Raw genomic sequence first — 72,089 nt, 5'->3', positions numbered from 1 at the left:
AAAAATATGACTTCAGCAAGGGGTCATTTGTGTAGATCCTACAAGTGTTTCCTACAGAAATTAACAGCTGAAATAAAAAAATCTTGAAATTGAGGTGAAAAAAACAGCAATTTTTCTCCACATTTTACTCTGTAACTTTTTCCTGCAATGTCAAATTTTTTAAAGCAATATACCGTTACGTCCGCTGGACTCTTCTGGTTGCAGGGATATATAGAGCCTGTAGGTTCATCAAGAACCCTAGGTACCCAGAGACAATAAATGAGCTGCACCTTGCAATGGGTTTTTATTCTATACTGGGTATACAGCAATTCATTTGCTGAAATATAAAAAGTGAAACATAGGTATCAAGAAAACCTTTGTATTTCCAAAATGGCCACAAGATAAGGTGTTGAGAAGCAGTGGTTATTTGCACATCTCTGAATTTCGGGGTGCCCATACTAGCATGCGAATTACAGGGCATTTCTCAAATAGACGTCTTTTTTACACACTGTCTTACATTTGGAAGGAAAAATTGTAGAGTAAGACAAGGGGCAATAACACTTGTTTTGCTATTCTGTGTTCACCCATGTCTCACAATACAAATGGTACCTCACTTGAATGGATAGGCCTAGCACCCGTGACAGGAAATGCCCCAAAACACAACGTGGACACATCACATTTTCACAAAGAAAACAGAGTTGTTTTTTACAAAGTCCCTAGCTGTGGATTTTGGCGTCTAGCTCAGCCGGCACCTAGGGAAACCTAGCAAACCTGGGCAGTTTTAAAAACTAGACACCTAGGGGAATCCAAGATGGGGAGGCTTGTGGGACTCTCACCAGGTTCTGTTACCCAGAATCCTTTGCAAACCTCTAAATTTGGCCAAAAAAACACTTTTTCTTCTCATTCCGGTGACAGAAAGTTCTGGAATCTGAGAGGAGCCACAAATTTACATCCACTCAGCGTTCCCCCAAGTCTCCCGATAAAAATGGTACCTCACTTGTGGGGGTAGGCCTAGCGCCCGCGAAAGGAAATGCCCCAAAACACAACATGGACACATCAAATTTTTCCACAGAAAACAGAGGTGATTTTTTCCAAACTGCCTACCTGTGGATTTTGGCCGCTAGCTCAGCCGGCACCTGGGGAAACCTAGCAAACCAGCGCATTTTTGAAAACTAGACACCTAGGGGAATCCAAGATGGGGTGACTTGTGCGGCTCTGACCAGGTTCTGTTACCCAGAATCCTTTGCAAGCTTCAAAATTTGGCCAAACAAACACTTTTTCCTCTCATTGCGGTGACAGAAAGTTCTGGAATCTGAGAGGAGCCACAACTTTCCTTCCACCCAGCGTTCCCCTAAGTCTCCCGATAAAAATGGTACCTCCCTTGTGTGAGTAGGCCTAGCGCCCGCGGAAGGAAATGGCCAAAAACACAACGTCGACACATCACATTTTTCCACAGAAAACAGAGGTGTTTTTTACAAAGTGCCTACCTGTGGATTTTGGCCTCTAGCTCAGCCGGCACCTGGGGAAACCTACCAAACCAGCGCATTTTTTAAAACTAGACACCTACGGGAATCCAAAATGGGGTGACTTGTGGGGCTCTGACCAGGTTCTGTTACCCAGAATCCTTTGCAAACCTCAAAATTTGGCCAAAAAAACACCTTTTCCTCTCATTGCACTGACAGAAAGTTCTGGAATCTGAGAGGAGCCACAAATTTCCTTCCACCCAGTGTTCCCCCAAGTCTCCCGATAAAAATGGTACCTCACTTGTGTGGGTAGGCCTAGCGCCCACGAAAGGAAATGGCCCAAAACACTATCTGGACACATCAAAATTATCAAATACAAAACTACCTGTTTTTGCGGGGGGCACCTGCGTTTTTGGTCCTGGGCTCAGCAGCCTTCTAGGGAAACCTACCAAACCCAGACATTTCTGAAAACTAGACACCCGAGGGAGTCCAGTGAGGTGTGACTTGCGTAGATCCCCCAAAGTTTTCCTACCCAGAATCCTCAGCAAACCTCACATTTAGCTAAAAAATCACATTTTTCCCACATTTCTGTGTGGAATCACCGCACTGGGACACATTTCATACCACCCAATGTTCCCCTCAGTCTCCCGATAAAAATGATACCTCATTTGTTTAGGTGGGCCAAGTGCTTGTGAAAGGGAAGAGCCAAAAACATGTCGATATTGAGTGGGAACAAAGGGGGTCCAAAAGGGCAGTTTGCAAAAAAACATTTTTAGGCTGACCAGTGCAGCAGAATTTTTATCGGTATAGATGAGACAATGCTGGGTGATAGGAATTTTGTGGATTCCTGCAGATTCCGGAAGGTTCCATCACAAAAACGTGGGGAAAATGTGTGATTTCCAGCCAAGTTGTGGGTTTGCAGGGGATTGTGGGTACAAAAATGGCTCGGGTACATGTGAAACACACCACCCTGGAATCACCCAGATGTTTAGTTTTCAGATGTGTCTAGGTCTTGTGGATTTTTCTACATGGCAGCGTCCCAAAGTTTATAAAGTTTATCAAATGTCTTCTTGCTTGCTGTGGGATAAGATGTTTTAGAGTGCGGGGAAGAGCTGAAAGACTTTTACCCCCTTCAGTTGAGGTGGGGGCGTAACCAGGCCCATACTGGTTGGTAGCTACCACCCCAATATTTTTAGTTTTTTTTTAAATTCCCTGGCATCTAGTAGACTTTCTGTCCCCCTGGGGTGTGGATCACGGGTAATTGCCCCATCTGCCCACTGGTGGGCAGAACATCTTTGGCCCCATTTATTTGGGGTGGGGGTATAGCCATACCCCCACCCTCTTATTTTTGAAAAAAAAACTTCCCAGGCCTCTGGTGGGTTTTCTGCCCCCCCTTGGGGGCAGATGGGCCTTCCAAAAATAGGCCCATCTGCCCCCAATGGGGGGCAGATATGGCCAACAGTAATGTGCCCCCATGGGGAGTGACCCTTACCCAAGGGGCTGCCCCCCTAAGGAAAACACACACCAATCCCTGGTGCCTAAGTGGTTTCTGCCCCCATGGGGGCAGATTGGCCTAACAAAAATCGGCCGATCTGCCCCCAAAGGGGGGCAGAAATGGTCTAAATACAATTTGCCACCCAGGGGAGCGACCCTTGACTAAGGGGTCGCTCCCCACCTCTAAAAAACGAAACAAAACAAAAAACATTTTTTTTTTATCCGAGGTGCCTAGAGGTTTCTGCCACACCTGGGGGCAGATCGGCCTAATAACAATAGGCCGATCTGCCCCCAGGGGGGTGTAGGAAAGTACCATCTTGCCTGGCATGTTACCCCCATATTTCACTGTATATATGTTGTTTTAGTCTATGTGTCACTGGGACCCTGCCAGGCAAGGCCCCAGTGCTCATAAGTATGTGCCCTGTATGTGTTCCCTGTGTGATGCCTAACTGTCTCACTGAGGCTCTGCTAACCAGAACCTCAGTGGTTATGCTCTCTCTGCTTTCCAAATTTGTCACTAACAGGCTAGTGACTAAATTTACCAATTCACATTGGCATACTGGTACACCCATATAATTCCCTAGTAAATGGTACTGAGGTACCCAGGGTATTGGGGTTCCAGGAGATCCCTATGGGCTGCAGCATTTCTTTTGCCACCTATAGGGAGCTCTGACAAGTCTTACACAGGCCTGCCAGTGCAGCATGAGTGAAATAACGTCCACGTTATTTCACAGCCATTTACCACTGCACTTAAGTAACTTATAAGTCACCTATATGTCTAACCTTCACCTGGTGAAGGTTGGGTGCAAAGTTACTTAGTGTGTGGGCACCCTGGCACTAGCCAAGGTGCCCCCACATCGTTCAGGGCAAATTTCCCGGACTTTGTGAGTGCGGGGACACCATTACACGCATGCACTATACATAGGTCACTACCTATGTATAGCGTCACAATGGTAACTCCGAACATGGCCATGTAACATGTCTAAGATCATGGAATTGTCACCCCAATACCATTCTGGTATTGGAGGGACAATTTCATGATCCCCCGGGTCTCTAGCACAGTACCCGGGTACTGCCAAACTGCCTTTCCGGGCTCTCCACTGCAGCTGCTGCTGCTGACAACCCCTCAGACAGGTTTCTGCCCTCCTGGGGTCCAGGCAGCCCTGGCCCATGAAGGCAGAACAAAGGATTTCCTCTGAGAGAGGGTGTTACACCCTCTCCCTTTGGAAATAGGTGTGAAGGCTGGGGAGGAGTAGCCTCCCCCAGCCTCTGGAAATGCTTTGATGGGCACAGATGGTGCCCATCTCTGCATAAGCCAGTCTGCACCGGTTCAGGGATCCCCCAGCCCTGTTCTGGCGCGAAACTGGACAAAGGAAAGGGGAGTGACCACTCCCCTGACCTGCACCTCCCAGGGGAGGTGCCCAGAGCTCCTCCAGTGTGTCCCAGACCTCTGCCATCTTGGAAACAGAGGTGTTGGGGGCACACTGGACTGCTCTGAGTGGCCAGTGCCAGCAGGTGACGTCAGAGGCTCCTTCTGATAGGCTCTTACCTCTCTTGGTAGCCAATCCTCCTAACCTGGTAGCCAAACCTCTATTTAGGGTCTCTGCTTTGGGCAATTCTTCAGATAACGAATGCAAGTGCTCACCAGAGTTCCTCTGCATCTCCCTCTTCACCTTCTACCAAAGGATCGACCGCTGACTGCTCAGGACGCCTGCAAAACTGCAACAAAGTAGCAAAGACGACTACTAGCAACATTGTAGCGCCACATCCTGCCGGCTTTCTCGACTGTTTCCAGGTGGTGCATGCTCTGGGGGTAGCCTGCCTTCACCCTGCACCAGAAGCTCCGAAGAAATCTCTAGTGGGTCGACGGAATCTTCCCCCTGCTACACAGGCACCAAAAGACTGCAACACTGGTCCTCTGGGTCCCCTCTCAACCTAATGAGCGTGGTCCCTGGAACTCAGCAACTCTGTCCAAGTGACTCCCATAGTCCAGTGACTCTTCAGTCCAAGTTTGGTGGAGGTAAGTCCTTGCCTCCCCACGCTAGACTGCATTGCTGGGTACCGCATGATTTGCAGCTGCTCCGGCTCCTCTGCACTCTTCCAGGATTTTCTTCATGCACAGCCAAGCCTGGGTCCCCGACACTCTATCCTGCAGTGCACAGCCTTCTGAGTTGTCCTCCGGCGTCATGGGACTCCCTTTTGTGACTTTGTGTGGACTCCGGTTCACTTTCCTTCCAAGTGCCTGTTCAGGTACTTTTGCGTGTGCTGCCTGCTTTTGTGAGGGCTCTCTGAATTGCTGGGCGCCCCCTCTATCTCCTCCTCCAAGTGGCGACATCCTGGTCCCTCCTGGGCCACAGCAGCACCCAAAAACCTCTTCCGTTACCCTTGCAGCTAGAAAGTCTTGTTTGTGGTCTTTCTGCATGGGAACACCTTTGCAAGCTTCATCGCGACGTGGGACATCAGTCTTCCAAAGGAGTAGTCCCTAGCTCTCTTCTTTCTTGCATAACTCCAAGCTTCTTCCATCCAGTGGCAGCTTCCTTGCACCCTCAGCTGGCATTTCCTGGGCTCCTGCCCACTCTCGACACTGTCGCGACTATTGGACTTGGTCCCCTTGTCTTACAGATACTCAGGCCCAGAAATCCACTGTTGTTGCCTTGCTGGTGTTTGTTCTTCCTGCAGAATCCTCCTATCACGACTTCTGTGCTCTCTGGGGGTAGTAGGTGCACTTTACACCTACTTTTCATAGTCTTTGGGTGGGCTATTTTTCTAACCCTCACTGTTTTCTTACAGTCCCAGCGACCCTCTACAAGCTTACATAGGTTTGGGGTCCATTTGTGGTTCGCATTCCACTTTTGGAGTATATGGTTTGTGTTACCCCTATACCTATGTGCTCCTATTGCAATCTATTGTAATTCTACACAGTTTGCATTACTTTTCTTGCTATTACTTACCTAATTTTGGTTTGTGTACATATATCTTGTGTATATAACTTATCCTCATACTGAGGGTACTCACCGAGATACTTTTGGCATATTGTCATAAAAATAAAGTACCTTTATTTTTAGTAATTCTGTGTATTTTGTTTTCTTATAGTAGGAGCTTTACATGTCTCCTAGTTCAGCCTAAGCTGCTTTGCCATAGCTACCTTCTATCATCCTAAACTGCTAGAAACACCTCTTCTACACTAATAAGGGATAACTGGACCTGGCACAAGGTGTAAGTACCTCTGGTACCCACTACAAGAGAGGCCAGCCTCCTACAGGGGGTGCAGAAAGGGCCTAAAATAAATTTGCCCCCCCTCCCCTGGGGAGCGACCCTTGCCTAAGGGGTCGCTCCCCCCCTCTAAAAAACAAAACAAACACAAAAAAACAGTTTTTATCTTTGGCGCCTAGAGGCTTCTGCCCCCTGAGGGCAGATCGGCCTAATAGCAATAGGCTGATCTGCCCTCGGGGGGCAGAAAAGGCCTAAAATAAATTTGCCCCCCCCTGTGTAGCGACCCTTGCCTAAGGGGTCGCTCCCCCCCTCTAAAAAACAAAACAAACAAAAAAAAAACATTTTTTATCTCTGGCGCCTAGAGACTTCTGCCCCCCCAGGGGCAGATCGGCCTAATAGCAATAGGCTGATCTGCCCTCGGGGGGCAGAAAAGGCCTAAAATAAATTTGCCCCCCACCCCCGGGTAGCGACCCTTGCCTAAGGGGTCGCTCCCCACCTCTAAAAAACAAAACAAAAAAAAGAAATCCCCCAAAAATTTAGCCCTGGCGTCTAGAGGCTTCTTTCCCCCCTGGGGGCAGATTAGCCTAATAACAATAGGCCGGTCTGCCCTGGGTGGGGGGCAGAAATGGCCTAAAATATATTTGCCACCCTAACCCCCCAACCCCCCACCCCCCTGGGGAGCGACCCTTGCCTACGGGGTCGCTCCCCTTGCGTGACATTGGCGCAAAAAAAAAGATCCCCGGTGCCTAGTTGACCTAAAATCGGCCGATCTGCCCCCAAGGGGGGCAGAAATGGTCTAAATACAATTTGCCCCAGGGGAGCGAGCCTTGCCTAATGGGTCGCTCCCCATCTCAAAAAAAAAAAAACAAAAAAAAAAACACAAAAAATAAATTAGCCCTGCCGCCTAGAGGTTTCTGCCCCCCTAGGGGCAGATCAGCCTAATAACAATAGACCGATCTACCCCCAGGGGGGGCAGAAATGGCCTAAAATCAATTTGCCCCCTGCCCCCCACCCCACCCACCCGCCCGGGGAGCGACCCTTGTCTACGGGGTCACTCCCCTTGCGTGACATTGGCGCAAAAAAAAAGATCCACAGTGCCTAGTGGATTCTGCCACCTTGGGGGCAGATTGACCTAAAATCGGCCGATCTGCCCCCAAGGGGGGCAGAAATGGTCTAAATACAATTTGCCCCCAAGGGGAGCGACCCTTGCCTAATGGGTCGCTCCCCATCTCTAAGAAAACAAACAAACAAAAAAAAATTAGCCCTGGTGCCTAGAGGTTTCTGCTCCCCCTGGGGGCAGATCGGCCTTATAACAATAGGCAAATTGCCCCCGGGGGCAGAAATGGCCTAAAATCAATTTGCCCCCCTGCCACCCCAACCCCCGGGGGAGCCCCTTGCGTGACATTGCCGCAAAAAAAAAGATCCCCGGTGCCTAGCGGTTTCTGCCCCCCTTGGGGGCAGATTGACCTAAAATCGGCCGATTTTCCCCCAAAGGGGGCAGAAATGGCCTAAATACAATTGGCCCCTCCAGGGGAGCAACCCTTGCCTAAGGGGTCGCTCCCCATCTGTAAAACAACAAAAAACTAAATCCCCGGTGCCTAGTGGTTTCGGCCTAATTAAAATAGGCTGATCTGCCCCCCAGGGGGGCAGAAATGGCATAAAATAAATGTCCGCCCAGTGGAACGACCCTTGCCTAAGGGGTCGCTCCCCTTGCGTGAAATTCACGAAAACAAAAGAAAACTCCCTGGTGTCTAGTGGTTTCTGTCCCCATTGGGGACAGATTGACCTCATAAAAATAGGCCAATCTGCCCCCAAAGGGGGCAGAAATGGCCTAAATGCAATTTGCGCCTCCAGGGGAGCTACCCTTGCCTAAGGGGTCGCTCTCCATCTGTAAAACAACAAAAAACAAAATCCCCGGTGCCTAGTGGTTTCTGCCCCCCTTGGGGGCAGATCGGCCTAATTAAAATAGGCTGATCTGCCCCCCAGAGGGGCAGAAATGGCCTAAATATAATTTACCCCCTAGGGGAGCGACCCTTGCCTAAGGGGTCGCACCCCACCTCTAAAAAAAAAAAAAAGCTAAACAAAACAAAAAAATGAGCCCTGGCGCCTAGAGGTTTCTGCCCCCCTGATAATAGGCCCATCTGCCCCCAGGGGGGGCAGAAAAGGCCTTAAAAAATATGCCCCCCTGGGGCGCGACACTTGCCCAAGGGGTTGCTCCCCTATGCCATTTCATAGGAAACATAAATCCCTGGTGTCTAGTGGGCATTTTAGCATCCGATTGCAAACAAACGCTCAGAGAGACTTCAAAGGGAAGGAAATTCCTTTCCTTCCCTTTGAAGCCTCTCAGGCTTCTGTGCCCAGGACGTAATGGTAACCATTACGTCCATGGCACAGAAGGGGTTAAACATTCATAATGCATATTAATAAAGACACAATTTGTGACACAGAAACATTCTATAAATCTGACTGTAATTACATTAGTCAAATCAAATTACAAAGATTCAGAAATCAGGATTCGGGGATGTTATCCTTACTTCTAGCCAAATTAGGAGAAACGTGGTAACAGGCTAACACATGTGGCAAACATAAAAAAGGAAGACAAAAATAATTTGGAAAACATCTATCTCGGGCTACGTTAAATTAACTAAGAACAATAAAATAGAATAGGCAGGTGTCATCATGCTAACTTCTGGTAAAGAAACGCAGGTCAAGGGAAAATAACATTTGCAATACAATATACCCTCCTAAGGTCAGCATTCAGTTCAGTTCCGTGATGGAAATCAGGAAACATCCAAGGGATAAGTTAACAGAAAAAGATTATACAGAGGACTCTCTCACTTATTATACCCATCCCTTACTTAAAAATACTCCAAGCATTTTGATTGGTCGTTTCGATCAGTCCACATTACGCAAAAATGGCAACGTCCAATTCCAACTTGTGCATCACTAGAGTTTGTAACATAACAGGAAGTTCCAATGTTTGGTGAGAAGTTGTCTCTCCTTTCTGTGTGGATCCGATAGTGTAACCAGTTTGTACATCATTTCTTGCAATCCATATTCTTTCCCATGGTACAAGTCAATTTCAAAAGTTCACTTGTGAAAAGTTCAGTTGAACTGTAGCAATTACTTTATCTTTCAGTCTCCAGGTCTCAGGTCATTGGGGAAACAAGTTTTATATAGTGAACAATGGGACTTTTTACAATTCATGAGAAACAACCTAATGGAACAACTCATGTTAGAGGAAAATAAATGAGTCATCATTTTTACATGACTTCAAATACGAAAACTTCAGGCCTAGTTATGCTAATACAAGAAATATAATGCATTGCTATTGTTATTAATAAAACACACATAATATGCAAACGTATGAATTGAGCATTAATAATATATCATAAGAATCTGAAAAACATTTAATTAATAATTGCAATCTTTGCTAAAGCATCTCATTAGGTATGACAGAGAAGTGCATTTATTTTTATGCACACATAACTTTATTCTAATGTATCACATAATTTTTTTATAAATCAACTTCATTTCAGTACTAGCAGTTACTCTAATGTGGAAAATATACTTCAACATTATTTCAATCTTGTTAGCACATTGTCAATTCTGGTAGGCACAATGTCCAGCACAATAATAAAACATGAGCATTTTTTAAACACATGTTAATGCAGCTTTTTCTCTCTATGTTAGGCTTTTAAACATGAATATCAATGTCACCAAAAGCTGATGTCTGTGTAACTAAGAGCATTACTAAATTTTTTCTCTCCAACATATGCTTTAGGTAGTACTGGAAGTAATGCCCATTTAATGACTGTTCATGAAACACCAGTTATATCTGCTATGATATCACCAATTGATATGCAGAGATCAGTATATTCAAACAATTCGGGGATGGAGAGAACAGCTTCTTTTGTTCCACCTTTGACCCCAACATGAATTGCAGAACCTAACCAGATTATAAATCAGGAGGGACCAGTTCTTGATGCGAGGTATCCTCAGGGAACCCCGCTGTATCTCATGCTCAGACCAGATCAGATTCCAAATGTACATTGCAGTACACTGCAATATGTACCCCAGAGAAAAAATATTCTTTTGCAAGGTTTCACAGCACAGCAATTGACAGATTGGTTAAATAGTTTGAGTCCACAAGGTGCAACAGGGTTGACAATTGGAAATGCTAAAGCAGAAGAGACACCAGAGAGAGAGACATCAGTGAATGTGCCCAGATTGAAATTAGAATTGAGTACATTGATTCTGGGAATGTTGGACAAAGCTCAATTGGAAACTTACACAGAAGACAAGCTGTGGTTCATGTGTAAGGATATTACTGAACGTGCAGGACAGGCTTATGAGAGATTAGCTGTATTTGCCAAGAAATATGATGTGAATTTAGAAAAATCAAAACTATTGAAGAGAAGTTACAGATTAGAGTTAAATTTAAGTGTCATAGCTAACCTGAGATTGCCTGGGATGAAATTGCACATTAAAGAATTGATCCTTTTAAACAGACATGAGGAAAGTTAGATATGTGGAAAGGCAGATGGGCCATGAAAAGAGTTGAGACGAAAGCAAAGCCAAATATGCCTAGGGCAGGATCAAATCAAGCTGAGGACAATGTGAAAATGATGCCCATGAGAGAAATACCAGGTGGAGGTTATGTTCACGTACCTTGGTGTAGGTGTGATATACTGTCATTCACAAATTATTACCTGAGATTGAGAGAAAAGCCTGTGGGGTGGTACAAGCAGACAAAGAGATTTGTTAAACTTTCAAAATGCTTGTGGGAAGATTTGAAAAAGTTGTTTGATGTTGTGGTTCTAACTGATTTGTGAACTGTGTGCAAAGTGCATGTCGATTGGCCTGAATGTGAACCTCAGAGAGATACAGTAACAGGTGCACCCTCTGAAGAGGTATAGAAAAAGTATTACAAGGTGATTGAGTTCCTGAAACATAAAGTGCCCCGAAAGATATTGATTGGCAAAAAATTGACAGAACAGTCCAGGAGACGAAGGCATCAATTCATGCTTATTATGAGAGACTGTTGCAGGTTTTCAATCATCACAATGGTAGTGAGACTATAGAAGCAAAGGATATGGGTAATTTATGTTCAGATTTGTACAGGGATTGAGGCCAGACATAAGTGAGATGATTTAGAAGCACCTGATTTGTTGGAAGAATAAACCGATTGATGAGATTCTGCGTTATGCGAAATACTGTAGTGATGAGATAGAGATGAAACAGAAAAAGTCATGGATTTGCAATTGAAAGCTGCACAGAAAGCAAATCAGAATCCGCAGATGATGGTGAACGCTAGTTTGATGCAAGGATTACTACAGCAGGTGGTAAATGTTGTCCAGCCTAGAGATAGAGGACGTGATGACCAGAAAGATCAGAGTGGAGGTGTTCTTGATGTCCAGTCTCTGAAGAAGACTGATCCGTATCATGTGTGTGGAAATTTGGGTCATTGATGACAAGAAAGTCCATATAATAATGTAAATGTTCAAGTGCAGACTGCAGGAGTTGTTTGGACTCAAGGTAATAATCAGGTTCAAATTCAAAGAGTGCAAAGACCCGGAATTCAGAATGTACATGTGTCCCCAGGACAACAGATGCAGGTACCACAGGTCCCGATGACACAGCAACAGGTGATTGTTCCTCAGCAAAACATGAATCAAATGGCAAATGCAAACTTGAATCAGATAGCATCACAATTTCACTCAATTAAGTTGAGTGATGAGGAATTAATGGAAACCTTTCACAGTTATAGATCTGATGATGAGGATTGCATGCTAGGTGCATCTTTAGGGGTAGATCAACGCAGTCTCTACGTAAACACAAACGTTATGGGCCATGATGTGTTATTCTTGGTTGACACTGGTGCTACGAGTTGCATTGCCAGGCAGGTGAAATACCAAATTTGCACTTTCAGGGAGTCGGCATTAAGCAATTAACAAAACCTGTAACAGAGTATGTCCCTGTTAAAATAGGTTAATTTGAAGATGGCCACCAAATTGTAGTCTGTGATTCAAGTCCCGTAGATTTGCTGGGATATGATCTGTCATGTAAAATGAATTGTTCCATCAGTTTCACACCTAAAGGAATAGCAATTCAGACACATGAGGAAGATGTGCCCTGTAAAATTGTAGAGCAGCGCCTGATTGTCACATTGTACCCAATGATGTTATGTAGTGATCTGCCTGAATATTTCAAAGAAACTGTGGCACCAGAAGTTTGGGATTTTTTTGAAAAAGAAATAGGATTCATTAAAGGTGTTGAGCCCATTAAAATAACCGTAAAACCAAATGCAGTGTATTAAAAAAACACCCCGTATAATATGTCACCAGAGACAATTACTGGAATTACCCCTTTGATTGATTGTTAAATAGAGCGGGGTATTTTGAAAGAAATCATGGGAAGTCCCTGTAACTCTTATATTTTATGATTGCGGAAGCCCAATAGAAATTACTTCATAGTTCAAGATTTGAAAATACATTGACAACATGTTGGTTGTGTCAAACACCTGAGGAGCATGCAGAATAGATGCTATTGCCCTGCTAAATTACAATATTGCTAGAAAGAAGTCCAGTTTTTAGGTCATCACATTGAGAAAGGTATGAGCAAAGTGTCACAAGAAAGAATCACAGCAATCATGAAAGCAAAACCTTCAGTAAAACAAAAAGAAGTTCAAATGTTTTTGGGAATGATTGGCTACTGCGTCAGTGGATTCCAAACTTTTCCCTTTTAGCCAAGCCTTTCCAGAGGCTAACACACAAGGATATGACTGATCTGGTACCACTGGATGAAAATTGCATATGTACCTTCACTGAGCCGAGAAAAAGCCTATGCCAAGCCCCAGCTCCGGGAATGGCTGATTATAACAAATGTTTTTCTTTGTTTTGTTGTGAAAGAGACAGATGTGCACTCTCACTTTTGACACAGATGCATGGAAATGCAAACAAACCTGTGGCTTATTTTTCTGCCACACTTGATCCTGTAGATAGCAGCGTTGTCTGGTTGTTTAAAAGCCGGTGCTGCCCTCAGGGTCAGCAGAGAGCAGTGCAAAAGTATTGTGATGGGACATCCACTGAACATTTTATGCCCCACTCAGTGGAGATTTTGTTAACCTGTACTAAGACCCATTACCTAACAAGTGCCAGTTTAACTCATTATGAGCAAGTGTTCCTTGCCTCATCAAATGTGAATATCAAGAGATGTAGGGGCAGTAACACTGCACCTAGTGCAGGACTGCTTTTCTTGTGCTTCTTAACGCCCATAATGCCACCATTGTGTGCCGTATTTAAAATACGGCGCACCATGGAGGTAGTCAGGGGTACTAGTGTCATAATTTTTTATGCTTCTCCGGCGCGTTGCACGATTAGCGTAAAAAATGTTGATGCTGATCGTGCTATGCACACAGAGGCCCATTGAAAACAATGGAAGCCTCCCTTTAACACCTGCTCTTGCCAGGAGTTAAAAATGCAGATAAAAATTATCCGAAGAAATATATTAGATTTCTTTGAACCATTTTTTCGGCACCCCTAGCACCCTCCTTGCATACATTATGCCTGTCACAGGCATAATGCGGTGCAAATGGTTTACAAAGTGACGCAATGCAAGCATTGCACCACTTTGTAAATATGGTGCAGTGTTTTTGGCCTTCCAATGCCACATTAGCATAAAAAATGACTATAATGTGGCGTTGGAATGGTGCAAGGCCCTCTTATATCTGGGCCATACAGTTTTAAACCCGAGAACCCTGATTCATGTTGAAAATGCAAGTGGCCGTGAAAATGAGTTTGAGCATGACTGACTCAATGTGACTGAATTGTGCACCAAACCAAGATCTGATATTCAAGATGTAATGACTATGTCATGTATGTTGATGTCTACTGTTTGGGAGATAAAGATGGTGCCCTGAGATCAGGCTATGCAGTTTGAACAGTCTCAGGTGTGATAGAAGCCGCCTGGTTTTGAGTAGTCTTTTCAGCCCACGTAGCTGAATTGGTTGCTCTTACCTGAGCATGCTTTGTTTCTGAACAGCTCAAAGTGTCAGTCTTCACTGATAGCCAATATGGGTTGATGTCGTTCATGATTTCGGACAGTTATGGTCTCAGAGAGGTTTTATGACCTCTTCTGGTTCCCCAATCTGAAACGGTGACAACATTTATCATTTGTTGAATGCATTAAAGTTACCAGCCAAAATTGCCATTGTGTCATTCCTAGCACGTGGGAAATCAACTGATTATGTTACCCCGGGTAATACCTATGTGAACGGAGTTGCTAGGTATTGCTCTTTTAGTTGTACCTCCTTTAATGGAGAGTGGAACAGTGACACACTGGATGAGACAAGCCAAAATTTCTTGATGACTTCTGTTGGCACATGGGAGAAAGCGATAAGATCACAGGAAGAAGTGACAGAGGAAGAACAGCAAAGCTGGATTAGAGCAGTGTCAAAATGAATAAAGATGACATTTAGCTTTCAAGTGATGGAAGAGTAGTATTGCCAAATAGCTTACTGTTCCTGATGGCAATACATTACCATAGACAGGCACACATAGGTAGAGACACAATGGTCAGAACATGGTTCAATCCTAGATTTAGAGTAATTGCTGAAGCCACATGTCACCGATGTGTCACCTGTCAACAAATGAATGTAGGGAATGCGTACAGTTGTTACAATGAGTCACATAGGTAGAGGAGGAGAACCGTTTAACAGAATGTAGTTGGATTTTATTGAGCTGCCAGTGTACAATGGACTGAGATATGTTTTAGTTATTGTTAGTATTTTCTCACACTGGGGTGAGGCTTTTTCCACTTGTAGAAATTATAGTCTAACAGTAGAGAAGCTGTTACTTGGAGAGCTGATACCTAAGTACGGATTTCCGACTTCTCTAGGATCAGACCAAGGGACTCATTTTAACAGTGAGATCCTTAAAATGTTGTGTGCGTCATTACAAGTTGACAAAAGATTACACTGCAGTTATCGGCCAGAAGCTTTAGGTCTGAGAAAAAAGATAAATGGAACACTGAAGTCCCGACTTGTGAAAGTATGTGTATCTCAAAGACTGAAAAGACCAGATGGTTTGCCTCTTGTTTTGATGAGTATGGGCAGCCCACCTGACAGGGAAAGAGGATTGTCCTAACTTGAAATGATCATGGGGCACTTTTTGGGATTGCCAGCAGTTCCTGCAAATGCGCTTGTGAACATGACAGATTACTTGGTGCTGAATTATTGCAAAGAACTGGCTAGTGTGGTACGTTCTTTGTCTCATCAGATTGGAGAGGCTACTGTACAGCAGCAGCCAGAACTGTGTCATGACCTATGTCCTAGGAAAGGGGTTACGCCCAAGAGGCATGTAAGGAAGACTTGCTTGGAGCCGCTTTGGAAAGGCGCTTACCAAGTGGTCATCGTGAAGACAACAGCTGTGAAGTGCACAGGTCTCCCGAACTGGAGACATGCAAGCCACACTCGCAAAGTTCCAGGTCCCTTTGATGAAATGGCACCTGTGCCAGAAGGGTTGGTTATAGTGAGTGCGAGGTATCAGGTTAGCCAAGCTGTTGGGGCTGGACAAGTGGCTGTGGCACAGACTCTGCCTGATGGGGTTCTGAGCGTGTCTACAACAGTGACAACAGTGGATGGTACAGAAGTGTTGAGGCAGACTTAGTTGACGCATGCAAGCTCAGATGCTGACGAAGGACTAGTTGTGCTAGATAAAATAGTTATACCCTGAGACAAATAGCCTAGACAGAAAACTGTGCCTGCTGTAGAAGTGCCATCATCTATTGCTGAAGAAGCTGTAGAGTCAAGTCAAAGTGAAATAGATGCTGAAAGTCAAGTAAACAGAAGGTTAAAAAGAAAAAGAGTGCCAAACAGAAAGTACTCATCACCTGAATAGACATATTATTATGCTGATGATTGGGAACAGGAGTTTGTAATATTTTGTGCTAACAATTAGAATCCAGCTCAATATTCTTGAGATTAAAATTCTTTTGGAACTGAAATTTCATTGCCACTCAAAGAAGAAACTGGCATTTTGGAAGTGATCATCAGTGACCAGTCACCAGGGAGGTCGCTCCCCCCATCTGCCACGCAGCCCCCTGTGGGTTGAACCTCCGTTGCCGCTTTTGCCGCCTGACTACTCGCTCCCTTTTTTCTGTACCCCTGCGCTTGGCTTCTGTGCCACTTCATTTTTTCATTCTGTGCCCCTGTGTTTTGCTTTCTGTACCCCTGTGCACTGTTGTCCCTCTCCCGCCGTCTTTTCCCGCCGTTTTTTCCCCGGGTTTTCCCCTGGGTTTTTCCCCAGGTTTTTCCCTTGCTGCTGAGCCCCTGCTGCCCCGCTCCCTTCACTCCCATTGGCCACCCCGCTCCCACCTCCCAGCTGCTCCTCCCTCCCTCTGCCCTCATATGGAGGCCGCGAAGCGGGCGCGCAGCAGACGCGCGCCGCTGACGCGCCGAAGGCACACCTAAGGCAAGCCCGTCTGCACCCGTCCGCGCCTGGACCGCACCCAGCACCAGAACCCCTGGAACCCGCACCCCCGCAACGCCAGACTGCACTACGACGCAAGCACCCTCCACGCACTCAACACCAGACGAGACCACCTCTGCTACCGGGCCACCCTGAAACGCACCCAGGGGCCCTTCACCTGCCGGAACTACAGATTCACCAGCATCCAACCCTCCACACCACCAGCCAGAGAACCCAACCACCTCCGCTGCATCCTCCTCAACACCCGCTCTGTTCGCAAGCACGCCATCGAACTTTGGGACCTCCTAGACTCCACCGCCCCCGACGTCGCCTTCCTGACGGAGACCTGGCTGAAAGCCACCTCAGCACCAGACATCGCCATAGCCACCCCACAGGGCTACAAGATCTCCCGCAGAGACCGCACCAACGGAGTGGGAGGAGGAATTGCCATCATCCACAAAGACTCCATCAAAATCTCAACGAACACCGATGACACCCTCACCACCGCCGAGCACATGCACTTCCAGATCCACACCGACCCCAACACCACCCTCAGAGGAACTCTCATCTACACCATGGCAGTGACACCATCGCCGACCTCATCAGCACCCACGCCCTCGCTTCCACGGACTACATCCTCCTCCGGGACCTGAACTTCCACCTTGAGAACAACAACAACAACAACGCCAACTCCACCGCCCTGATCGCCAACCTCGCCAACCTCAGACTCAAACAGCTCGTAACAACACCCACTCATGCCGCTGGACACACGCTCGACCCCATCTTCTCCGCAAGCCCCCACATCTCCTTCAACCACACCACCGAACCACACTGGACCGACCACAGATGCGTCCACTTTACCTTCAGAAAACCCACCACACACCACCGCACCCAACAGCTACCACGCCGCTGCTGGGGCAAGGTCACCGAGGACCAACTGACTACCGCCCTTGCCCTGAGACCACCCACCGACCCAGACACCGCCGCGACCAACCTCACACAGTGGATCAACGACAGCGCCAACACAGTCGCCCCTCTCAAGACCTTTACAACCAACCACACCAACAAGAAAGCCGCCTGGTTCACCGAGGACCTCCGGATCTCCAAGCACACCTGTCGGAAGCTGGAGAAGAAATGGCTCCACGACCGAACACCAGACAACCACACAGCCCTCAAGAGCGCCACCCGCAGACATCACCAACTCATCAGGACCTCCAAGAAGACCGCCTTCAAGGACCGCCTAGACAACAACGCACACAACACCAAAGAGCTCTTCAGCATTGTGAAACAACTCTCCAACCCCAGCTCCATTACCAACGACATCCCGCCATCTCAAGACCTGTGCAACTCCCTGGCCGCCTTCTTCCACCGCAAGATCACTGACATCCACGACAGCTTCAACCCCGACCCCCCCGCACCCACCACCGAGTCCACCACCCCTGCGACTACCACTCGCACCAGTCGCCTGACCGTCTGGTCCAGCGTCAGCGACGAAGACACCATCAAAACCATAAACTCCATCCACTCCGGATCCCCATCGGACCCCTGCCCTCACCACGTCTTCAACAAAGCCAGCGCAGCCATCGCTCCCCACCTCTGGAAAACAATCAACTGTTCCTTCGAGACAGCAACCTTCCCAGAAAGCTGGAAGCACGCCAAGATCAACGCCCTTCTGAAGAAGCCCAAGGCGGACCCCAAGGACCTCAAGAACTTCCGGCCCATCTCCCAGCTCCCTTTCCCGGCAAAAGTGACCGAGAAGATTGTCAACAAACAGCTGACCCGCTACCTCGAAGTCAACAACATCCTGGACCCTTCCCAATCCGGTTTTCGCAGTAACCACAGCACCGAGACCGCCCTCATCGCCGCCACTGACGACATCCGGACCCTGATGGACAAAGGAGAAACAGCCACCCTCATCCTCCTGGACCTATCAGCAGCCTTTGACACGGTCTGCCACCGCACCCTATCAGCACGCCTCCATGACGCCGGTATCCAAGAGAAGGCCCTGGCCTGGACCACATCCTTCCTCTCCGGCAGAACCCAGAGCGTCCGCCTCCCACCCTTCCACTCCAAAACCACCGAGATCATCTGCGGCGTCCCACAGGGATCCTCCCTCAGCCCAACACTGTTCAATATCTACATGGCCCCGCTCGCCCACGCCGCACGACAACACAACCTCAACATCATCTCCTACGCCGATGACACCCAGCTGATCATATCCCTCACCGAAGATCCCCACACCGCCAAAGCTAACCTCCACTGAGGAATGAAGGCCGTAGCCGACTGGATGAAGGACAGCAGACTGAAGCTGAACTCAGACAAGACGGAGGTCCTCATTCTTGGACCAACCCCATCAGCCTGGGACTACTCTTGGTGGCCCACGTCACTAGGCACAGCCCCGGAACCCACGGACCACACACGCAACCTGGGGATCATCCTCGACTCCACTCTCTCCATGGCCAAGCAAGTCAACGCCGTCTCCGCGTCCTGCTTCAACACCATCCGTAGGATCTTCAAATGGATCTCCCTCGACACGAGAAAAAACGTTACCCAGGCCCTCATCACCAACAGACTCGACTACGGGAACGCCCTCTACTCAGGAATTACAAACAAGCTCCTGAGACGACTCCAACGCATCCAGAACACCTCGGCCCGACTCATCCTCGATGTCCCCCGCCGCAGCCACATCACACTCCACCTGAGAGGCCTGCACTGGCTCCCCGTCAACAAAAGGATCACCTTCAAGCTCCTGATCCACGCACTCAAAGCACTGCACAACACCGGACCCACCTACCTCAACAACCGACTCAGCTTCCACACCCCCACCCGAAGCCTCCGCTCAGCCAACCTCGCCCTCGCCACAGTCCCCCGCATCCGAAGAACCACCGGCGGCGGCAGATCCTTCTCCTACCTCACCGCCAAGACCTGGAACACTCTCCCCACCATCCTACGACAGACCCAGGACCTGCTGGCCTTCAGAAGACTCCTCAAGACCTGGCTCTTCGACCAGTAGCACCCCCCCCCCAGCGCCTTGAGACCCTCGCATGTATGTAGCGCGCTTTACAAATGCAGTGATTGATTGATTGATTGAAACTGTGCCTTTATTAAAGACACTTAGGGTATCATTCCAACCCTGGCGGTCTATGACCGCCAGGGTGGCTGTCCACGGAAGCACCGCCAACAGGCTGGCGGTGCTTCATGTGGAATTCCGACCGCAGCTGTAAAGCCGCGGTCGCCCAGCCAGGTCCGGCGGTTTCCCGCCGGATTAGCCCCGGCTGGGAGAATCCTCCATGGCGGCGCTGCTTGCAGCGCCGCCATGGGGATTCCGACCCCCTTCCCGCCAGCCTGTGTCTGGCGGTTTTCACCGCCAGAAACAGGATGGTGGGAACAGGTGTCGTGGGGCCCCTGGGGGCCACTGCACTGCCCATGCCACTGGCATGGGCAGTGCAGGGGCCCCCTAACAGGGCCCCAGCATGATTTTCACTGTCTGCATAGCAGACAGTGAAAATCACGACGGGTGCAACTGCACCCGTCGCACCCCTGCAACACCGCCGGCTCCATTCGGAGCTGGCTTCTGTGTTGCAGGGCCTTTCCCGCTGGGCCGGCGGGCGCTCCTTTGGCGGGCGCCCGCCGGCCCAGCGGGAAAGCCAGAATGGCCTCCGCTGTCTTTTGACCGCAGAGCGGCCAAATGGCGGTTTCCGCTTGGCGGGCGGCGCCCGGCGCCCGCCAATATCGGAATGACCCCCTTAAACCTTTAAAAGAAGCTTTTCAACATTTGGGAATAGTGAAACCCTTAATGAACTTTTTGGACGATCAAGGAACTTCGTGAATAATTGTGTTGTTGGATGAGACTATTTTTTATTCCTCTGCTCAGAAATAAAAAGGACTGAAAAGAGTCACAGGTAAACAAAAACTGCTTTGATTTTTTATTTTGAATTCAGATTTTTGGTCTAGAGAACTCATGGAGTCAAATCGCAATAGAAGTAGTAAGTATAAATATACATATATGTATAGGTCTAACAGTAGTGACAGTTATCATGATCATATTATTGTTTATAGGTTTGAATTTCTCATAGCAAATGATTCAGATCAGATTGCACCCATATTTGTTTCAAATTTAGTAAACCCCTCTGTAGATCAAAATTAATTTCACACAGTTGAGAAGTATTTACACTCTGATAGTTGTAAATGTGATTTATCAACAAATGTGTATTAGAAGTTGTTGTATGGATATGAAACAATGGAAGTTAGAGACTATTACGTGTGTACATAGCCACCTTCGTCAGTTAGTCAAGGAATTGCCTATCACAGTTTACCCCTAACCTATGGCATTTTCTGTAGTCTGTTATATCAGCAGAAGTATTACCAATACATCTCTTCAAATTATGATTTAGTGTTTTCAATTGTCCCTGCCATGAAACATTTAAGAAGCAATGAAAAGGCGAAGAACATTGATTATGTGGGAGGTTTCTTTGAACCTCCATTGAACTTTGGAACAGCATATGCATACAAGAATACTTTAACTTGCATTCTTATTTCTGTAGCAAAGGATTTCATTGGATAAATAGAGGAGAGAAGGAGAGCAATGAAAGCCAAAATAGAAAAAGTAGTAGTTTTGCAGAATAGAGAGACACATTTTGTAGGTACTAGTGAATATAGACATGTATTTTTGTTTAAAAGTGTTTGTACTTCTATGCTGAATGGTCAAGACCCCACCATACCAGGTTTTTATTTCATATGTTGGAAAAATGTCTGTTACAAGCTGCCAAAAGGCTGGTATGGTACATGTTAGCTGGGAGTAGTGTTTCCAGAGAGTTATAATGTGGAACATTTTAATGATCCAGTTTGAAGTGAGAAATCCAACTCCAGAGTCAAAAGAGAAGCAAGTGTTTCAGAAATTACAGGAGATATTTTTGGTGCTACAATTCGATCAGTAGGTGTGATGTTGAATGACATCAAGATAAGAAAGTTGAGAACAATAGTATCTATATAATAGGTTATCTACAGACATCACAGGTGCCATATTGGACACAGAAATGGCAGCTATGAGCAATGGTTTAGCAAAATCGTCTTGTTTTAGGCATAATACTCGTAAAGGAAGACAGAGTTTGCAAAATGCTACATGTGCAGCAATGTTGCAGATACATCCCTGACAACAATAAAGAGATAGGAAAGTACATGTCAAACATGACTGACTGACTTGAAAAGAGGCCTGAAAGAACTGACATGCACATCCAAGAGCTCGATTATAGTAAGATGCTGTTTCTTGCAACATCCAGACTTATTTGGGAATATTCATTATATCCTTGAATATCAAATTTGCAATAACCAATGCTTGTTAAATATCTTATTTATTATAACCAGTGCTTGTTTATTATGCCCATTGTATTCCACCTGCTCCAACTGTAACTGCCAAAACATGTGCTCTTCACAATGTGATCTGTATTGAACAATCAGGAGGACTCATTTCCTTAACAAGCAATCAACTGTCAAAAGGCACATGTGCACATTTAATTATTTAAGGATGCTTGTGAGTCTGAGGCCTTGCTCGGCTTTGTACCTATTGCTCTGCTCACCTGTCAAGTCAAGTTTCTTGTCCTCCAACCTGCCTGCAGTCAAGTTCCAATACAGGTCAAGTTCCTAGTTTTCCAGCCTGCCTAAAGTCAAGGTCCAGTGTTCTCATTCCCTGACCAGCTTCCAGTCGAGTTTCAGAATTTCTTGTCTTCTAGACAGCCTCCAGTAGAGTTCCGGCGATCCTCGCCCTCTGGTCAGCTTCCTGCAGAGTCCCGTCTCTCTTCGTCCGTCTCCTGCCGATGATCCCGAATTTCCTGTAAAAGTGAGAAAATAAGGAAGGTGGGTTCTACTGAAACTTTCAAGCAAGCAACTTAATTTTAATGGTAAAGATAGATTAATCACTTAAATGAAACAAAACAGAGCTCAATATTTTAAATAGTTTATGACAGTAAGCACTAGTGTGATTTGGGTGGAAATCCAAGATACCTCCAAACAGGAATTAAGGAACGATATATTTCCTGTAACAAGTGCCCCCTGAGAATTAGGAGATTGGAAATGCAGCAAGTTTATCAAAAATATTATTGGCAAGAGATTACGCCAGAACAAAAGAAGCCTGTTAGTCAAGTTGATTGTTTTGAGTTCGGAAATTGCTTCAGAGACGCTGAAAGTATTGTAAAAAGAGGAAGAGGCTTGTTCAGTCTTATGGAAACGTATGCACAATGTGTCAACAATAAGTGACATTATGTAATATGTAATTTTGCAATAGCTTATGCAAGTTCAATGTATTGATTAAATAATTATTTTGCAGCCCAGAATCCTAAAAACCAAGAACCCAGTGAGAAATCAGAAGTCCTCTTGCCCAACACGACATGCAGTCCAGGGTCCAGCAGTCCAATTCTGCAGTCCACAAAGCAGAAGCTGGAATTTTCTCTTTTTCTCTTCCCAAAACCCCCTTAGCCTTGAGTACTTGAGAGAGGGCATAGTACTCTTCATCGTGGTCACGTTAGTCCTCACCAGGATTGGGGAATTTTCATTGCTCCATCGGAACGCCTGGAATTACAGTGAGAGGCTCGCGCAGAACAATGGGAGGCTATAGGAAATGGCTTTACAGCCACTGATAGATGGTTTGGAAATCTGGGAAGAGGTAGTGTGGGAACCATACTGAGACTCCTTTTGATTGTGATCTTACCAGCCCTAGTTGCAGTTGGATTTTACAGATTATACAAGACAGTGAAGGAGAAAAGAGCTAAGAACAGACAGAGGAGAGAAGAGATAGAAATGGTGAATATGAGAAGCCTGCATTGCCGTAATGTCAAGCAGTTAGAGGATTTCAGAAGTAATTTATGATGACTTAGTAGTCATCAAAGGGGAGACTGGGGCAGGCTAACCTTTAATAGAGGCCCTCGTGTCACAAAGGTCATTAGAATGTGACAGTTTATGTTTTATGTTAACTGCAGTGTTAATAGTTAAACGTAGAACGGTGCACTGACATGCAATTTAAATGTGCATTTGCTTGTATTTCAGAGATCGACTTAGGTGGCCTTTGAATTTAGTCACATGTTAGAGGGATCTAATTCATGTTTAATGCAATTTAGACTAAAGTTGCATATAGAAACAATATTGAATTGCTGATGATTAATGACTTTAAAAATATATGCAAAAGTGAGAGGAATGCACTTCTCTTTTGTATTTAATAAAATGCAGTAAGAAAGCTTTCCCATTTGAAATGAAATGGATTACTCATATTAATGAAATATTATTAATGCTGAATTTATGTTTGCATATCACATGTTTTACCAAAAACGTTTTAATTAAACACATTATTATGATTCCCTTGTGTTAGCATGAGAGAGTCCTGTTGAAGCTTGTAATTTGTGACCATGTTAGGAATGCTTATTCAATCTCTAGTGTGAACTTTCTTTTAGGTTATGTTCTCACAAGAAGCTTAGCTAGTTGGTAAAAGCCTCTATTGTTTAAGTATAGAGAGAATGTAGCATAGTGTCCTGATAGAAGAACATCGTGGAACATGGACTGACATTGTATACAATTGTTTCAAACTTGCCTGGAGTCTCACAGATAGAAGACGTTCCCATGACAGACCTGGAAAAGATTTGGACTGGTTCAATTTGTAGTCGTATGATCAATTTCTATTGGAGGATGCCCAATCAAAGTGAAATGAACTGATTTCTTTGATGAATGCTTTGGGAATTTTAAAATATCTATGAATATTTGAACTTTAAGGAGCCCCTGACAGGTTCTTGCAGTCCCTAGATGCTGTCCTGATGCTTCCTGATGATTTGGTGATGAAGATACCCTAAATGTTCTATCCTTTAAAATACATCTTTCTCTCTGCCATTACCTTTGAAATGCCCTTTTAGACTTAGAAATCCTTTTTATTTTTCCCTTCCAGAAGACTCTTGGTCAAGCTTCTGATATCCTGACACTTTCCCTTTTTTATTATCTTCTGCCTAACTTAGTTAGTGATCTGCAGACCAGGATTATCTTTTTCTAAATTATTTTTTCTGTTTTTTGGTATTTTGCCAGCATGTGTTTCTCCCCAAGCATGTATTTCCCTGATTTGGTTAGTTATAGGGTTGACCTGTGCGCAGCCGAAGATTAGTGACTCAGTTAATGTGAATTGACTGATGATTGTTAATTCTCAGCAGCGTATCATCTCAGTAACTCTGATATTCTTGTTGATGATATGCATCATTCTTCTTGTATGCTTATTTTTATTAATGTTAGTTCACTTAAATCTATTTTGATACCTTGGGCAAACCTTGGTGATTATGTATCTTTACAATTTGGTTTTGCCCATTGTCTACATGACAATGAGATTGTGTTGTAATAAGATGTTAACTTTATTTCCTGATTGGAGTCTTCCTTCTGTGGACACATTGGTCATGGTGTTTAAATTTTTTGGTGCAGCACTGAAATCTGTTGCTCGTTCTACCACACCACTTACTGGGTCCAAAGATTCATCCACCCGAAAGAGCATTTATTCCTGCATAGGATGAAAATGCTAAAATAAGCCAGTGACATGATCTTAAACCCCATATCTGGGGTGGTGTGTGACAGCAGGAAAAAAAATAGACTTCATGGCCCAATCACAGAAAAAGGGCTAGGATAGAAGCCAGATCTAATGTCACATGAGGCGAGTGAGGAATGGGCCTGGAGGCAACTCTCTGACTTTTTTATAAAACTCACTGAGACATCTTAATATAGAGTAAGCAACTAAGCTAGGTCCAAGCTGAATTCCATAGCAATGAACCCCTCTCCTAAACCTAGCCCACCTCATAATCACTACGTTGAGCAGCGCAGCAACCACACTGGCTGCTGAGTTCACGTCTCTGTGCATAGAGGGCCTAGTAATCACACATGGCATTAGCATTTTAGTGCAGTAATGGGGATACCAGCACTAAAATATGTTATTCTAACCCATGATGTGTGGCACTTTCCAAGTCTGTACTTATTTTACACCACATTTCCCTTATGAGTTTGATGTACATATGAGAGATGTGTCAGCAATTTTCAAAAGTAGCAGATAACACTACTGGAGGAGTTTTGACCTCAGACCTTCTAGGCAACTAAAATCAGATTGTACAAGAAGTAAAGTATTTTAGGGTTTTCCTGACTTTACCTATGGAATCCTTTATATTGACGAGTTGTTTATTATTTACTCATTTGCATATGTATTCCAAACTCTTTCTCTCTTTAGTCAAAAGGGAAAGGAGGCAAATGTCTGAGCAGTAGACCATGAAGTAGTAATATTGTTCAAACACCCCAATACGTGAGAATATTTCAATAAAAAAGTAAAGCTCAAATAACCTATATAGCAAATATTCACACCTTGCTTACGGGTTAATAGTCTGCCTAATCTAGTTATTTCAGCCACATGGAAGCTTGTATTTTAAATTATTTTTCTTTCTCATGGGTCTCATGACCTCATTTAGAGGGTGCCATAATGGGCCATCAGCCCAAAAGTGGTGATTGATCATTTCACCCTACTATTCTACAACCTCACCACCTTACTATATCATATTTTGAGTGACCTCTCATTGCAGGTCTTTCACCACAAATTCTACTTTTCTAGATAGGGTTACTACCTCATTCCATCACATCACCGACACTGCTCCATTCCTGAGTGTTTCACCTTGAAATCATTGCTATCAAGGCCATCAGTCTAATTAGTTCAATGGAAGGAAAACAAGACTACAGCAACCAAAATGTATTAGACTGACTCACAAAGGCCTAGTAGCGGAATCTTTGTCATGAAGACATGGAGTGAGGTTGTCACCCTACTACTAATGTCATACAACTCTTGTTTCTTATCTCAACACTCACCCATCCCTGCACATTTGCCTACTTCAGGTTCACTCCTGGCTCACTGCTTTAACCTCTGTGCACCACCTGTGGGGCAAAAGAGAAACCCTGACCGCTTCATCCATATGTCTTCAGGTCCTGCTTGCTTGGAAGAGATATGACATACTATGTTTCAAAATGAGAGCAACACAGACCAAACTGGCAGCACATCACACCAGCAGCCATTCAATGCACATGCAGGATAGTCAAAAATGAACTAGTGAGACTTCATTAAATACTTAGAATATAAATCACACCTGACAATTATAATTGTTTCTCATTTTTAGTAATAAAACATTATGCTTTTGAAAATCAGCATACTGTGTCTGAAATATATTCTGTTTTTACACACTGGAGGAATTTAGAAGAGCCACATACAAACTTGGTTTTCCTTATGCTATGTGTTCTTGCGCATTTCCACATCTGCCTGCTGCTTTTCCTATTCTCTTCATCCTCCCATCCATCGTAAAGGTAAGGTAAGCAAAATACGTCACAGTCTTCCAACAACTCACAGCACTAGCAATATAAAGCAAGAAAAATAGCAAGAAAAACAACAAACCTTCTATTTGCAGGCACGTAGCCAAGGGCAGATTTTTGGGGCCATGGTCCCAAACATCGAATACAGGATAAAAGGTAGCTCTGGTTGGGCAGGGTTGTGATTCCACACAACAGCACTTAAAAATGGCACGATATGGTGAGATGTTAAAGACTGTAACATATCTTAAAGTATTTATATTTTTTACCTTTACAATTATTTGTGATGAGTAGTAGGCAACGGTGTCTTAAAGCAAAGATCGCCAGTAAGACTAGGATTTGTTCAGAAAACAGGTGTTATATGGTGTTTTAGACCCACTGATAAAACTGATGAAAACTGAATGGAACATAATTGGACTTGTAGAATAGAATGTGTGTTTTCCCACAAGGCGCAGTTTGGGAAATGTGTGATAAAAGTAGCAATTCTAGGTGCATTTTATCATCAGTCATTGATAAAAATTGAATGTCTTTTAAAGGCAACTCTAAACACATTGGCACATAGTTCTGAGTACACAGTCATGGTGCATACAAAGATATGGTATTGTCACGGTACAGACATGGTCAGCCAATACTGCTTTTTTGTACTGAACTCCTGCAGTACCTTAGTCCTACTAGAGACCTCAAAGGAACAGTTGGCAGAACATGTCAACAAGGGAGGCATGGGGCATTAGGGGAGATGGACATAGCTCAGAGACTGAGGCCCTCATTACGACTTTGGCGGTTTCTGGGCAAGACCGCTGTGCAGAATACCGCTTCTATACCGTCAGTGCTGGCGGTACAGTGGCTGCCGTATTACGAGTCACAAAGTGGAAACCGCCCAAAAACAGCCATAGACACTTTCACACTGCACCCTCAGCACACGCCACACAATTGCATGTTTTGCACTAGACACACATCTCACTCACACACCAACACCACAACCCACCTGTACCCACATCCAAAACTCCCACCCCTCCAACCACTCCACACTGCACCCTACACGCACTACACCCCCCACCCTCACAACATGGCACGTCAAAAGCACCCACGTTTCACTGACAATGAGTTGAGGGTCATGGTAGGTGAAATCATCAGGGTAGAGCCACACCTATTCAGAGCCCAGGCCCAGCAAATATATATGGCAAGGAAAACAGAGTGATGGCAGAGGATCCTTGACAGGGTCAAGTCAGTGGGCACACATCCACGCACAAGGGAGGACATCAGGAAGAGGTGGAACGACCTATGGTGGAAGATATGTTCCCTAGAGTCCAGGCACCAGATCGTCCTGAACAAGACTAGCAGTGGGCCCCCACCTCCACCTCCATCCCTTGAGTTAACATCCTGAGAGGAGAAGGTCTTGGACATCATGCATCCTGAGGGCCAGACTGGAATAATTGGAGGGCTCAATTCTGGTAAGTCAACTACACCCCCCAGGCATCAGTCACTCCTGCCCAGCAGCGTCCCCACCACCCATCACTCACCATACCACCCCATCCCACACTTCTGCACCTCCCAAGCACCCCACACCTTTCCATTGCATGCCACACCACCCCTCTGTCACCATCCCCACACAGTCACCCCCTGAAGCGTGGACACCAAGCACAATGCCAAGCACCACAGCTCCCACAATGCAACACTCCCTATCATCAGAGGATCACAGTCCCAATTCACAGTGGAGCACCTGCATGGAAAACCAAACTACATGCCACACCAACTGGCAGCCTTGACTGCGTTCCAACACATGGCATTGACAGCAATGTTATCCGCTATCCTCAACCCCCAATGGCACATGGAAACAATGGCACAAACTGCATCCCACAAACAATGTCTGCATTACTGCAGCTGTCATTGCCATCACTGGGAAGCAAGTCAGGCCACACCATGCACCACACGATGTGGACAACAAAGACATCTCCAAAATGGAACTCCCTTTCCATCCACAGGTCCCGCTGCCACTGCCACCCACCAGCTGGTGCCAGGGTCAGATAGCCCTCCCAGGATGAAGGCCACAGTAGATGTCTGGACAGTGACGACTTGCCTGGCCCATCAGGGATGACTGGTCAGTCCATATGCAGCAGCCCCACCCTGGACACACCGGACTCCCCCTCCCATGTGGCAACCACACCGCAGCCAGCCTTTTTCCCCCAAACCTGTGCCCCAGGGATGGGTCAAGCAGAAGTGTGCCCCACAGTACAGGGACCAGAGTCAAGGGAACAGACTCAAGACAATGAAAGTCCTAGTGCTACTGGGTGTGGGCACACTGTGCCAGGGGCACAGGCACAGGGAGCCAGTGGTAGTGGGAGGGGACCTGTGGTCCAAGGGCAGTGCTGCTGCAACAACAGACTGCCCAGGTGGCCCTCTCCCAAGTCCTGGCTGCATATCATCAAACCCGGGACACAATGGGCCAGATACTCACGACCATGCATGAGAACCAGAGGCTGCAGAGGGAACACTATCAGGGGGCCATGCAGTAGTGGCAGGCCTTCAATGCCATCATGGCCTCCATTGCAGGGGTGCTGAAGGAACTGACCAGCATCCTGTGTGAGTCCTCCACCCACCAGCAAACCCTAGTGGAATGGTGGCCCTGCCTGAGGACCCGCAGACCACCAGCACCCGTCCCCCTGTAGCTGAGGGACCCCCACGCAAGCGAGGATGTTCAACCAGACATCCTGCAGGAACTAATGCCAAGACCAAAACCACCACCAGGAAGTGACCCTCTCCTGAACATTCTCCCTTGTGTGCCACTGACACACCCTATTGACTGTCCACTGTCATCCCTCCGTTCTCCTTTGACCCCTATACTGGACCCAGACTACACACAGCTAGCCTGACGACACTGATGAGTTCACCCACCATGACCCCACTCATCACCCCTTGCACGTGTCAGTAACAAATAAACACTATTGAGCACAGCTACTGTTCCGTGCTTTATTGTGAGCAGTACCATTTACTGTGGCATAACATGTTTGACTGTCAACCCATCGTCCTGCCAATGTTTATGAGAGTGACGGGGGCAATATGCAGCATGGATGATAGTGGAGCAGGCAAAGACTGGAGACATGTGTCAAGGAAGGCAACAGGTGATGAAGGAACCAGAATGCACCCACAAATGACCTGCAAGTAGAACAAGACAGTGACAAAAATCACTATAAGAGTTGAAAATGCCCACACAACACACAGGCACCACAATTACGAAGTCCCAAGGGTGAGTTGGCAAGTGCCAGCTCTAGACATATGTCCATGTAAGACCCACATTCCCAAGACAACCATCCCCAATGGTTCTTCCATCACATCACACAAAGATAAACTTAAGGCATATTCCACAGTCAGAAACAGTAATGTTGCACTGCCTCCCGATGTGGACTCTTAGGAGAGGTAGAAATACTTCATTAGCCACTGGTCCAGCTGCCACCTCCTCTGCATCCAGCAATGGGATGTGACGTCTCAGGGTCGGATTGTGTAGCATGCCACAGGCAACCACGATCTGGCACACTTTCAGTGGTTTGTGGAGTAGGGCACCTCCAGAGATGTGTAGACACCGGAATCTGGCCTTCAGTAGCCCAAAGGTTCTTTCGATCACACGCCTTGTCCTACCGTAGGCCTCATGGAAATGGTTTTCAGCATCTGTAGTCAAATGTTTAACAGGTGTCAGTAGCCAGGGAAGGTTAGGATAGCCAGAGTTACCTGTGTGCACAGAAGTAGGGTCCATGTCAAGACAGGGAGGGAGATATGGTAGGGTGTGAAGAGAGTTGAGTGTACAAGGGCATACATACAAATGTATACTTACTGATGAGCCAGGCCTGATCCCTCTGTAGTGGTGCCACCATGTGTGGGACGTTGCTGTCCCACAGAATGTAGGAGTCATGCACAGAACCAAGGAACTTGGCTGTCACTTGTGCGATACTTTCGGCAGCAAGACAAAACACCTGCACATTGATAGAATAAAAGTTTTTTCTGTTCCTGAACACTTGTTCCTTTCTCCTGGATAGGATCAAGGCAATGTGTGTAGCATCTATGGCCCTTATCACATGAGGGACATGTGCCAAATCGTAGAAGGCACCTTTGACAGTGGTTAAATCAGCACGTCGGGGAACCTGATGTAGCGGGCAGATGTCTTAGCAGGGCAGATGTCTTAGCAGGGCACACAGTACATCCCTCAAAATGTTACTGAACATCCGCTGTGACATCCCTGCTGCCAAGCCCACTGTCATCTGGAACAACCCTGAGGCAAGAAAGTGGAGGACTGACAATACCTGTACTGTGGGAGGGATGGCACTGGGATGACGGATAGCAGGCAACAGATCAGGCTCCAACTGGGTCACCAGCTCCATGATGGGCTGACGGTTCAGGCAATATATCTGAAGGACGTGTCGCTCTTCCAGGGTGGCAAGGTTGACTATGGGCCGGTACACAGGAGCATGTCTCATCCTCAACATTGCACCGTATCTGGGAATAGGTGTGGGAGGAGTCACAATAAGCTGCATTGACAGTGTGGATACAGTAAAGTTGTGCAATAGTTACAAAACTTCACCCATTGCGCAGCTAACATTCAGCCACTATTCACTACATATGTGTAAAATGGTAGCCGCCTGTCCTGCATGCACAGGACAGATGGAAATGACTTCACACTGTCGGCGTTATACGTCATGGCGGTAGGCGGTCGCGACCGCCGTGCAACTCCTCATTGGACAACATGGTTGTCTATGGGAGACTGCTGGAGCCAATGGTGATCACCGCCGGCGGTGATGATGATCGCCACCGGCGGTGATGATGATGTCCGCAGCGGACGTGACCGCCATTTCATATGACAATGCTCACTTGACTCCTAACGCTCCTGCACGCAAGACCTCCACTGCGTGTGCTGCTATGTTCTGAATCTGTTAGCCAAGATGCCATGTCCTGCAGGTGATAGGGCCCCAGCCTTCTCAAAGGAGGAACTCGAGAAGCTTGTGAACGGTGTCCTACCCCTGTATGGACATTTGTATGGGGCACCAGAGCAGCAGGCAAGTCTAATGCCGCCGTCCTGTCTGATAGTGATGTGTATGTGGGCATTGGGACGTGGCAGAGAGATTGGATGCATGGAGGTTGATGAGGAGTCTGAGCCTTAGTGGCGTATAGACATGTGAGTGCGGGCATGACATGTGTGAGATCTGTGCTGTCCACTACTGTCCCTGTGATGCCACTCTGCATGACTTTTTCCTTCTGTCTGTGTCACCCATGCAGGTCAGCAGCCATCAGAAGAAGGGGACTGCAGAAAGAGGTGGGAGGACCTGAGACGCTGGGCCCAGAAGACCGCAGAGGCCCACCTGCGAACGTCCTCCAAATGAGGGAGGCGTGCCCGTCGGACCCTAATGGCCCACATTTTGGTGATGGTCTACCCTGAGGTGGATGGGACTTGAGGGCAGCACAGCAGCCACAAGGGGCTAAGTACACACTCTCACCTCTTTATTGTGTTGCTTAGCTGGGATTGGGTGAGGACTAGTGGGAATCTGTAGCATAGGTATCAGGTAGATGCCTGTCCACAATGGGTATCAGTCACCCTGGCCCCCACCCCAGTCAGCCCTGCTACCCTCAATAAGGAGACTAATGACCTCCTGAGGTCCATCTCTGTGGGACAGTCAACCATCATGAATGGCATTCCAGGGACTGACATTGCAGATGCACCAGGAAGATGCATTTGTGGAAGGCATTCGCGGTGCCCTGGCTCGCCGGCAGAGATCGTTTCAGGCTCTGGCCTCCTCATTGATGGCAGCCAGTGCCCCTTCTTTTTCCGTCCCCTCTCCAGCTACCTGTTCCCAATCCCACATCCCTCTTCCCTCACACATCCAAGGCACATTTTCTGATCCACATGCATCCACATCAACCGACACAGCACGCAAGGACAAACATAAGCACCACAAATGCCACCACTGCTATGCACACACACAACATTCAGATGCAGACATGACAACATCCACTCCCTACTCTGACTCCCCCACCGCCACCTCCCTCACAGCCACTACACCACTCACACCTGCAGTCACCACCTCATCAGTCCCAGTTCCTGCCACAAGTGTGCTCACCACAACATCGGACCCGCATACATGCTCATCATATACCACATGTCCACTCAGCATGACTGTCAACACCCCCACATGCAGCACACCCACCCTACCTGCAGACACCACCACAACATTCACTCACACATCCCCCCTGCCATCTCCCTGCATCTCCTCCCCCCTCCCACCATACCTAAGCACCTACAGTCACCCATCCAACAGTCACACAGCACACACATGGCATCCAAGCACATATTTGCACCCAAATCACCTCAACGTACACACTTCTTAACCACGCCCTCTACCTACACTCCCATAGCTTACTGCCATGACCATCCCCTTGCCCCCAAGAAACGTTTCCTTTGTAAATTTTCTCTGTTCACCACCAGTGAACTTGCCCCTTCCCCCCAACCACCCCGTTACCCTCCACACACTCCTGCCTTCCAACTACCTGTCCTCCCCTGGTCGTCACAATGCCCCTCTCCCACCTACGACTTCCACCCCCACCAAGTTCACAGTCACCCCTCCCAAGTCCAAACCCAAACCCACTCCCCCAAAATCTAAGTCTAAGCCCAACCCCCCCCATCCAAACTCATCATCAGTATCTCCATGCTGTAACTTTCTGGTGTGTCATATTCTCGTTCTAGTCACAGAATTCATGTGCCCTGGTGTTGGTGCCCTGCGTCAGTGCCTCAGTGGTAGACTTGTCAACTTATCAATGTTCCTGGTTTAGTGTCCCCATATAAATATTAGCACTTATGTCATTATCTTTCTTTTTGTTTCCCTGTCTGTGTTCCATTGTCTATGTTAGTGTCCCTACTTTTCCATCCATCCATGTCTTAGTATCATTTCCTTGATGTCTGTGCCTGAGTGTGAAGGTTACCTTGACAGTTCTTCTGTCACTTCTGCCCATCTACCAATGTTAGCATTCCACTGTTGTTGTCTCCATGCTAGTTTCTTCACTCTGTCAGTGTTGTATTATCTAGTGTCAGTGCACCCAAGCTGTGTCACCGTGGCTGTAACCTTGGGCAGTGTTGTAATGCCAATATCTATTTTACTGTCACACAATCAGTATGAATGCCTGTGTGACTACGTGAGTGTTGCCATGTCAGTACCTCAGTGTTGCCATGTCAGTAAGTGTAGATGAGTATGACAGTGTTGTATCTTCCCAAATAAAAGCCCTTGCTGTCTCAATGTTCTGGTGTTTTGTCCAAGCCTCAGAAATTTAGTGTCAGTATAACAGTGTCCGTCTCACTGTGTCACAGTCCCACAACATTGTTCCTATATCAATGTTTGTGCCCTCTGCCAATACTCCAGTGTCAATGTCCCCAAATCAATATCCCCAGGACAGAGTTGATGCTACTGAGTCAGTGTACTGAGGTCTGTGTCATAATTAGTAATTCATGGTCTACTGCTCAGTCATTTCGGTCTTTTCCCAGTGGCAGTGCAGCAGTATTGGGACCCTTGTAACATTGTTCCCATGGAATTTCTTATGGGACTATGCCAGTGGCTTAGTGTCAATGTTGGAGCCCCTGTTTTAGTGTCCTTGTGCCAATCTTCTGGCAGAGGTCAATGTTCCACTGCTGGTATCCACATGTAGTGCTGGTGCTCATTTGTTAGTGATGTAGTGTTCAGAATCCAGTAACACTGTCAGTGTCCATGTGTTAATGTCCCCGTCAGAATCCACATGGCAGTATAATAGTAATGTGTCATCCAGTCAGTGTCCATGTGTTGGTGCCCATATGTCATGTCACTTGAATGTGTACTAGTATCCTGGTGCCCTAGTAGCCCTGTGTCAATGTTCTAGTAAAACTGTCCATGCCAGAGTCCCAGTTTTAGTGTCTGTGCCCCATGTCAGCATTACAGTGTCATGGTTCCCATGTCAGTTTTGGTGCTGCTGTTTTATTGTCCCCTGAACAAGTGTCTTATTGCCAGTGTGGATTTACATGTTAGTGTGTTGGTGATGATGTTCATTTGCCCGTCCCCCTCTGTCAGTGTACCCTTGTTAGTGTCCTAATATTAGTGCCTCCTTGTCACTGTACCCATGTCAGTGTTAGTGCTTCTGTGGCAGTGTGCTAGTGACAATGTTGGTACCCTTTTGTCAGTGGCCCTGTGTCATTGTTGATGCCCAAGCGCAAGTTTCATTGTGTCAGTGTGATTCCCCAGTGTCACTTTATGAGCTTTAATGTCCCACATAATGTTATCCCTTGCTTCTGCACTACTTCTAGCATCCTTGTGTGACAATGAAGAACTTAGAGTATGGATGTGCTGAGGATAAAAATAGACAAGAGGAATGGTAATCTAAAAAATAGATCAGGGATGATGAGTGCTTCAGGAAGGATGGGTTTATAAAAGTTGTTAAACAATGTTTTTGTTACACAGATGAACTTAGAAAAAGGGAGAGTTGTCATGTACAACATGCCTTTTACTAAAGCACACAATAAGGTGGTTTGGACAGCATTATGATTATTCCCCACATAATGCTAGGTTTCAAAGCTGACAATGCAGGAGTGGTTTGCCTGATTATTTGAAATTGATAGAAACTTATTGAAACTTGTTTCACAATGCAGTGCAGGTTGTTCATTTTGACTTGCGCACTGAATGTATTCAGGGGTAAAGGATATGTTTACATGGCCAGCTATGTCTGCCATCTATCCTGTGTTTGGTGTGGGAGGTAAATCTCAATAAAAGGTCCCTGCCAACCCTCATTCTCTGGCACCCTCCCCCATGGATATTGACGTAACCCCTCCTGCAATATTACAAGCAACTGGTGTTAGACCTGTCAGCCTTAGGGTGGTCTTCCCCCAAACATTTTGCCTGTTCACCTCACTTGTGGTTGGATTTAGGAATTTTAGCACTTTCTCACTGCCGACCAGTGCTAAAGTGCATGTGCTTCTTTCCTGAACATGGTAACATTGGTGTACACAATTGGCATATTTAATTTACTTATAAGTCCCTTGTAAATTGGTATACCATATACCCAGAGCCTGTAAATTAAATTATACTAGTACGCCTGCAGCACTGATTGTGCCACCCACTTAAATAGCCTTTGAGCATGACTCAGGCCTGCCGCTGAGGAACCTGTGTGTGCAGTTTCATTGCCACATCAACTTGCCATTTAAAACCCCTTGCCAAGCCTTAAACTCCCCTTTTATCACACATAAGTCACCCCTAAGGTAGGCCCTACGTAGCCCATAGGACAGGGAGCCATGTAGTAAAAACGCAGGACATTACTTTTAAGTTTTACAAGTCCAGGTAGTCAAAAACTCCCATAGTTGTTTTTCACTACTGTGAGGCCTACTCCACAAATAGGCCAGCATGGGAAATTCCTTAACCCCTTTAATGCGGGTGTCGGCCACACTACCTCCCGGTGCGGGTCACGACCAGTGGCCGACACCAGGGAGGGGGTTAATAAATCCTCGGGTGCGTCGCACCAGAGGATTTTGTATTTTTTTTTAATACCCGGGAGACACGGAAGCTTTTCCGTGTCTCCCCCCACCCCCCATCCGCCCCTTTGTGATGTTAGTGCGCCGTTACGGCCGCTTCCTGCTCCGATGGGGAAAACGGCCCCAAACGGCCTTCCCCACGTTCGGGAAGGCCTCGTAAGAAAGGGGAGACTCTCCCCTTTCTTACGAGGCCTTCGTGAAAGTGTTTCCTGGCCCCCGATCGCAGCACAGCTGCGATTGGGGGCCAGGAAACACCACTAGACACCAGGGATTTCACTTGGGGGGGGGTCGGCCCCCTCGGAAAAGGGCCGCCCCCCCGGGGGCATATTTAAAAAAAAAAAGGTAGGTGCCCCCTGAGTACATTAGTAAAGTCAGCCATTACCTGCGCTATAATACAAATGATAAGTATGTGCGGGTGGGTGGACGGCTATGGAGAGATGAAGGACACTTTTGCTGGGTGGTATTGAGGGAATCCGAGGAGGGGGGGGGGTGGGAGCACCAATAATGATCTTTGGACTGGGCGCAGGAGGTGCTAAAGACTGTGACGAATAGTATGTGACAAGGTGTTTTTTGAGTGTCTTGAAAGAACGTGCTTATTGAGGTAAGAAGCGCAGGTAGGGTGGCCTCTACTGTTGCACGTATCTCACACACACCATCGATTTTGTGACTGTCTACGTAGGCTAGTGTTTTAGAGCAACAGTTTAGCCATAGCAGAGATGGCATCTTGATGGATGACTGCTGCCGTCACTCGGGTTATTGAGGACAGCTCTGACATAGGATCAGAGACGGAGACATCAGATACAGAGACAGCATCTGAGGGATAGGACAATGGCGCAGACTCTGGGAGTGATTTTTCAGTCGGAGGAATCCCATTCGATAACTCCTCTTCCAGTAAATTATGAGGGAGGTGAAGAGGACAGTCCTGCTGTCCCTTCGCAAGCACAGTCTGTGCAACGGGGTAATAGTAGGTTAGCTCAACCGAGAGAGCAGGTGAATGAGGCGGCAAGCAGAGAGAGAGAGTGCTCTCTTGGGAGCTCCCCAATTTAGTTCAGCCCCAAATTGCACAGCCCAAATAGTATTGAGGAGACATCAAAATGATCTATCACAAAACAAACTGGTTTTGTAAGGCAGGCACCTGTGTTTTTGGTCCTGGGTTCGGCGGCCATATAGAGAAACATACTAAACCCAAACATTTCTGGAAACTAGACATCCGGGGGAGTCCACAGCGATGTGACTTGTGTGGATTCCCCAAAGTTTTCTTACCCAGAATACCCTGCAAAGCTGAAATGTTGAATAAAAACTCTATTTTTCTCGCATTTCTGTCACACAAACTACAGGAATATGCTGGGATCCACAAAATTCCTACCACCCAGTGATTCCTCACCTGTCCTGATAAAAACACTACCCCACTTGAGTGCCTATACCTAGTGCCTGCGTCAGGAATGGATCACCCCAGGGTCAACAGCTGCCCCATGTAAGGACCAACATTGACCGTTGTGTGATCTATTGCTGTCGCGGGCACCAGGCCTACCCACACAAGTGAGGTACCATTTTTATCGTGAGACTTGGGGGAACGCTGGGTGGAAGGAAATTTGTGGCTCCTCTCAGATTCCAGAACTTTCTGTCACCGAAATTTGAGGAAAAAGTGTTTTTTTTTAGCCACATTTTAAGGTTTGGAAAGGATTCGGGTAACAGAACCTGGTCAGAGCCCCATAAGTCACCCCATCTTGGATTCCCCTAGGTGTCTAGTTTTCAAAAATGCCAAGGTTTGCTAGGTTTCCCTAGGTGCCGGCTGAGCTAGAGGCCAAAATCCACAGCTAGACACTTTGCAAAAAACAGGTCTGTTTTCTTTGGGAAAATGTGATGTGTCCACGTTGTTTTTTGGGGCATAACCTGTCGCGGGCGCTAGGCCTACCCACACAAGTGAGGTACCATTTTTATCGGGAGACTTGGGGGATCGCTGGGTGGAAGGAAATTTGTGGCTCTTCTCAGATTCCAGAACCTTCTGTCACCGAAATGTGAGGAAAAGGTGTTTTTTTGGCCACATTTTGAGGTTTGCAAAGGATTCTGGGTAACAGAACCTGGTCAGAGCCCCACAAGTCACCCCATCCTGGATTCCCCTAGGTGTCTAGTTTTTAAAAATGCACAGGTTTGGTAGGCTTCCCTAGGTGCCGGCTGAGCTAGAGGCCAAAATCTACAGCTAGACACTTTGCAAAAAACACGTCAGATTTCAATGTAAAAATGTGATGTGTCCATGTTGCGTTTCCTGTTGCGAGCATTAGGCCTACCCATGCAAGTGAGGTACCATTTTTATCGGGAGACTTGGGGGAACACAGAATAGCAAAGCAAGTGTTATTGCCCCTTGTCTTTCTCTACATTTTTTCCTTCCAAATGTAAGACAGTGTGTAAAAAATACGTCTATTTGAGAAATGGCCTGTAATTCACATGCTAGTATGGGCACCCCGGAATTCAGAGATGTGCAAATAACCACTGCTTCTCAACACCTTATCTTATGCCCATTTTGGAAATACAAAGGTTTTCTTGATACCTATTTTTCACTCTTTATATTTCAGCAAATGAATTGCTGTATACCCGGTATAGAATGAAAACCCATTGCAAGGTGCACCTCATTTATTGGCTCTGGGTACCTAGGGATCTTGATGAACCTACAAGCCCTATATATCCTCGCAACTAGAAGAGTCCAGCAGATGTAACGGTATATTGTTTTAAAAAATCTAACATTGCAGGAAAAAGTTACAGAGTAAAACATGTAGAAAAATGGCTGTTTTTTTCAGCTCACTTTCAATATTTTTATATTTCAGCTGTTATTTTCTGTAGGAAAACCTTGTAGGATCTACACAAATGACCCCTTGCTGAATTCAGAATTTTGTCTACTTTTTAGAAATGTTTAGCTTTCCGGGATCCAGCATTGGTTTAAACCCATTACTGTCACTAACTGGAAGGAGGCTGAAAGCACCAAAAATAGTAAAAATGGGGTATGTCCCAGTAAAATGCCAACATTGTGTTGAAAAATGTGGTTTTCTGATTCAAGTCTGCCCATTCCCGAAAGGTGGGAAGATGGTGATTTTAGCACCAGAAACCCTTTGTTGATGCCATTTTTAGGGAAAAAAACTCAAGCCTTCTTCGGCAGCCCTTTTTTCCCATTGTTTTAAAAAAAAAGACATTTTCACTGTATTTTGGCTAATTTCTTGGTCTCCTCCAGGGGAAACCACAAACATTGGGTACCATTAGAGTCCCTAGGATGTTGTTAAAAAAAGGATGCAAATTTGGCATGGATAGCTTATGTGGACAAAAAGTTATGAAGGCCTAAGCGCAAACTACCCCAAATAGCCAAAAAAGGGCTCAGCACTGGGGGGGGGGGAGGGGGGAAGGCCCATCAGCTAAGAGGTTAAGATACCTTTGAGCTGTAATTTCTGATCAGAAAGAAGTAGCTACATCATGTTTCATATAATTGGAATCATAATGAAAAATCCTCTTTACTAGTAAAGTCGGATTTAACATTACTATTTTAGAAATGCCACTTTTAGAAAGTGGGCATTTCTCTTCTCTTACTGGTCTGTGTGCCTTGCAGCCTGTCTTCAATGCCTTGCAGCCTGTCTTCAATACATGTCTGGGGTAGATGACAGCTACACTTTGTGCATTCCATGTAGACAGCCACAAATACTGAAAGGTTAGGTGTGTCTGAGCACTCATTTACATTCATCTACGTTATGATGGGCCTTACTGGGCAGAAACTGTGGAGGGGAGCTGACACTCTTGAATAGGGAAATACCTGTCCTCACACAAAGGGCTGATTACCCCCTACAGGTAGTCTGGAGCTAGGGCTAAAAAGAAAGGACTTCTGTGCACTTCAAAGACCCTTCTTTGAAGTCACCCCGACTTCAAAGGCACATTTGGGTAAAAGAACTGCGTCTCTGACCCCACCATATCAGTACACTACTGGACCTAGGAAGAACTCTGCTGGACTAACGACTGCTGTTCTGTAAGGATTCCCTCTTTGCCTTGACTGACTGTTCTGAGGAACTGATTCTCTGCTTTGCTGAGCTGTCCTGCTTCCTGCTGTTCACTTCCGTTTTGAAGACAAGGACTAGACCCATATCACTTGAACTCAGAGTGTCCCCAAGGGTTCGCTGGATTGCCTTCTGTTTTCTGAAGCCTCAGGGACGCAAAAGCCTTCCTGCAATCCTGCTGGTGCTGCTGGACTCTGTAATCCATGAGTTCTACCCTTGACTGAGGTGCCCTCTCCAGTCCTGAGATTCAGAAGTTGGTTCTGCAGCTGTTTTGTAGCAAAGCCGACCTTTCGCCACCTTTGTGCCAATTGGAACCAATGGATCACCCTTTTGATGCTGGGCTGTTTTATGACAGTGGTTCTACTGCCTGCGTGGCCTGACACCAGCGCTCTGCAAGGCTCGACATCAACACATTGCCTTCATCTCAACAAAGTTCAATGCGATGTGGGGCTCGACTGTGAGACTTGATACCAATGTTCGACCTGACTGCAAGGAATAGAACCGAGACATCGCCTTCACATTGCTCCTCAATGTCAACATTTTGCTCCATCCAAGGTACTCTTTCACCGGGCTCGGTATGAGCTGATCTGCCCTCAATTGCGGTTAGCCTGAACTTTTTAGCCTGAACTTTGGATTTACCCTGGTCTAGAGTGACCTCAAGTAACTTTTTAGCACCACTGACGTATAAGCACTATTTCTGGATTATTCTTTGAAAATTCATAAGTCCACTCTTACAGATTGGATTTTTGTCATTTGGGTCTCATTGTACTCAGATAAATTTTCTCTATTTTGCTCGACCTGTGTGGAGTCTTTTTTTGGTGTTTTCATTGTGTTACTGTGTGTGTCTGTTGCACCAATACTTTGTGTATTGCTTCTTTAAATATGCATGCCTGCGAGGTGCCAAGCTACCAGAGAGTGAACACAGGGTATCTTTAAATGTATATCTAGCTTACCCTGACTAGAAATGGTGGTTCCTGATTGTACAAGGTGCGGACTCTGACAAACAAAATACCTATTTCTAACAACTAGAATCCCTACCTCTCTACCCAGGGCCTCAAACAGGTTCTCCTTTTGGGCCACATTCCCCTCCTAGTAGTGGCTCACCTGCCTCCAGTTTCATCTAAGGCCAGGTAATCACTGCACTTTGGCCAGCTGGCCTTCCTCCCATGAATGAAGACCTTTGTCTGCTCTTTTCCCTGGAACCCGCTTCATAGGGTTGAGCTTCCTGCTTTAGTACACAACCAGAGCCACCTCGTCCTACCCAAAAGCTTATACTCTGCTCCGTATTATTGGAGGTCACTAGACTTGATACCAAAAATAGGCAAAAAAGTGGGAAAAAATACTACAGTGGAAAGAGTACTCACAAATGACTAGAAATGGAGGCTGACAGGAAAAAGGGTGGAGTAGAAAAAATATCACACAATTAAAGTGTTGAGCAGTATTCGTTCCAAATCCATTACTTTACACAATTTTCACTTTCTCTGGTTGAAATAGTTATGTTGTTTATACCCATAGTCCGTGTATGAAAAGCGATGAGGAGAGGAATCATTGTTGCCATCTTATAACAATGTGTGATCAATGTAGGCTAAACTATGCCTGGCTGTGCTTTGTTAAAAGAAGGCATAAAAATCAAATGTTTCCTGAGGACCATGTTCTGATCTAGTATGGACCAGTGATGATTCACAGCTCAGACATTCATCCAAGGACGATACTATCATCCCTCAGAAACAAGTGACGGCTGGCTTGCACTGCATTACGCCCCCAGCCTTGTTATTAAAGCTTTTCCTTTTGAATCCATCCATGAACAAAAAGAACGAAAAAGTAGAATGTCATAAGTGACTGACAGCGCTTAGGAAAATTGCTTCCTCCAGCTGTGAAAACATTAACCACACAAAATAACTTACATTTATAGTCTTTTTTTTTAGCTTTTTCAGGCTTAAACAGTGCCCAGTAATTAAAGTAAACAGTGTTTAATAATTAACGTAATAATATGTTGCATATTACTACTACTTCTGCATTTGTTTGCAAATAATCCGCCCATTCTACTTAGCAGGCTTTTAGCCCCATACAGTACAATTCCTAAGGAATAACGGTAGTTTCCACAGAAAACATTAATTCGTCTGAAAACCTTGCACATTCACTTCTGCTTCCTTTTACTATCATTCTGTTTGTGACCTCTGTTCCATTTTGGACTGCTTACCGATGGCCATTTCATACTTGCGGACATACTGTGACAAACAAGCATTTACAATGCAAAGGGTCTCGCCTTTGCTTGCGTTAGAGCCATTATCTTTGTAAATTCCTAAATGGATTTGTCTTGCCGCACAAACTGAAAATAAAAGATAAAACAGTTGACACAAGCAAGCTGATTCAAAGCGCTGCAGTGAGCGCGAGGAGAGACACATAAGGAAAAATAAGTTAGCTGGCAGTCACAGTTATCTACAAAAGTGTAATTATCCATGTAACAGGGTCGATGGCCAAGGCAGTAATAAAACCGCCCTAAGGAGGGACAAACATAAAGCATTTACCAAGGAAAACAAAGGATTTTTAAAAGGCAAGCCCATGAACGAGTGATGGTGATGGGCGTGCGGTGGGTGTGGTTAAAATCCCAGATACATACCAACAGGTCGGAAAAGCAGCGCTTGTGTCCTGCTATGCTTGACCTAAAAAGGAAATAAGATCGCTCAGGTTTCATTAACTGTAATTGCTATAATGATGACATCACAGGCAATAACTTTACGTGATCTTAGAGATGGTAATAGCATCATAGAATTGTTATCACTTGACACATGACCCAGGTCAAACATTAGGAACAAAATTTTGATCTCTGGTGCTGATGACATTATGAGCAATGAACATGATACATGACATGTGGACAGCTGTAACCTCCATAGAAGCCATGTGTTTAGTGTTACTGTCAGTCAACTTCACAAGACTTTCCTTAATTCTCCACTCACGCTTTTTCATTATATGACTTAAAAACAGTGATGTGGAGGAAGGCAAATTTGTGTTTTTGCCATTCTTTTGTATATTTTTTATACAGAGGCAAAATAAGGGATTGCAAGGTGCAGGCAAATAAAAAAGAAATGAATAAAGATGTCCCTCTTCTACTTCGCAAATCCTTCGCTTTCAGTTTAGTCCATTTTGACATCAGTAAGAACTATGATATATGTCAAAGCATCTAATTGTTCACTGTGGCAAAAAATACAGAGAGGGTTAGAAGGCCAAGGATGCAGGTGCATTTATTGTGATGTGGCCGTTGAAGGTAGTTAGAAACAAATAAAGAGTCATGGACTCCTCCAGACCCAGTTGCATGAGCCTATCAGCTGACTGGTATGAATAAAAGAGAAATTGTTGAGATAAGATGACAGGTACTATTCAGAAAGGTAATGAGTAAATCTACATGCAAAAGTTTACTCTTACACATTTGAGTAACTTTACTACTTTGGCTGTTCACTATTTATAAATATAAAGATATTCAATATTGTAGACTACATGTCTCCACTCCCTCAGTTTAGGGGTGTAATCTGGAATACCTTAATTTACAACCATAAAGGTACTACTAGAAACTTTAGGACTGCATTTTACGTTCAAAACACTTTGCAGGCCCTCTGCTCTTGAGGAGGAGACCTTTGTATACTTTGCAGTATCTCAACACACGAGGCGGAGATCTCAGCACAATTGGCAGAACCTTTGTAACTGTGGTAGAAACCTATGAATGGAAGTAAATAGGAAACGTACGTACATCTGAAAAAAAATCTACACCCATTCCCTTCAAACACTAAGGGATCTGATTTTTGTCCGCTTCATCTTGCTGACATTAAGGCAGAAGCATAGAGGCCATCCTGCTCAAGAGATAAAAAATCACTGAGAAGAAAGCCCTTGTAGTTCAGTTTGTTGTAAAACATTACAACAAATACATGGACTGCCTCCATTCGCACTCAGTGAAACACGGAAGTAGCTCTTTAGCAGGAGGTGGCAGACTGTGTCAGTGAATTGGGGAGGAGGCTCTCACCTTGAGGGATATTAACAATAAATGCAAGATGAGTGGAGGCAGGTTAATGAGAAGATCCCCAGGATTCATCTGGCTGAAGTTCTTGCTGAAGGGCAAACTGGATCCCTTCTCTATCTCACTCCTTCAAGAAGGCTGTTCTTTCAACAATCCACCAACATTAACTGGGCTGCCTCTTTCTGACAGCAGTAATGTGCTGCCAGGCCAGAATCTAACCATCCCCCACTATTCTCTCTTTTCTGTTTCTCTTTTTCTCTCTCTTACTCTCTTTCCCTCTCTCTCTTCCCCCATTCTCTCTCACTCACTAAAAGCATAGATATATTCGCTCACCCATATATTTTATTTACTCATCCCTGCATTTCCTGCATTGTTTGGCACACATCACATATGCTCTGCTCTAAAACACCCTTTTGCCACCTGTCTACAAACACAAGCATGTCCTTATGTTAACAATCTCACTAACATACTATAACCTTTCTCTATCACTTGTTTGGTTAAATCCTAACACTATTTTTGTCAATGCTTTTGGAATAGATTTTATTTGTAGTCAAATGTAAACTTGACATTTGTACTCTTACCATATTTTATACTCATATTTTAGAACCTTTTTAAGGCCATATGTTGTTTGTACACAGACTACCTACCACAACCATGACTTCTGCTCCAAGCAGTGCACCAACACCTGGACTGATGCCTCATGGCAGATGGATAGTAGAGACTTGCAATTTAAATCATTGCTCTTTAGCCTTTGGATTAACTTACTTGTTATCCTTTTATCTTAACTCACAAGAGAGGAATATTTGTGTGTCTCAAAAAAGTAGTTAAACACTTTCTTTTATGATTTAGGATGGCTTACTCCCCCTAGCTATGCCTCAATCTCTTTCTCCTGTAACCCTCTGCCATACAGCAGCTTCTGGTGTCCATTTTGGCAACATAAACACCAATGACATCAAGGGACATCCTTGCTGCAGCCAATGGGCCTTCTACCATCCATCGGTCAGGTAAATCTGGGAACCTGTGTGCTTTACTTTGAAATCTCATCATTAGTTTTTTCAAGAACTCCCTGAGATCTATTTTGAAAGTATATAAAATGCTAAAAGTTTTGTTGCTGCATTTTTTTTTTGTCCTTTCTTCATATGTATCTTTCATGTGTCAGTATTTCTATTCTTAATGACTTTTACAGCTGTATAAAATTAATTGTTCTGCACACCTCGTAATACCTTTATTTTTTATTTACAGAACAATGTTTATTAAAGTACTGTATTGAAATGTAGACACAATTGGATTTGATGTACTTTAACTGTTGAAATCTTCTTCCAGGTATTGGGGACATTGAGCCGGACAATGATGCAGAACCATCTGTAATCGAAGGATGGCAGGCAATCAGATGAGATAATCCAATCCATCGTCAAACAAAAATGTAAGTGGTCAGCACTGCTCCACAAGAAGAGGATGAGCTGGTTGAGGAGGGTGTGAATGCATGCATGATGAGGAGATCATTGTTGCCCCACATTGAAAATCGTCAAGAAAGCCATTACTCGGCCGGGCAGCAGTGTTCCTCCTAAATCACTTCTGAGGATTGCCAGTCAACATCTATTAGCTAAGCAGTCATGGATACTTGTTCGGCTAATGCAACAAACACTTCCGCACAGCTCTCACTTAAAAGGTGTCTCTGTGCAATCTCCTACTCAATCCTCCTATGTAAGTGCATCCTTGGACTTCTTTGAAACATCTAGGGGGTAGAACACTGCCGCTGAGTGGCATGCACCCCCCCCCCATTCATCATTCTCTTTCCCACAACTCCACAAATGCCACCCTTTGACATGCTGGACAAGCTGCTGACCATATCATATGCCCACACATATAGGATGCCGAGATGGGGTAATGCTATTCTCTGGGAGGATATGTTTTCCATCAACAGTCTAATGTGCAGCAGGATAGTCATGCAATGGGGGCTACTTTCTGTGAGTTATCTGCCTTCCTTAAACAACTCCCTCAGATGATTGACAGGTGGAGCCATGCCTTGGATAGCATTGGAAAGAAGTTATGTGCAATGGGAAGTTGGTCACGGGGTGGTTTCCAGCCAAACCTTGCGCCAAACACTCCATACGCTGCCAATGGCCACTGCACATGGCCTTTGAACATGCTCAATGGGGTTTTCTGCAGGGCTTGCCCTATATCCAGCCCTCTGCCAAACTCACCATGGATGACCCCCTCATTCATCCATCCTGGGCCTGGCCTTCTATGTCCAATACTGCGTGGGTAGTCAACTTCTCTGAGCATGGCTGAGGGGTTCAGTGGCTTTTCTCACACTGCCTTGCCTCTCGCCAGGCACTACGCCTAACCCTCTGGAATTGCTCAACCTTTGTTGCACTTTGGCTGTGCACAGTGGGATAATATTCAAACAGCCTATCCTGCTGGAAAGCACTGCTCCATCCAAATATATGCAGCTATCCTCCCACACTTGGGCCCATATTTATATTATGTTTGCACTGGATTTGCGTCATTTGTTTTGATGCAAATTTGGCACAAACTTAACTCCATATTCATACTTTGGCGCTACACCCGTCCAGCGCCAAAGTTAAGGAGTTTGAGTAATTTTTTGGACGTGAAAACCTAATGACATGCAAACTAGGCGTTCCCGTGCAAAAAATTACTCTAAGGCATGTGCGTCTTATTTATCCTCCCCTTTCATTTTGACGCACAGGAGGAGAGGGGCCTTGAAAAAATTTCCCCCAGCTGGATTTGCGCCGTTTTTTAACGCTTGGGTTAAGGGACCGGTGGGCTCATTTCCATGGTGGGAGACCATGGAAGCAATCCACAGGTGCCCTTCCCTGCCCCCAGGGACACCCTTGCCACACTCACCAACCCCTGGAGGACACCCATGGACAGGGGGACCCATCTACGGTAAGTAGAGGTAAGTAATATTTTTTTTTTTTTAGGTGGCATGGGGGCCTAACTTGGGCCCCCTTACATGCCACTGTGCCCAATGGCCATGCCCAGGGGACAGAAGTCCCCTGGGCATGACCATTGGGCAGAGGGGCATGACTCCTGTCTTTGCTAAGACAAGTCATTTCCATGGGGGTTGTGCATCAAAAAATGACGCTAGTCAGGTTAGAGTCATTTTTTTTTACTCTAATCTGACTTGCACCATTCTTTTACGCACAACCCCCAATCTTCCCTACGCCTCCGCTCCCCGGTTAGAGTAATTTAATTTGATGCTAACCAGGCTGCAGCACCGGCTACCGTTATTCCTTACATATGATGCCCGGCTTGCGCGTTGGAATGGCGGTAGCCTGCATTAAACTTTTTGACACAAACCTGCGCTGGTGCAGGTTTGCATCAAAAAGTATAAATATGGGCCCAGGTCTTTGACCAAGTGCAGCAGTAATACACTGAATACTTTCTCATTCATTGTGGAAGGATTTACAAATCCTATCTTGTATTCATGGATTCTGAGGCTTTTGAGGGTCCGGAGGACCCAGAGGGATCCAGGGTTTGCAAATCAAGCATAGGATTCACAGGTCCCCCAATAAAAATTATATGTCTTATTGTCAGTGGTCCTTTTAATTCCCACATGGACTGCAGACCACGGTGATCTCACCCTGTTCAATTATGCCCTTTTACAGTTTATTTTCCCAACATGAAGTTTGGTGTACTGTGTTGGGTAATGGTGCCTGGAACAGAAACATTTTATGAGGGTTAGCCAGTCACAGCACTGCAAATTCATGAATCCACTGAAGGATTCACAAATCCGCAGTTAACGGCAGGAAAAAAAGCTCACTGTTCCAGTAGTGTGCCTTCTTTATTTTAATTGCATTCATTAGTCTTTATTGGATTTGCGAAGTTGTGGTAGAACCACAAATTAACGGTTCAGATACCTCTAAAACTTAACTTCTTTATACCCAGAAGATAAGCTTTTTAAATGCTAATTTCTTGCAAACTACTGAAGGTGTTTACAACAAACCAAGCAAAGGCACTTGTTTGAAAAAAAGTTCTATTTATGTGGCAAGTTTGGTGTAATTCCTCTCAACCATTTTTTCGGTGTCGATGAGCCATAAATCCTTTCAAAGTTAAAATGGGAAATATCATTTTTGGGATTTGCCCTATTCTTAGGCACCTGCTTTGCAAATTTGCACAAAACTTGACATGAAGAAATCAAAGTGAATGTATGTTTTTAGCGTTTCAGTTGCAGATTTGTTAAATTGAGCAAACTTATTAAACAAGCAAAAAATGCATTTTAATGGAAAGTTAGACACAACCGTAACCACAGAGGTGATATTGTCACCTGTGTTAAATGGATAGATAGATAGATAGATAGATAGATAGATAGATAGATAGATAGATAGATAGATAGATAGATAGATAGATAGACTCACTGAAAAATACAAAGGATAAAGATACATTATAGTTAGGTAGGGTACAGAATCTTCCCTTACACTAAACAAAAACCCAGAAATCCACTGAAAGCGAAACAAAGGTCAAAGTGGCACTATAGCAATGTATAGTAATATGACCTTAGATTACATTAAAAAACTAGAAAATCACAGAAAAACAATGGTTACAGTGACTTGATAGTATATATGTTAAAATTATATGAAAAATGTTTTTTTTTAAACCACTGAAATTCACCTCTTATACTTTACTGAGTTATCTATAACTTGCACCCTGCCATACACTGCTTATGGCATCACTTATTACATCACTCATGACATGTTAATGATATAATTGATGACATGAATGATGACAGCATCCATAGTTACATGTACTCTGCATTTGTCTGTGCGCATTGGGAGTTAGCTGCAGACCATGGCCTGTGCCCGACCCTCTGTGAGTGACCAATCCACAATACAAATGGCCTTCATCTGTGTGTATAGGGCTTGGCTGAAGGTCCTGCTTGAGTTTGAGGTTTATGTCCTTCTGGACCCAGAATTAATCTACTTTTAAGACTCATCACCTCTATTGATTTAAAGGTACTCTATTCACTCACCATGAAAATAAATGATCATTCATGGCAGAGTTTTCGGGCAAACATCATTCATTTGATTAGTTCAAACTCCACTCTTCACTAGTGGAATAAGTGGATTCGTTTCATATCCCTTCTTCATTTCTCAGCAGATTTTTTTGTTAATTTTAGTTTGCAGAAGAGACATCACAGTATTTGAGCATCATACTTATATATGTTAATATCTACAGTGCGCCTGATACATTACCTTAGATCCTACCAACCACCCCCAACACCTGCTCCCTGTCCCCTCTCCCCCAGGTAGAACAATAGAAGAATCTACAAAAGACAATGGGCCAGATGTAGGAAGCACTTTGCGAGTCGCAAACGGCAAAATTTGCCGTTTGCGACTCGCAAATGCGTGTTTCCTATGCAGAAATGCATTTTGCGAGTCGTTACCGACTCGCAAAATGCATTTCCGAATCGCAAATAGGAAGGGGTGTTCCCTTCCTATTTGCGATTCGCAATGGTATGCAATTCCATTTGTGACCGCTTATGCGGTCGCAAATGGAGTCGCAGTTACCATCCACTTGAAGTGGATGGTAACCCATTCGCAAACGGGAAGGGGTCCCCATGGGACCCCTTCCCCTTTGTGAATGGACCCCAAAATATTTTTTCAGGGCAGGGAGTGGTCCAAGGGACCACTCCCTGCCCTGAAAAAACCGAAACAAAAGGTTTCGGATTTTTTGAAATGCAGCTCGGTTTCCCTTAGGGAAAACGGGCTACATTTAAAAAAAAAAAAAAACTGCTTTATTGAAAAGCAGGTCGCTAACATGGAGGCCTGCTGACTACAGCAGGCCTCCATGTTAGCGAGTGCCTATACTCGCTATGGGGCCGCAATTTGCGACCCACCTCATGAATATTCATGAGGTGGGTAATTGCGACCCCATAGCGAGTTGCAGTCGGTGTCTGAGACACCGTACTGCATAGCAATTTGCGAGTTGCAAATTGCGAGTCGGAAGGACTCGCAATTTGCAACTCGCAAATTGCTTCCTTCCTACATCTGGCCCAATATGCTTAAATGTTGCCACCCTTCAATTGAAATTTCTGCTTCTTCTACTGGCTTCTCATGTGCTACAGTTTCAGTTTCTGTTTTTGTAGGAAAAGTGTTTTCCTCCCTAAATGTCATTGAAGTGCACACTTTTGCAGCCTAATGTTTTGCTGATAGGTGTGGATTATGCATGGTAATATCCTTTGTGCACTAAGCAAATGCACATTGGACTCATTGTGCTCTGATGCAGCAGAACTGCAACTCCTGTCACATCACATGCAGGTGTTGTGGTTGAAAACGTGACAGCCCAGAGCCACACAGTCACACTGTTCATGATGCAACCTATACGTTAACCCCGACAGTGACATACTATCTCTGCCTACATCACAAAGAGAGCATCATTCCTAAGCAATAATCTCATGCACAAACTAAAATCAGGACATGTAGGCCAGGGAGGATGTTGGTTATGGGCATAGGTTTATTGTTTGAAGTGAGAGAATGTTCTCTTGGAGTTACAGCTAGGGGGTTGTTGGCAGCCAGTCAGGAAAAACACACAGAAGGTGATGGGAGGAATGCTTGCAATGTCTAATCACTAACAGTCACTCAGGGTAGCATTCCAATCCTTCATTCTTTTGCCCACCATGCCTCCTCAGTTTGGACCCAGCCATATGCAAATAAGTCTTTATTCTGCTCCAGTAGAAACAGTCCAAGCCGAACTGCCAGGTCAGACCCTCCCTGAATGAGAATACATGCAACCCACGGCCAGTTGTCGGAGCTACACCTCCCTGACTGTGACATGTTCTAATACATTGGATGCAGCAGAGGCAGGAGGCTTTTGTTTGGATTTCAAGGCAAGTAGTGCTTAGGGTGAAGGACAGATCGATGCATGCGAGGCAGAAGCAAAGTCGTTGTGGAGCCATTTTGGAATTCTTCTCATTGGTGGTGTTTCTGGTGTGGGCAGTGAAGAGGTTAGTGAGCAATCAGGTCAATATTAATCTGTTCAGTGAGGCATAGTTAGTGTTAGTAAATAGACCTGCAGCGAATGATGAAAAAGTATTGAGCACGCTGGATTCCAGGAACACCCTCTATGCCTGGACCAGCAAAAAATTATCAGAAGACTGTAGACATTCAGAAGTAGGCCACCAGAATCACTCTCAAAATACCATGTTGCACTCACATCACACCACATCTTAATGAGCTCCACTAACTCCCCGTAAACAAATGAGCATGATTCAAGCTCCTCACCCACAGTTTCTAGGCACTACATAATACTGACCCTGCACACCTCAACAGTTGCATCTGCTTTCACAAACCTCCCAGGCACCTCTGCCTGTCTGGACTCCTACTTGCACAAGTCCCACACACAGAAAACCAGATCCGGTGGCTGAGCCTTCTCCTACAATGGCCTGCCACTACACATAAGAGCCTCCTCCTCACTTCTTTAATTCCTGAAGAAGCTGAGGACCTGGCTTTTGAGTGGTCCCGTTAGGCCCTAGGTGTGCATAGACTCACAGTTGCTTAGTGCCAGGATAAGCTTCCAGATGATAGTGTGTTCTACAAATCTGCATAACATAACATAAAAAAGATGCACCAGTGCCTAAAATTAACTGCCATGGGCCCCACCTGCAACCACTCATCTGTCTTAACGCATCCTGAAATTGAAGCAATTAAATACCACAGTAATCGAATTCAAGGTGAGTTAAACATTTTCTACAAGGACTTGTTTGCACTTTTATAGTGGTTTATTCACTAACAGGTTAGTAAAAATATTGCACCATTTGAATTTTTATGCATCCTCTCACTGGCAATGTTGAAAGACAACATTTCTTGTAATAATTATAATGAATATGAAGTACACTTGTAGCACATGCTGCCGTTGTTCGAATTACAGAACGCCATGTCCTCTACAGGCGCGGAGGAATTTATGAAAATCGTTGAAATTCCCTTTGAAGGCAGAAAAATCTGGATAATTCTTTAGGTTTCTTGACAATGGTACATGGATTCTCGCTAACTGTAAATAACCATGAACAAAGAACGCCCCAATAGCCAATATTTTTCTCTGTTGGTATCAAATGAAATTCATTTGGTGACAGCTGGAGTTTTTATAGTGGTAATGAAAGTTATTTTCAGCTATCACGTCAGCGCATAAGTACACAAAGGCAGCAATTTCCCTTGTAATCTGGGGATCAGTTTGTATGCAGGGGGTATGCTGTTCGCCGCCTCTGCAGCGCAAACACGCGCCTTAATAAATACGGCAAAGCCGTCAGCTGAGAGGGAATGATGAAGCAGAACATTTAACCGGGGCCAAGGTTGGGCTTTCGGAAAGATTTCCTAGTGTGAGAACGTTTGAACTCCAAATCTGTGGTGACTTCCGGCAGGAGGAAAGCGCTACAGCAAAGAGTTAAATCCGACTGATGTTAGGTTTTGTAATTTCTCTGCTGGTGCTCCCAAGGCTGGTACAAACAATTTCTTTTTAAATATCTAATTCTAAAAATGCCTCTGTGCTCAACCTTACGTGACCTCTAGTTATGTGAATAAACTCTTCTAATTCGATTGTAGGCTGGTTACAAGGAGGGTAAAACTGCTTTTGGTGTGAGTCGCCAACTAGAGCTTCATTGCAGGAATACATTTTTGTTTTGCACACAGGGGAAGTTAAATTGTGAATCTGCATTCGTAGAAGTACTACTCGGCATGGGTGTACATCTATGGATTATCTGCAATTCACAACATTTCTCCAAACAGCATCATTCTCAGACTTTGAGAGCAAGTTGTGCAAGAGTTTTGATAGGTTCCCAATGCAAATTATTTTGAAGGTTGACATTTCCCAATGCGTAAAACACTTAGGGCCAGATGTATCAAGCTCCCGGTTTGCATTTCTTAAATAGCGAATTTTAAGAAAGTCGGTAATTGAGATTTCTTAAAATTCGCAAACACAATTTGCGATTAGCAAATACCGAATCGTAAATCAATAGCGATTCGGTAACTGAAAATCGCAAATTGCGAAAACGGCAAACTGGAACATGATGATGACATCACAACCAGGAAGTGAATCAGCCCATGCTGTTTCTAGGAGCCACACCCACAGGGGCAGGCAGGGAGACACAGCCCAGCACCAGGGACCCAGCTTTGCAAGCCTGCCATGACCAAACTGCTACATGGCCAATGATGGACTGTGTCAGCCACCGTAGGCGCCACCACCAATTTATGGGAAGGTTTGATGGGTTCTGCAGATCGGTCAATCGGCTTGCTAGCTCAACTTCCTTGATTTCACGACGTGCTGTGGGCATACAGGTGGAGATGGCACACTGCAGTTGGGACGTTGCAAAGGGATTGGTGCAAATAACCAATGTCCTGGATGCAATGCAGACGGCACGCAGTGTTGCAAACAGCAAACTTGGGGCCAGATGTGTGAAAAACTGGGGTCTGCGAATCGCAAAATGCGATTATTAAGAAATCGCTATTTCCGAGTCGCAATTGGCCATGGAACAAAATTACGATTCGGAATTAGCGATTTCTTAAAAATAGCTATTTGTGGTTTGCGAGGCCCATATACCGAATCGTAATTTGCATTCTCGCAATCTGCGATTTTTTTGCGATTCGGTAAAAAATCGCAAAATGCGAGAAAGTTCGAGAATGCACACCTGGAGGAGCCTGATGACTCACAAGCAGGAAATGAGTCATCCCAGGCTGTTTCAGGTGCCACACCCAAACCAGCATCCTGAGTGAGAGCAGCCCAGCCACATAGAGCAGCACTGTGAAGGAGCAGCATCACCTGAGCCAGAATGGAGCCCCAAGGTACATCACAGGAGAAGCAGGAGAGGAAGCGCAAACTTAAGTTCAGTGAACAGGAGCTGGAGGTACTGACAGAAGAGGTTGTGAGGAGCCATGACCGCCTGTTTGGTAAATCATCACTCCAGGTTCCTGAGAGCGAGAAAAGAAGGCTATGGCTTGAGATCCAGGGTAAAATCTGCGCCATTGGAGTGGCACAGCGCTCCATTGAGATTAAGAAACGGTGGTACGACCTGCGGTTCTGGGCAAAGGAGAGGGTGGCAAGGAGACTTGCAGAGGCCAGGGGCACAGGTGGCGGACCACCAACCGAACCACCTGCCACACCACTGGAGGACCAGGTGGAATCGACACTCCTCCCGGAAGCAGTGACAGGGGTTACAGATATCGACACCTCCGCTCAACCGAGTACCAGCCAAGGTAAGTGCAATGTTGTTGTGTGAACCCAATATGTGCATGCATAAAAGCCCCTTAGGATTTAGCATGTAATGTGAAGTAGTGTGTGAAGTAGTCCATTCCACATCTTAGAAGCAGCACAACAATGCATTATGGGAGTTGCGGTCCACAAACTAGTACAGACAGTAGCATGACAATGTTAGGAAGCATAGTGACGCCCAAGGTAACACAATACACACTACACCATGTAGAGCAGTACCTGACATGCTGCATATTGTTGTTGCAGGTGGGACTGGTCCAGCAGCCACTCAAATTCCTTGTGTAGGGGAGACGGACACCCAGCAGCCCTCTGACACCAACACCAGTGGGTCCCTCAACATCTCCACTGTGCGCCGCAGGCCCAGGCCACTGCCACTGCCAGACCTCAGTGGCGACTCGGATGTGCAGCAGGAGGGGCCAAGCACACCATCTGCACCAGATAGGCGCAGCCAGATACTGGAGGACAGGGGTCATGCAGCACAATGCAGAAGTGCCACAGTGTCCCAGCAGCAGCCGCATGAGGCAGGTGAGGGTCCATCCTTGTTCGGGGGACTTGAGGCTGCTATGTTGCAGCAACAGCACCTGCAAAACAGGAGAATATTGAGTTTGGACCAGAACCTGAGAGTCCACAATAGACATATGATGGGCCTGCATCGGCGAATTGACACCCTGAACAGCAACATCACCCAGCTGCGTGAGGGACAGGTACAGGCCTCTGAGGACACTAGGGAGCTTACCAGTGCAGTGCATGACCTGTGTGAGGAGCTGCGCCACGAAAGGGTGAGCCGACGCAGACATGAGCACCGCTTCAGGACAATGTTTGCAAACTACTGCAGGTCCTCAAACAGGAATGGCAAACTCCACAGCACTCATTGCCCGTCGCCCTGTGGCGGCCCAAGTGGAGGCTGCACACACCAGCAGGGATGTGGCCCAGGGCCTTGTACAAATCACTAATGTGATTGAACTAGTCATGGGACAGAGATCTGCCACTCCCAGTGAGGTAGCCTTGGGGGACACTGAGGACAGTTCGAGCCTTAGTAGTGTGGCAGTACCTGCATCAGACACCAGACGGCACAGTGCCAGGTGCAGCACTGCCACTGAGGGTGACATTCAGGGTGCCAGTGAGTCAACTGGGCACCCCAGTGGTGTGCGTGGGCAGAGGAAGTGACTCTTGCCGCATTCACACTGGTGTTCCCACTATGATGTAATAGTGTGGGAGTCAGTACTTTTGTTATTTTTAGTATTTTAATTCACCTGTTTAGTTCAATTTTCACCATTCATTACCTGATGTAAGGTAATAAATTTCTATCACTACAGGTACAGTTGTCAGTGGAGTTTTGTCATTCATACTCATGTCTGAAATGGTTGTGTGTGATGTCAGCACGCCTTTGCCTTCCCTCTGCTGCACTGGTCCTGTCTGCTGGCTGTAGAGGTGGTATGGGATCGTCATCCTCATCTGATTCAGTGTCACTGATTTCTATAGGTATGCCCCTGGTTATAGCTATATTGTGCAAGATTGCACAAGTAGCCACTATTCTACATGTGGTTTCTGGACTGTACTGTAGTGCCCCTCCATTCTTGTGGCGGCAACGGAAGCGACTCTTCAGGAGGCCAAATGTGCGCTCCACCACGTTGCGGGTTGCCCTGTGTGCTGCATTGTATCTCCGTTCTGCTGGTGTTGTGGGATTGAGGTAGGGCGTCATCATGTAGGTGCGTGCGCACTGCGTAGGCACTGTCTCCTGGAAGGGACAGAAGGTGTGATGAGTACCTCAGCCATCTGACATGGGTTTGTTATCTATGAGCCAGTGTAAAGAGTGACATTACCTAGTAGATATCCTTCACCAAACTCCCCAGCTAGCAGTCTTGTGTGAATGCTGCTGTGACGAAAGATGTATGAATCATGTGTGCTCCCTGGGTACCTGGCCACAAGATCAGTTATGATATAGGAGGCATTGCATATCACCTGTATATTCATGGAATGTTGGTGTTTACGGTTGCGGTACACATACTCTGTGACAGATGGTGGACATATTGCCACATGTGTGCCATCTATGGCACCTAGGACGTAGGGGAACTGTGCTATCTGATAAAACTCAATTTTTGTCTGCTGTATTTCCTGTGGGGTGTGGGGGAATCTGATGTACTGTTGGAGTCTGCTTAGCATGGCATTGATAGATGCATTGACAAATCTGGAGAGGGTGTTCTGTGACACCCCCCCAGCCGCTGCTATGACCCCTTGATAGCTCCCTGAGGCGAGTAGGTGTAAGGAGCATAATACCTGCACATGGGTGGGTATGCTGTGGGTCCTTAGTGTTCTGCGCTGCAGTATGGGTTGTAGCTCAGCTATCAGATCAAGAATCATGGCTGAGTTCAACCTATACCTCTCATATATTTCCTCCTCTGTCAGGTCAAAAAGTGTAATGTGCACTCTGAAAATGCGCTCCTGTCTCCTCCTCCCTCTCCTCAAACCTGCCAGGATCCTCATCCTCCTCGCCATGACGTAGAGTGCAGCCGTTGTGGAACAGAGTGTGAGGCATTCTGGGCCTCTTTATATAGGTTGCACCTGGTTACCACCTGCTTTCACTTAGTGGTATTTTGCATGTGCAAAATGCCATTCTGCGAATAATCGCTAATTACGATTTTTTGATGCATCTCTTTGCGATTAGGATTTTGCGATTCGCATTTTGCACCTCGCAATTTCCTACTGGAAATACCGAATCGCAAAATGCGACTCGCAAAACAAGGTCGCAACGCGTAAATTCGCAAAATTTTCGATTTCCTATTTTTGGTCTGCGATTGCCTTTCATGCATCGCAGACCACGTTTTTGCACTCGCAGACGGCTGAATTTACCGATTCGCACCGTTTGCGAGTGCAAAAATATTTCATACATCTGGCCCTTGGTGGTGGGGATAGTGAGGAGTTCTCTAGCCTCAGCAGTCTTACAGCCCCTGTGATGGATCCTAGGCATCGCAGTACCAGACACAGTACTGCCTGTGAACCCGGTACAAGAGGTGCCAGTGAGGCCACGGAGCGCTCAAGTGGAGTGCGTGGACGTAGGAAGTAATGTTCATTCCTACAGGGGACTACCGTAACATGTAGCTGTACAGTTATACTATGATGCTAATAGTGGTACACTGTTACTCGCACATGGTAGCCTATGGTTCATGGCTAAGTCCTATTGACACATACATTACCTGAAGTCAAGGTAATACATTTGCTAACTACAGAAATACATAATATTCAAGTGGTGTTGTCATTACTTACATCAGAAATGATTGTGCGTGATGTCAGCACGTCTTTGCCTGCCCACTGCTGCACTGGTCCTGTCTACTGGGTGATGGGGTTGTACGGGATCACCATCTTCATCTGAGTCAGGCTCCATTGGTTCAACTGGTATGCCCCTTCTTGTTGCAATGTTGTGCAACATTGCACATGTAGCCATAATTTCACATGTTGCCTCTGGGCTGAACTGTAGTGCCCCTCCACTCTTATGGATGCACCTGAAGTGGACCTTCAGCAAACCGAAAGTCCGCTCCACCACACTACGGGTTGCCCTGTGTGCAGCTTTGTACCTCCTCTCTGCAGGCGTTGCAGGGTTCAGGTAGGGCATCAGTATAAAGGTGCGCACTGCGTAGGCACTGTCTCCTGGAATGAACAGAGAATAAAATGAGTGCTATTGAAATCTGCAGTTACTATAACTTCAATGCAACATTGTCAACTATTACTTTACCCAGTAGGTATCCTTTGCCAAACTTCCCAGCTAGCAGACTTGTGCGAATCCCACTGTGGCGAAAGATGTACGAGTCATGTGTGCTTCCTGGGTATCTGGCCACGAGATCGCTAATGATGTTAGAGGCATTGCTAATCACCTGTATGTTCATGGAATGATGGTTCTTACGGGTGCGATACACATACTCGGTGGCCGATGGTGGACAGATTGCTACATGTGTCCCATCGATGGCACCTATGACGTGGGAACTGTGCAATCTGATAGAAATAGATTTTTGTTTGTTTTAATTCCTGTGGGGTGTTGGTGAATCTTATGTGCTCATGTATTTTGCTCAGCATGGCATTCAGGCGTGCTAGCAGTGGCAGGAAAGACAGCTGGAAAACACTGCTCAGAGTGATTTTCTAGCTTATTTTGGAGGCTGTGAGCAGCTGATGCCCATTAACAGCTGTGAAATCACCCCAGAAAATCGGGACAGCCTCAGCGACTCTGTTTTTTTGGGGTGGGGAGGGGATTTGTGGAGGACACAATGCTTCTCAGGTCGCACTAGGCAAGAGGCCCCAGCCCCTCCAAAGCCCCTCTCCTCAGAGTGAAATTTGTTTGTAAGTTGGCAGGCCTGGTACATGCAGACGTTACCTGAGTTTTGCTTCATATTTGTCCACAGTGTGACCTTAATATTACACAGTTAAAACAAACCACTAAGGTGTAAATGTTGCCAGGCACAGAGAGATGGACCCCAAAAAGGAGGCTATATCCTTCCAAATGGGTGAGGCAAGAGATAAATGAAGGAAGGTCACAGAGAGGGCAATGCAAATCCATTCATATATCTACAAAAGTTCATGTCATGCTACAGGATTTAAAATTCTCAAAAGATGCAACCAAAGCTGCTCATGTAGTATGACAAGCCAAGCTGACTCAAAAGTTACACACATCCAGCCATGAAGTAAGTCACACACCTCACACAGGTCACTCATGGCAACTGCAATGGAATGTCACAACAAACAATTGAGGGAGGCAAGGAATAACTAGACCAGGATAAAGGAAAACGTGAATTCAAAGTTAAGTGGAACATCATATTATACACATTCAGAGCTACTCCAAAAACATGTCCAAACAAGTGTATGAACAGTCCAAAAATAATAACAATAAGAATAAAACAATAGAATGTCACCATTAACTAGAAACATAGGACATGTTAAGAATCACAACAAAATGTGTAGCTGACCATATAATTAGACAAAACAGAGAACACAAAACAAAACAAATAGTAACACAGAAAAACACCTACATGTAGAACAATGACAATTGTACAAAATGCAATATATTTACACATATACACAGATATGCTCTCTCTCTCTCTCTCTCTCTCTCTTTCTCTCTCAAACACACACACATACACACCAATTTGGTTGGGCTTAGTAAGTGATAGAACTACAGGCACAGGAGGCCCGACAGGACAGACACTTTCCAGAATGCCCTTAACGCCCAAGATATGTTATTATCTAATAATCAACAGGTGCATGACATAGAGATCCTTCTGTTAACAGATGGGTGGGTCCAGCTGAATGTTTATAGCACTAAACGCCAGAAGTATCTTCCCAGAGAGGATTCAGAATATTCTTTTTGTAAACTGTGAGTGGATGTCAATTAATGCTGCATGGTCAAATGAGCGATTGAGCAAGAACTTTGTTCCACTCCTGTTGAGTGAATTACAGGCTGTCCACCCACGCTCACAAGGCACTGCACAACACTGGACCAGAATACCTCAACAGACGGCTCTCCATCTACACCCCGACCCAACAACTTCGCTCCGCCGACCTTGCCCTTGCCACCGTCCCAGGCATCTGCAGAACAACAGCCGGTGGCAGATCGTTCTCCCACCTCGCCCCAAGACGTGGAACGCTCTTCCTACCCACCTGCGTCAGACTAAGGACCTACTTACCTTCAGGAGACATCTCAAGACATGGCTGTTTGAGCAGTAGCAGCCCACCCCCCCTCCGAGCCTTGAGACACTCACGGGTGAGTAGTGCGCTTTACAAATTCTCTGATTGATTGATTGACTGTATATCAGGCAGCCAATCCATCAGGCATCGTCCCGTATTATGAAATTATCCAGGTCATGTTAGAACAGTTGGGATGTGGCTCAGAATTCTGGTGCAAATAATGGCTGGCGAGGGGAACGCCTACCAACCCTATGTTGCTAGATAAAATATTTGGGGGATTGTTTGTCGCAAGCAGGTACTGCAACAGTAGAAGTAGTAGGAAAAATGACTGTGGATATATTTTTGGATGCTTTACCTATTTGTATTCAAGCCTGGTTTAGACAGCACCCCAACCTGACTGCTAAAAAGGCTAACAGTAGAGCTTGCTCCTTCCACTGTCCTACTGATTTTGGAATGAATGCCCCTAGGCGTACTTCATTTGCAATAAGGGTCAGTCCTAGTGCTTATTTTGTGAAAGAAAGAGTGCCGGTGCCCAAAACTCTGCTTAGAGGCTTGCGCCAGTGCAATTATGCACAGGTGCATGGAATACCAAGACTGATCATTTAAAACTACTTCATAGCTCTTAGTCCACTACTAGACCCTCCCTCACCCTCTGTCTCGCTCCTGCAGGTTCTTGGTATTTTCCCTCTCTTGCACTCCATAAATAAATGATGCAGAAAAAAAGCTGTCAGTCCCTAACAGTAAGTGCCAGTGCTTCCCTCTGGCAACCACCCGCTCAAATTAAGCACTGGTCAGGCCAAAAGAAAGTGCACCAATTAAAAGTACAAGGGCCTTTCCATCAGGAAAGAAGTCAGGTTCTGTACTTAATACACAGTCAGATGGGAGGAAGATATTATGAAAAGGAGAAGACTGAGCAATGTCTTTTGGGAAATTTTACTGCCCAGGAGTATTTTCAGAAATATAGAAATACTGTATGACTTTTGTTAAATGTCGGTTGTACAAGCACCTGCGTGTACCAAAGGCATCCCTGGACCCACTGCCTGTCACAGATGTCCACCTACACTGGGCAGGAATGGACTTAGTATGGTCCCTTCTTGCCTAGGCCATCAATATCTCCTAGTGCTAGTAGACTATGCAAAAAGATATCCAGAGGCTATTTCCTGACTACTATGCTAACCCCTATAGTTATCCAAGCAATGATTGCATTATTTTCAGTAGTACGTTTTCCGAAGAAACTCCTGACAGATCAAGGGACACCTTTCATGTCTAAATTAATACCCTATGCATGTAACTCACTAGTGATGCAGAGAATGATTGTGTTCTTTTAATAATAGGTTTTCTGAAGAAACTCCTGACAGATCAAGAGTCAACTTTCATGTCTAAATTAATATCCCAAGAATGTAAGTAGGGATCCAGAGAATTTTACTACCCTCAAACTTATAGCGTAGATGAACTCTATAACCGCACCACAAGAACCTATTAAGGAAGGTTAAATAAGAACTGGGATAAGAAAATGTAGCTGATTTTTATACCATAAGATGCCATCTGCGCAAATCAATTGGGGTTTCACCTTTTGAATTGATTTCGGGCTGCAATATCTTTCTCTCCTAGAAATGGCTGCAAATAATTGAAAAGAGAAAGAGGATAACAGTTGAAATCTTTCAAAATATTTGTTTAAACTTAAAGAAAATCTTATTAGTCTGTGGAATAAAGGAAGGGAGAATTTTGAAAATATTCCAGTTAAACAGAAAACTTCCTACTATCAGAATATCAAGTTAAGGATGTTTTGACATGGGGATCAAGTTCTTATCCTTTTACTCACAGTAGAAAACAAGCTATTGGCTAAGTGGCAGGGGCTGTATGTCACCTCATTTATGTATAAAGTAGCAGTCCAACATAAATACAGTTCTGACCAAATATATCATGGAAATCTTTTGAAATAATGGGAAGACCTGGACAAGAGACACATGGTGCAAACCAGACTCTCACAGTATGCGGCCAATTCCAGTCCGCTAGAGATCATAATAAATTCCAGTCCTAATTCTGAGGGAGACACTTTAGTATCCCTTGCAGATGGGCTGTCCAAAAGTTAAAACAAAGAGCTGAGACAGTTATTAGGACCATTTCCAGACTTCTTTTCAGAAAACCCTGTATGGACTTCTCTAATCCAACTTTATGTTGTCACTGACCCCAATAAGACAGATAGCATCCTTGAAGCGGAAAGACGGGCCCTAGAATTAGACTTAAAACAAATGCTTCAGGGGGAAGTTTGAACCTTCTAAAACCCTTGCTGTTCTCCCCATAGAGTTGACCCCTAAAAATGACAGGAGTCTACGCTTTGTTTTTATGTTGGACAAGTCAGTGCCATGTCCCAGTTTGACACATATCCTATGTCAAGGATAGTTTAACTAATAGAGAGTCTGAGATGAGTACAACATATGACAACTATTGATTTGACTAAGGGATATTGGCTGATACCTCTAACTTCTAAAACCAAAGTGAAAACTGCCTTTTCAACACCTTCTGGACTTTGTCAATTTACAATTCTTCCTTTTTGCCTTCATGGGCTACAGGTCACAGTTCAGAGACTTATGGACATGAGATTAAGGCCTCATCATATTTATGTTGCTGCCTATTTGGGCATTAAAATATTCATTCTTAAGAGGAAACTAACCTGCAAATTTAGTGATCACTTAGTTATTTGAGTTCTCAGGGGTAGATGCTAACCCAAAAAAGAGTAAAATAGCAACTAAGGAAGTCACAAATTTAGGTTATATATTTTGTTGTGCACAAATAAGACCCAAATTAGAACAATTTGAATACATCCACAGTATATCTTGCCCTGCTACAAAAAACATAAGTCAAAGCCTTCCTAGGATTGACTGAATATTATTGAAGATTTATACCACACTTCACAGAAATAACTTGTCCATTGACTAAACTTCATAAGAAGAGAGAACCCAATAAGATTCAATCATGGGACAACAAGTGATTAAGTAGTTTTAATCGGTTAAACTAACCTCATGCGTATATATCCTGACTTTGACTAAGACTTTGTCGTACAAACTGTGCAATGCCAGCCAAGAATTAGCCTATTACATACATCAGTCAGAAGTTGCTAATCAGGAAAGTTCCCCATTCAACCCCTGAGAAATAACACATTGCTATCAAATGAGCAAAAAAGCATTGTGGTATTCTCTGTTAGGCCATATATTTTTATTCTTTACTGAAAATGCCCCATTAGTATGGCTTTCTAGGTATAAAGAGACTAATTCCAATATCCTCAGGTAGTACTTAGGCCCTCATTACAACCTTGGCGGGCAGCCGCACTCCTGCGGGGTCTATTATGAGATCCCCGCTGGGCTGGCGGGCGGAAACCTGTTTTCCGCCCGCCGGCCCAGCGGGGATCTCGGCTGCAACACAGGAGCTGGCTCCAAATGGAGCTGGCGGTGTTGCGGCTGTTTGACGGGTGCAGTTGCACCCGTCACGCTTTTCACTGTCTGCATAGCAGACAATGAAAAGCTCAATGGGCCCCGCGACTCCCCTTTCCGCCAGCCTTTTCATGGCTGTTCAAACCGCCATGAAAAGGCTGGCGGGAGGGGGACTCGTAATCCCCTGGGCAGCGCTGCAAGCCGCCAGTCTGTTGACGGTGCTTCCTCCAAAACAGCCCTGGTGGTGCCCAAGGGGGGCAGAAGGCACCAAGATGTCAGAGATTTTTTTTTTTTGGTTCCCTTTGTTTTTTTGTGTGCTGGGGAGGGGGCCCTTAGACAAGGGTCACCCCCCTTGGAGGCACAGAGCTGTTGGCCATTTCTTCCCCCCTTGGGGGCAGATTGGCCTATTTTGTTTAGGCCCATCTGCTCCCAAGGGAGGCAGAATCCACTTAGGCACCAGGGATCTTGTGTGTGTGTCTTGTGTGGGCGGGCGGCCCCTTTGGCAAGCATCGCTCCCCAAAGGGGGGCACATTACTGATGGCCATTTCTGCTCCTCTTGGGGCAGATCAGGCTATTTTCTTAGGCCTATCTGCTCCCAAGGTGGCAGAAGCAACCAAGACGTGAGGGATTTTTTTTTTTTCCCCTTAGCTTTTTTTGTGCTGGGGGCGCCCCCTTTCGCCCCTTTTGGCAAGGATCGCCCCCCCCAAACAGGGTACAGAGCTGTTGGTCATTTCTGGCAGATCAGCCTATTTTTTTTAGACCCATCTGCCCCCAAGGGGGGCAGAAGCCACTTAGGCACCAGGGACAATTTCTTAAATTCTTGGTGGCGGGGTGTTTGTCAACTGGCGAAGTATTTATATTTGTGATTATAACAGTTTATTTCTTCTTTTTGTTCTAGTTCAAAGCTTATGCTTCCTTTGCTGTGGATCCTTGCGGTTTTGGCAGTAGTTGTCCTGCGGTTTGCATAGTTGCTTGTTTTAGGTAAGTAAAAACAATTGACTCCAAAAGGAGTAGTGTTGACATGCATGAATGACTTGTTTGTAGGTGGTGTACTAAATGCAGGATTGTGTGTGAAATTGTCCTTAGATTTGAGCACAATGATATTTGTGTTGTCATATGTCTAATTTGCTTTTTTCTTTTTAGTGGGATATCATTGGTGAGTGCTGTGTCTGTGCAGAGTAGTTGCTGGTGAGTAGCTTTTTCAGGCAAGTGAGTGGTATAGTTTTTTAGTACATAACTCTTTGTGATAAAGCTACACTTTGTTTATTACTTATTTTAGTGCTGGTTGTTGTTGCCAATCCATTTGTAGTTAGAAAGGATCATGGCTAGCCGCAGAGTGACCACTCAGCAGGTTGTTGGCATGCTTTTTGAGTCGTCTTCAGACCATGATATGAGACTGACTCTGCATCTGAGGCAGAGGAGGAAGTGAGAGATTCTGGCAGTGAGTTTTCTGTCTGAGAGGATTCTTCTGATGAGGAAGCCACTCTCAGTGCCGATGAAGGGCCTGTTTTAGAGGAGGACATTGATGTGGCAAGAGTGCAGCACCCTCGGTCTGAAGGGTTTCCCATTAGAAGACCTGACACCTGGATTGCCCCAAACATGGAGCATCACAGTTACCTGTATTTACTGGTCTCTCAGGGTGTAGATTCAATATGGAAAACTTTTTGCCTGTCAATTTCTTTCACTTGTTCATGGATGATGTATTTTTAGAAGAGATTGTGGAGCAGACTATTTTGTATCCAGAGCAATATTTGAGGGACAACGCTGACAGACTTAGGCCTCAGTCTAGAGCTACTCAGTGGGTTCCCACATATCTGGAAGAGATGAAAAAGGTTTTAGGTTTTACTTTTTTGATGGGGTTGAGAAGGAAGCCGTCACTGGCTTCTTATTGGTCTACTAGCTATATTTCCTGCAACTATGACACGTAATCGTTATTTGCTTCTTCTTCGTATGCTGCATTTTGTAGACAATGCTTTAGCCTTGCCACGAGATCACCCTGATTGTGACCGTCTTTTTAAGATTAGGCCTGTCCTTGATCATTTTGTAGATCGGTTTTCAGAGGTCTATGTTTCAGGCAAAGAGATAAGTGTGGACGAGTTTTTGGTCCTTTTCAAGGGGCATTTAGTTTTTTAGCAGTACATTCCTAGTAAGAGGGCATGTGTATAATTTCCCGGTCTACACTGGTAGGGATTTCAGTGTTGACCCTCCTGGTTGTCCTCCCACTTTTGGAGTTAGCGAGAAAATTGTGTGGGAACTTGGTAGACGACTGTTTAACAAAGGTCACCATTTGTACGTAGATAATTTCTACACTGGAGTGCAGTTGTTCAAGGAGTTGTTTAGAGGGGAAACTGTTGCTTGTGGCACAATCCATTCTAACCGCAAAGGCTATCAAGGGAGCTTGTCTGTAAAAAACTTGAGAGGAGACAGTGCAGTGCCTTGCGAAATAATGAGCTGCTAGCTCTGAAATCTTCAGACAAGAGTTATGTGTACATGATATCTACCATCCATGATGAGAGTACTTCCCCTGTGACTGTTTAGGGTCAGGTAGCCGAAGTGCGCAAACCTGCGTGCATTTTGGACTACAATAGGCACATTGGTGGTGTTGATAGAATAGATCAGAGGTTGGAACCTTACACTGCTCTACGTGAGTCTTATGTGTGGTATAAAAAGTTGGCCCTACATTTATTTCATTTGGCAACTTTTAATGCTTTTTTAGTGCTCAAGGATTGTTCGCCTGAGTCAAAGATAAAATTTGTTAAATTTCAGGAGTCAGTGATAGAGAGCCTTATTTTGGTGGAACAGGCAAGAGTTCCTAGAGTAGCAGTGGTGGAGGATGTTGCTAGATTGAAAGATTGCCACTTTCCAGATCACATTCCTCCCACTCCCAAAAAAGACTTGCCCACTAAAAAATGTAGAGTATGTGCCTGAAGAGGTATCCGGAGGGAGAGCCGGATGTATTGCCCCGATTGCCCTTGTGCTGGTCTGTGTGTGGCCGGCTGTTTCAGGAGTTACCACACCAAGAAAAAAAATTGGGAAATACTGTGAGCATAAACTGCCTATTTTATATTTTCACATGTTCAGTTTCATGGTTGGCATTACTGTCATGTATTTGATTAGAGCTTTTGTGTTTGTAGTTTTGTACTTATTTTATAATTAGTTAGTGGTTTCTTTGTTGTTTATAAACAAAAAAAAGTGATGGTGGTGTGCGTGGGGTGGTGCTTGTCTGGCGGTGTGTGTGGGGTGGCGCTTGACTGGCGTGTGCATGGGGTGGCGCTTGGCTGGCGTTGTGCTTGGGGTGGCACTTTGCTGGCGGTGTGCATGGGTTGGCATTTAGCTGGCAGTGCCAGCCAAACATCAGTCAACACACTCCCATCAGCTAGTGTGACTGCTGTATCAGGCATGTGGGCGTATGTAAGTGATGGGCCCTTTAGTGGCGCTGTCTGTCGATGCGAGTGTTGTAATGTGCTGGGCCCGTGGCTGGCGGCGTGAATGGTCTTGTACATGTCATGTATGAAAGGTGTGTGAATGGACTGTAAAATGGTTGGTGCCTTGACACGCTTAACAGCTCACGAGCTGTGAGTCATTGGTTTAGTTTTTTGTCCTTTCACTTAGTAACAGTGCATTTCACTTTTGTGAAATCTCTTGTTAATAAAATTTGATCTACTGAACCATCACTCACCCTGATGCCAAATCCAACCAGTATGTGTGGTAAAAATGACAAAACCTTCTCCGCTGTAATCAGGCGTCGTAGCACACTCGTGACACGCTAGGTGTCTCAAGTGGGACCCCGATGATGAAGCATGCCACCAACTTGGTTCGTGGGTGAGGGGTCTTTTTCGCATAACCTAAGTGTGTTTCTTTTCACAATTTTAGTGTTTGGCACATCACAGATGTACGTGGACACATTAAAATGATATATTACAGAATTACCTGTGTTTGGGGGGGAGGGGGCACCTATGTTTTTGGTCCTGGGTGCGGCCTTCATCTAGGGAAACCTACCAAACCCAGACATTTTTTTAAACTATACACCCCATGGAGTCCAGGGAGGTGTGGCTTGCGTGGATCCCCCAACATTTTCTTACCCAGACTCCTCTGCAAACCTCAAAATTTGCTTAAAAAAGTATATTTTCCTGACTTTTCTTTGTAGGGTCACCGCTCCAGCACAAAATTCCTACTCCGGAGCGTTCCCCTCAGTCTCCCAAGTAAAATGACACCTCACATGTGTGGTTCCCCAAAGCAGAGTCAGCCTAAAGATGTATAAAAGAAGAATGTGTGCTTATCAACTTGCTGTGCTATCCCCCCAATCTTTACAAGTTTTTGGCCTTTTTCTGTTGCAGGCACCTGGCCCACCCACACAAGTAAGGTATAATTTTTATTGAGAGACTTGGGGGAACGCTGGGTGGGAGGAAATTTGTGGCTCCTCTCAGATTCCAGAACTTTCTGTCACCGAAATGTGAGGAAAGAGTGTTTTTTAAGCCAAATTTAGAGGTTTGCAAAGGATTCTGGGTAACAGAACCTGGTGAGAGCCCCACAAGTCACCCCATCTTGGATTCCCCTAGGTCTCTAGTTTTTAAAAATGCACAGGTTTGGTAGGTTTCCCTAGGTGCCGGCTGAGCTAGAGGCCAAAATCCACAGGTAGGCACTTTGCAAAAAACACCTCTGTTTTCTTTGGAAAAATGTGATGTGTTCACGTTGTGTTTTGGGGCATTTCCTGTTGTGGGCACTAGGCTTACCCACACAAGTGAGGTGTCATTGTTATCGGGAGACTTGGGGGAAAGCTGGGTGGATGGAAATTTGTAGCTCCTCTCAGATTCCAGAACTTTCTGTCACAGAAATGTGAGGAAAAAGTGTTTTTTTAGCCACATTTTCAGGTTTGCAAACGATTCTGGGTAACAGAACCTGGTGAGAGCCCCACAAGTCCCCTCATCTTGGATTCCCCTAGGTCTCTAGTTTTAAAAAATGCACAGGTTTGAAAGGTTTCCCTAGGTGCCGGCTGAGCTAGAGGCCAAAATCCACAGGTAGGCACTTTGCAAAAAACACCTCTGTTTTCTTTCTGAAAATGTGATGTGTCCACGTTGTGTTTTGGGGCATTTCCTGTCGCAGGCAGTAGGCCTACTCACACAAGTGAGGTGTTGTTTTTATCGGGAGACTTGGAGGAACATAGAATAGCAAAACAAGTGTTATTGTCCCTTGTCTTTCTCTACATTTTTTCCATCCAAATATAAGACAGTGTGTAAAAAAGACCGCTATTTGAGAAATGCCCTGTAATTCACATGCTAGTATGGGCACCCCGGAAGATGTGCAAATAACTACTGCTCCTCAACACCTTATCTTGTGCCCATTTTGGAAATACAAAGGTTTTCTTGATACCTATTTTTCACTCTTTACATTTCAGCAAATGAATTGCTGTATACCCGGCTTAAAATGAAAACCCACTGCAAGGTGCAGCTCATTTATTGGCTCTGGGTACCTAGGGTTCTTGATGAACCTACAAGCCCTATATATTCCTGCAACCAGAAGAGTCCAGCAGACGTAACAGTATATTGCTTTCAAAAATCTGACATCGCAGGAAAAAGTTACAGAGTAAAATGTTAGAGAAATATAACTGTTTTTTCACCTCAATTTCAATATATTTTTATTTCATTTGTCATTTTCTGTAGGAGACCCTTGTAGGATCTACACAAATTATGCATTGCGGAATTCAGAATTTTGTCTACTTTTCAGAAATGTTTAGATGTCTGGGATCTAGCATTGGTTTCACACCCATTTCTGTCACTGACTGGGAGTAGGCTGAAAGCACAAAAAATCGTACAAATGGGGTATGTCCCTGTAAAATGCCGAAATTGTGTTGAAAAATTGGGTTTTCTGATTCAAGTCTGCCTGTTCCTGAAAGCTGGGAAGCTGGTGATTTTAGCACCGTAAACCCTTTGTTGATGCCATTTTCAGGGAAAAAACTACAAGCCGCCTTCTACAGCCCTTTTCCCATTTAAAAAAAAAAAAACTAAATTTTCACTGTATTTTGGCTAATTTATTGCCCTCCTTCAAGGAAACCCACAAAGTCTGGGTACCTTTAGAATCCCTAGGATGTTGGAAAAAAGGACGCAAATTTGGTGTGGGTAGCTTATTTGGACAAAATGTTATGAGGGCCTAAGTGCGTCCTTCCCCAAATAGCCAAAAATAGACCTGGCACCTGAGGGGGAAAAGGCCTGGCAGCGAAGGGGTTAATACCCCAATAAAACAATTGTTCCTCTCTGTCCTGTACTATGTCTATATTTCTTGTCTTCTAAAACTTTCAATAAAAATAATTTTGAAATGAAAAAAAATATATAATGTAAATATAAGTGTAAACTGGGCAACAAAGTATATGAATTACAATTCATGTGAGTGACTCTGCAAGGTTCATTATATACTTAACAATGAAAAAGGTTGGGTTGCTTGAGCCACTTTCTGTGCCTGACTAATATGAAGGGTGACCATCCTACCATGGTCAGACTGGCCTAAAGGGCAATCAGGCAGTGCCTGATGGGCTGGTCTGATAGATCAGTGTGTGGGCCAGTCTTTTAGCAGTTGTGAGCTGGTTTTATGTCCAGGTGGGCTAGTTTGACTGCTTATTTACCTGATAATATCATTTGTTTTTAGCCACCTGCTTTGCTAATATGGGCCACTTTTATTTTGGAGCCCCGGCCTATTTTTTTGTCCCAGTCTGACTCCCTAAGCAGGAGATCTAAATCAGTTTGAAGGCAGAGAGACAGAGCCTCTTTGCATCTCATTTTCTTGTCATTTAAAAACAATGAACGAACAATTGGCCTTCTTATCACCAATGTGTAAGCACATAGAAGCATAACATGTAGAACAGTCTCTTTGCCACCGAGCTTGCATATGCATTGACCTGAGTTGATGGGGCTATTGGTTAAATTGCTGGTGATGGCCAATACTGGTTGGATACCCAGTCCTAATTTCAGGTACAGAGGGCACCTCTCCGCTGGGGCCAGAGTTCTTCAGTATGGTGGGTAAATGACTGATGGCTTGAGATTGAAGTACGCCTTTTAAAATGTGACTCCCTTTTGCACCCATTGCACTCTTGTGATTTAATGATATGATCTCTTACTGCTTTTTAAACTGTGCTGAGACAATAGGCTAAGCTTGGACCAAAAATCAAGACATCATATGTGTTTTAAGGTGAGGCATTATGGTCCAGCCAAGGAAGATTCATTGAGCTTTTAATGAGATGAAATCTGAAGGGGCTGCACGGAAGCTTGTTGCCCTCGTTAGTCCACAGTGTAATCCTTATTTACTTCTTCTGTATGCTGTTCTGTTGGGCTCTTTATGGTCTCTTTTCATAAGTTGTGTGAAACATCTACCATGCATGTGATCCCAGGTTAAGAATTTGTTTCCAACGTTTATTTGCAGCTGTTTGGCTCGCCTTCACCGGCTACCTTAATTGTTGGTGTCCTCACTTCTCTGTGCAAACAGCTCCAGAGGGGTGCAACTCCATTGGGGAGCTGCCAGAATAGTGTATCTGAGTGGTCTACCAAAGAGCATGATGACTGCCACTCATTGAGTTCTATGTTGGGGGTTGTCACAATACACTCTCAGGAAGTTGTGGAGGGATCTCTCTATGTCCTTATTTTGTTCCACTCCAAATCGTAGACACTTGTTTACAGTATGCATGAATCATTCCAATTTACCATTGACAATGGGCTAGCCGTGCTTGATCTAGGGGTGATTGTTCTGATGTTTCGAATGTAGCTTTGAAATTTGCATCTTTGGAGTGGCCTGTTTTGATCTCCAGTGGTATGCCATCCTTGCCAATAATCTTTCCAATTTGGGCATCAAATGTTCAAAGGCTGTGAAAGCTACAAAATCTAATACTGGAAATTAAATGCATTAATCAATCACCACTAGCAGCTACTACTTGTCAGAGAGAATGTACAGAACATAATGCTGACCTCTGTTCCAGGATGACTCACATCATTCTTCAAGAATGACTGGTGCAGGCCATTCAGCTCCAATAGTGACCTGACATAGATGACATTTCAGAATATTTTTTACGAGGTTGTCCCATTCAGGAACCACAGCTTTTCCCTCAGCTTTGCATTGCCTTTGATGTTCCTTGGTGCTCCTAGTAGGCCAGTCTTACTAGTCTTTGCTGGAGAGCCCGCAGGACCTTTATTTGGTGACCAGTTGTGGTCTTTTCCTGTTTTCTCGATTGTTGACATATAAAATGAGGAAGATA

This window comes from Pleurodeles waltl, chromosome 8 (assembly GCF_031143425.1).
Source record: "Pleurodeles waltl isolate 20211129_DDA chromosome 8, aPleWal1.hap1.20221129, whole genome shotgun sequence".
In the NCBI taxonomy this organism is placed as follows: domain Eukaryota; kingdom Metazoa; phylum Chordata; class Amphibia; order Caudata; family Salamandridae; genus Pleurodeles; species Pleurodeles waltl.
This window is presented reverse-complemented; position numbering follows the sequence as displayed.